Source organism: Vulpes lagopus, chromosome 22, assembly GCF_018345385.1.
Source record: "Vulpes lagopus strain Blue_001 chromosome 22, ASM1834538v1, whole genome shotgun sequence".
Classification (NCBI taxonomy): domain Eukaryota; kingdom Metazoa; phylum Chordata; class Mammalia; order Carnivora; family Canidae; genus Vulpes; species Vulpes lagopus.
Window position 1 is genome coordinate 1,087,222 of NC_054845.1, and position 60,948 is coordinate 1,148,169.

Genomic DNA, 60,948 nt, shown 5'->3' on the forward strand with positions numbered 1-60,948 from the left:
ACTACTTTGATTATGCATCAGATAATATGTTAATATGGTACTCAGAATAAGACTTCTGAAAGTAACTTTTATCTGACTACAAGTTAACACATATTTATTGCAGAATATTTAGATAAAAGACTAATATGGTATGACTTAATCCACAAAACCATTTTATTGCTATAATAGAACTTTTATATTTTTAATTTTTTAGATCCTTCCTTCCTCTATCAGCAGAAAGTCTAATACAGACTCTCCCCAGATTGTCTAAAGGCTCCAGAGATTTAGTCCAAAGGCGGATAAGGCTGAGTTATGTTTCCAGTACCAGGTCAAGGGAATTGGTCTAGACCCTTTCAGTAGTGCATATGCTGTGGGAATGCCTACGATGGTTCTGGCCATTGTCCAGATGTTGTGGGGTCTGACCTGGGCCTTCGCAGTTATAGCTCTCAGAGCCCCTCACATACTCACACACTGGGCCGGGATGGCTGTGTCCCAAGGAGCTTCCAGCTTAGCTGTGTGCCAGGCTTCCTCCAATAATGCCTCGGCCCTTATGTTTAAGCCAGAACACTAACTTAGGTCTGCCTAGTTCTTTCTTCCTTTCTCCTTCCTCTTTTTTTTTTTAAGCTGATTTTATTTTAAAGATTTTATTTATTTATTTATGAGAGACACAGGGAGAGAGCCAGAGACACAGGCAGAGGGAGAAGCAGGCTCCCCATGGGGAGCCGGACGCAGGACTCCATCCCAGGACCTGGGGGTGACGACCTGAGCCCAAGACAGATGCTCAACCGGTGAGCCATCTGGGTGTCCCAGGTCTGCCCATTTCTAAAGATAATTTTATTTCAGGGTTTTGTTATTCTTCTCTAATAATGACCTTTAGCTAGGCTACCCTGATAAATCTCAAAAAGAGCAGGGATGAGTATTTGTCCCTGCTTTTACGGGCAAAGCTCCATACTCAAACTGTCTAATCATTTCATCAGGAATCAATTGTATGGTCACTGTAACATGTGGCAAACATGTGGTTACCACAGAATAAGTTGACAGTAAGTTGAGGGAATATTACAAGGAAAAAAGTCAAAAGTACCCATAATCCCAACCATAGGTAACCTCTCGTATCGAAGGATTCTTGTCCTAACTTCCCTTCCTAACCCCCCCTTGCGCCGCTCTCCCAAAGCCACTATTGACACAATAATTTGGACAAGTTGCTGCTCTTTGAACACTCCCTACTTTCTCTGTCCACTGTGTCTCCTTCTCCTGGAATGCTTTCCTTACTGTTTCCCCCATTGACATCTACTTCTTTCGAGGCCCACATTGAATGCCTCTTCTCTCTGATCTCATCCTCTGGTGGAAGCTCCACCTACTCGGACCCACCCCAATCTGTACCTTTCTAGAGTCACGTATATTATGTTTCTGTATTGTTCTTACTTTTGCTCTCAAGTAAGAACTTTTTGGTTTTTTTTTTAAATAACTTTGTTTTACTCAAATTTTCATGCTCCATGTCGACTATGGCAAGGCCTTCCTTGCAAATGGTGCATACTTGACAAGTATTTGTTGGAAATGTATGTATGTACAAGCTATAGAAGGAGGACATACCAACTTAGTCTGCCCAAGTTCTTTAACTTTATTAAAATCAAAATGAGGGGGCAGCCCGGTGGCTCAGCGGTTTAGTGCCGCCTTCAGCCCACGGCCTGATCCTGGAGACCCAGGATCAAGTCCCACATCGGGCTCCCTGCGTGGAGCCTGCTTCCCCCTCTGCCTGTGTCTCTGTCTCTCTCTGTGTGTCTCTCATGGGTGAATAAATAAAATCTTAAAAAAAAAATAAATCAAATCAAAGTGATAAAGATCAAGTACCTACTATATGTAAGACACCAGGGATTTACTATTTCAAATTTTCCTAAAATTTACATGGAAAAAGTACAGATGTGAAAAATTATGAACATAATAAATACCCATACATCCATCACCCATATTAAGAAAGAACACTGGGGGTTGTTCTTTCCAGGCATTTATGTTTAAACATATTACACATTATTTGTAATGTTTGTTCACTGAATTGTTTAAGAATATTAGATTCTGATATAGAAAATCAGAGAAGTAAATGCATAAGGAAAAAGAATGAAACTAAGAATTGAAGCAAATAGTTTAAGAGGCAAGCAAAATTTGTAATATATGTTGAGTAAGTTAGTAGCCTATAAGATATGTTAGACATAGATAAAGTAAGTAGAGCATTTGTGTAATGAACATAATTAGGAAAGGATGGACAGAGTAAGAGACTCCTAAGAGTAATAATACATGAAATATATGTGAGGCATGAATCATCAAGTATTCATGACACACTGAAGATACACGAGGAATATGGGGCATTCGCTATCAACAAGGTCTTACTTCAAGGCACCGTTGGCTCCTCATATCCTCTGTACAAGGAATGCAAAATAAAATCCATAGCTGTCCATCGGCTTACATGTGAGCTACAGCTATCAGCCAGAGGCACTTGATTCTAAGCCTGTAGAGCAACTGTGTGTTTTGACTCCAGACTCCAGTTGACCCTTCTAAGTGTAAGGTCAACTTTGTTCAAAGTCTCAATTCTCGTCCTTGCAAACATACCCTTATCAAGGAAAATAGAAAGGACTGAGGAACAGGTAGTGTCATATTTCCACCTAGCCTACATCATGTTTTAAATTTATCTTTTCACCTTGCTCCTCGCTATGTGTTTTCAAATGATTTAATAAACCATATGATTTAAGCATCTCATTTTGGTCCATAAGCCTTCCTGTTTTGTGATCTCTTGGGTAGCTGACTTGTTACTGAACTTAAAGACTTCCATTGTGCAAAGCTAATTTCCCAGAAACAACAGTATTTCCAAGTTTTAACCTGGATATACATGGCATCATATTGTATATACTCATCTGCAACTTGCTTTTTCACTCTCATATTTGTGAGAATGTTCCAGAGACACATGCAGATCTATTTATTTTCACACTATATCCACTATATGAATATATTACAATTTGTTCGTGAATTCTTCTGCTCATCTAATGTAGGTTGTTTCCAATTTTTTTTAAAGATTTATTTATTTATTCATGACAGAGAGAGAGAGAGAGAGAGAGAGAGAGAGAGAGAGAGAGAGAGAGGCAGAGACACAGGAGGAGGGAGAAGCAGGCTCCATGCTGGGAGCCTGATGCGGGACTCGATTCTGGGACTCCAGGATCACGCCCTGGGCCAAAGGCAGGTGCCAAACCGCTGAGCCACCCAGGGATCCCCCCTGTTTCCAATTTTTTACTATTGCTATCAAGACTGCCTTGGATATTCTTGGATGTATCTCCTTCGGCTCATAACTCCTTAGGATGATCTCAGAATATACCCAAGAGAGCAAATTTCTGGGTCAAAGAGTATGCATACCTTTAATTTGACTAAATATTGCCAATTGCTCTGCAAAGTGATTGCTTCAATTTACACTCTTAACAGAAGTACATGGGTCCCTATGTTCTTAATCCTAGTCAACAGTTTGTATTGTCATACTTTAAAATTTTTTGCTAATCCAATGAACGGATATACTCTGCTTACAAAGAAGTAATAACTGTGATAATAAAAAAAAAACCCTTATGGTATTTCCTCACTTCAATTATGAGGAAATACCATAAGGGTTTTTTTTTATTATACATGCAAATTTTGTCTCAGATTTTTGAACTTTCTCATTTTCTGTTTAAAGCTAAGTTAAGTTTCCCCCTTTTCTTTCCAAATCCATGAACACAAAAGAAAAAAACAACCTAGCAGCAAAATTTGCCAATTTTTTCCTGTAGGGGAGTAGGGCTGGGAAGAATATCATGTTGGTTGCTTTATGTCACAAAAATATCCCTCTGATTATAAAGGAGCGCAGGAAAAAGAATTTCACAGTATCCATTCAAATCAGTCATCCCTAAGCACATGCCACAGTGATGCTGGGTCCGTAGCTGAACAAGTATTACTCATAAGCTGATAATGCATTCACTTACAAAATTCTAGAAGGTTGCCCCTTCCCCCACTAGATCTATAACACGGGCTTCTTTGACGCCTTAATTTCGACTATTGTATGTTAATGTACTGGGGGTCAAAATTTTCCTCTTTAAGAAAGCTCTCAAAGAAACTACATCTCAAAAAACATATTTGGTACTTAGAGTCAGCAGCGCCTTACTTGTCACACCTCTTTCGAAAGCACCGATGATTAGGACATAGGACCTGGAAGTTCTATCGGATACGAGGTAGAGACCACCCTCAACATCTTCCTCTCTCTAAACTCGTGCTTTCAGACAGGCGAATCTTTGTTTTTAATTTCTTGCTTAAACCTTCTGGGTCACTCCCCAAAAGCTCTACCACTCTAAATGTGGTCTAGGAGTCCCTTTTGCCTTTGATCCTCTAACAGAATTGTTTAAAAACTACAGATTCATCAGTCCCAGCCCAGGCCTACTCAGTCAGAATACCTCAGCCCTGGAATCGCGTTTTCTATAAATTACCTAGCTTGATTTTTTTTTTTCTTTTTTGCAATTGAGAAATAACATACATTAAGTACTAAAAACAGAAATATGCAGTTCCATACATTATTACAAAGTGAATATTCATGTAAGTGCCTTGCCAGCACCTCAGAAGACTCCCTTGCGGTGCCTGGGTGGCTCAGTCAGTTAAGCATCTGACGCTTGGTTACAGCTCAGGTCATGATCTCAAGGTCTTGGCATCGAGTCCTGCATTGGCCTCCGTGCGCAGCGGGAAGCTGCTTGGGATTCTCTCGTCCCCTCTCCCTCTGGGCCTCCCCCCACTCACACGTGTTCTTGCTCTCTCTCTCTCTCTCTCTAATAAATACATCTTTTTAAATAAAGAAGCCCCTCTTGCTCCCCTACCGGGGACCTCCTTCTGTAACTACTACCCTGATGTCCGGCACTGCCAGCTTGACTCCTACGGTCAGTGGAGCAAGAACTACAGTGACGGATAGATCCACGCTGCTCTGTGCACAGGGTTTGGTCACACAGTGTCGTCCTCTGCATCCGCCCTCTTCACATGTCGTTCTCAAGTCAGTTGGAACCAGTTGTTTCATTTTACAATTACTGCCCTAATTCACCGCTCATGCTTCACACTGTTTCGCTGCCCCCATGACCTCTGGGGACTCCTGTACTTCCTGGGTCTTTCCAGTAAAATCATCCTTCAAGACCTGTGCACCTGTCACCTTCTAGTAAGCCTTATGCTGGTGGGCCCTGCCCACCCAAGGCAGAACCAATGCTTCTCTGCACTGTGTGACCAGGGCCTCTTGTATGTGGAGCAGCTACTCTTTCACAGGCCTAGTCCCCTTCCTACACCAGGAGTTAGAGCACAGACATTTTTTAATCACCTCGAGCTTGTAGGCTTGGTGTGCGTGCCTCAGTAGGTGCTTAACTGTTGAGCAAATAAGTGACCTCCAGGTGTGAACGTTTGTGGAAAAGGAGCACACCACAGTTTAACTCCTCCAGGGAGATCCGGATCAGACCCCGTTCTTCCTTGTCGGGAAACAGACGTCAGGAGAATCCCAGGTGCCACAGGGAGGCGGGAGCAAGTGAAAGCAGTGGGATGAAATGCAAAGGGGGAGCGGGAGCTAGAGGGGCGCTGCCTGCAGAGCCTGCTAGTAAGGGGCAGTCGGAGCCCTGCGGGTGGCTGAGGGCGCCATGGGGGGGCAGGGGGACGCTCCGGCCCTACCTGAGTTCCCCCTTTCTTTTCAGGACTTCTCTGGTTGTTAGACTGTTGTACTGTGGGGGGGGGGGGGGGGGAGGGAAGCCTGGGCTGTCAGGCTTCTTCACAAGGCCCCTTCCTGCCTCTAACTGGCCCAGACTGTCCACCTGCTTCTGAGTGTCCATCCTTGCTTGAGAAATGCCACCTCACGAGTAACCTGCCTTTTCCTGACCTTGGCATACGAGGAAGGTAGAGCATTCAGTTCTCCAAAACTCCTACCCATCCGCAGTATGTGTGAGTAGGAGTGTGGGGGGGAAACGGGACACACAGAGGGGCCTTGTGTAACTGCCCTGGTGTCCGGAGGATCTGGATCGTAAGCATCTGGGCAGCCTGCCCCGGGAACCTTCGCAGCAATGTAAATAGTCCTTACACTAACGAACCTCAGCTGCTAGGCACACTGAGCGGTCAGAAGAGCAGGAATGAGAAGAAGGACTCCAAATTTATATAATTCAGAAAAGATACTGTAAAATAAAATTAAAATCTTTTTTAAAAATTATTTTTATTTACTCATGAGAGACACAGAGAGAGACAGAGAGGCAGAGACACAGGCAGAGGGAGAAGCAGGCTCCCTGCGTGGATCCCCATGTGGAGAGACACAGAAAGAGCAGACAGTAGAGGCAGAGAACACAGGCAGAGGAGAAGCCGGCTCCCGCGTTGGATCCCCATGTGGGACTCGATACTGGGACTCACCACGTCGGCTGTCTATATCTGACCTGCGAGCCGAAGGCAGACGTTTAAAATCTATCCAAAAGTCTGAAAAAGAGTCAATGCCATGGGTTAAGGGTAGGGGTGGCTTTAAGCTTGGAGGTGATCAAGATCAGCACAGAGCTAGCACTCTTGGCAGATGGCTGTGTCTGTGAAATGAAGGAAGGTGGAGCACTGCAAACTGTACTCTTGGAGACAGTGGGCTCCACTGTCCTCCCCTAAAGAACCCCAGTGGCCTCCAGCAGAGTCCCCAGCAGCACCAGACGAGCACTGTACACGGCGGGCCGAGCTTTCTGCAGCAAAACGGGCAATGAGAGATAGTGACATCAGAGGCTGTTCAGAGAGCAAGTCTGCCATTCTGTGGATGCGGAAGCCCAAATGAAAGAAATGAATACCACTCTTTGACTTACTGTACGAGAGCCCTGGGACCGTGTAAGTCTCGGTAGTAGGGGCAGCCACAAGTAGACGCATGCTCGGATGAGAAAAAGCCGAAGAGATATGACTGTATTTGTAATATGAGACTACGGCAGTTCAAGCAAGCTAAACCAGACCTCTGTATCCATCGGACACAGGCTAGACTCTCCAGACATAATTATACAGGACGGATTACATACAAAGAGCTCAATACATATTTGCTAAATAAGTTCCTGATTTTTGTCGCCCCCTCTTCAATTTCATTTTAATTTTTATTTCATTGTACCCTGCTTCTGAAGCAGAATCTTTGTTAAAAATGACATTTAAATTTCCCCCCTGATTTTCAAAGTAATGCATGTTTGTTGCTGAAATTTTTGAAAATTAAAAAAGCATAAAAAATAAAAATCATCTACAATACCAACACCCAGAGATAACTATGCTAACACTTGGTAAACTTTGTCCCCTCTTTATTTAGGTAGAGAGATAATGGATGTTTGTCTATTTGGATGGTAACAATTAGATCATTTGTGATTTCACCAATATTCTTAAATATTAATTGAATATTTCCCACCATATTGATGTGATACCACTTAACTGATCCATTATTTTGCTTTTCAAATCTTCAAATAATGTTGTGATAAATATCCTCTCAAGTGTTTTGTTTTTTAAGATTTTATTTATTGCTTCATGACAGACACACAGAGAGGCATAGATACAGGCAGAGGGGAAGCAGGCTCCCTGCGGGGAGCCTGATGCGGGACTTGATCCCGTGACCCTGGGGTCACATCCTGAGCCAAAGGCAGATGCTCAACCACAGAGCCACCCAGGCGTCCCTTCTTAAGTGTTTATAAACTTAGGATAATATCCTAGAAGTGAATCTGTTTGATCAAATAAAAAAGAACACTTTGAAACTATTGGTTCAATTTTGCTAAATCGCCCTTCTAAAAAGTTGTTTACCAGAAATCTGCGTAAGAACTGTTAACCTTACCAAGAGCAGGATGATATGGAAAACTCTATTTAAAGAATACATTTTATAGCTGGGAACAACTCTCACGTTGTCACTATTAGAGATGTTTCAGTAGGAAATGAAAAAAAAATACAGCAATAGATAGAAAATGAGGAATTCCTTATTTTTTGATGACCCTGAATTATTGCCAATTCCAGGCAAGCTGATGGTCACAACATAGGAATCTGGGTCTGCACAACAATATAATTCACGCTATAAAGCTGTGAAAATTACATGTGTACTGAACCACGTGTGACTTACTTTTATATCAATAGCTTTAAATCTCTCGGTGTTCAATACCCGCATTGCTCTTTCAAAGTGTCTGCTCCTACAAGGCAGTGCTGAGTAATCTGTTGTGACAAGTAGCCCCACTCGTCCACACATTCAATTTATTGATGTTTGAATAGCGCATGGTGGATATTTTTTGAACCTGTTCTGCTTTTCTTTCCTTCTTCAGATACATACCTGATAACGCCCGCCCCCCTCCCAATCCAACTGAAAGGTGACACGAGGCCCTCTTCAAGCGAAGAAAGCAGGAGAAAGCCACTGTTTCCCTGTCCCTTCTTCCCGAGAGTCTATCCCAAACTCTCCATCCCATTACTGCCATTTGTCCCAGGCCAAGAGCACACTTCGGTGGAATTTGTTACGATGATCTCTTCATTTTGCCCCTTCGGGAGAGCCGCATGCTTGGGGAGTTTTTCTTTGTCCGTTGTCTCTACTTCTTTCAGAATAGTTATGTCCGCTGTAGTCAGCTTCTCCTAAGGGCACATTTACTCTCTTTTTGTCTCTTCCTCTCTCTCTATTTTTTTCCAACTCATTTATTCAAGAAAGGCTCTCTACCTTGACACGCTATTTCTATTCTCTTTCTCCTTTTATGTGCTAGAAAAAGCCACGCACCTTGGCTGACAAGTCACACACTTTTGGCAAGGAGAAAAACAGAATCTTTCATCCACTTCCCATGTCAGGCTTCACAGCAGTGCTCCAGCTGGTGGGCCCTGGGCCTGCAGGAGGAGAGAAGCTCAGAGAAAGCTGGGAGCGTGGGGCACGTTGGTGGCTCAGTTGGCAGAGCGTCTGCCTTCGGCTCAGATTATGATCCCAGGGTTCTGGGATCGAGTCCTGGATCAAGCTCCTTGCTTAGGTGGGGGTGGGGGGGTTGCTGCTTCTCCCTCTATCCCTACCCCCTGCTCATGCCCTCTCTGTCTCACAAACACTCTCTTTGTCAAAGAGAGAAATAAAATCTAAAAGAGGGAAAGTGAGCATAGACTTGCTGTCAATTTTAGCCAACTGCGTAGAGAACAAAAGCCAAACATGGGACTGTGAGGAGCAAGAAAGCCCAGAGGAAGGTGTGCAAATGGAAGACGATCTGGATAAATTCCAGATAGAGCAAGCAGAGTATTTTTCACCTCCTCTCCACCCTCTCTCTGCCTTGTGTAGTGGCTGAGAATCATCAATGGCCAGGGTCTTGGTTCATTCAGGCTGCCGTAACAGAAATGCCACACACGGAGTGGCTTGAACAACAGACATGTATTTCTTCACAATCCAGAAGTCCAAGATCAAACTAGGGGCCCTGACAGATGATTTGGGGTCTTGTAAGGAACCACTTCCTGGTTCACAGATACTATCTTCTCACTATGTCCTCATGTGTTAGAAGGGGCAAGAGAACTCTCTGGGGTCTCTTGAATAAGGACATTCCCACTGATGAGGACTCTACCCTCAAGACCCACTTCCTGACAGTGGGGATTAGCATTTCCACCAATGATCCGGAGGGCGGGGGACACAAACATTCAGTTCATCACAGCCGGGCCTAAGCGGGCGGTAGTCAGCGTTGGTGAGGCATCAAACAGTGTTACAGAACAGCTAACTACACAAGTCCTGCACGCTGGATGCCAGAGAAGGAGAGAGGCGGGAAGGGAAGAGAAAGAGTAGCTGAGTTGTGACCCCTGCCGCCAGAGAGGACAAAGGAGGAAGCAAAACCAGGCCCAGTTCCTTCAAAAGTATCCAGAAATTATCTTTGGAAAGGCTTTTCAAAATTTTCTTTACAATCTCTTCTGTTTTAAACACAATTTTTTGGGCAGCCCGAGTGGCTCAGCAGTTTAGCACAGCCTTCGGCCCAGGGTGTGATCCTGGAGACCTGGGATCGAGTCCCTCATCGGGCTCCCTGCACTGAGCCTGCTTCTCCCTCTGCCTGTGTCTCTGCCTCTCTGTGTGTGTGTGTGTCTCCCATGAATAAATAAATAAGATCTTTAAAAAATAAAAAAATAAACACAAAATTTTAAAATACAACCAAAATTACTCTTCATTCAATTAAATGGTTATATTTACTGTTTAATATTATATTAGTATTTTTCTGCTGTTCATATTAGCAACGTAGAATGTAAATGTCTTTATCTGTAGAAATCAATTGTTTTTAAGATTTTATTTATTTGTAAGAAAGTGCACATGAGCAAGGAGAGGGGTTAACAAGAAAGGAAGAAGCGGACTCCCTTCTGAGCAGGGCTCCGAGGACCCCCTAGGTCCCAGGACCCTGACCATGATCCCAGGATCATGACCTGAGCCTAAGGCAGAGGAAAGCTGACGACTAACCAAATGAGCCTCTCAGGCACCCCTGTAGAAGTCAATTGTGTCAGATGAATTCCAAGATCCTACGTGCCCAACCAAAGTCTGTAATTCTGTATCTTCACTTGCATTTTATAAGCATTTGTAGTTCCGTGCCAGGAATCTATTTCATCCCCACCCTTTTTTTTACCCCACTAGGGATGGCGGTACAAGTTAAAATAATTAACTTATAAATAAGCTATTAGAACTAAACTAGTTGTATGTTGAATTTCTGCAAAGTATTTGAACTATTTTGAATATACACAAGAGGTTGAATTAGGTGAACATCATGAGCCTTTTTTTTTTTTATCATGAGCCTTTACAACTTAAAATTCTAGTGTCTTAAAATGCAGTGTATGAAGATATGCCTATTTTTCTTTTAGAAGAGCAAGTAGCTTTAGTCATGAGTCTTGAAATGATCAGTTATTAAATATATTCTTCTTAGCTTACCTTTAAGAAGCTTATTTATAATTTCGGTATTTGAAAATATTCAAATCTCGATACACTTTAAAAATCTAGTCTGCAACACACATCCAAAGCTTTAAATTTCATATTGCTAAATAAGGGTAATTTTAATTACATTTCTGGTAATACGAATATTACACATGACTCGGTTAATTGTAGGGCCACCACCACATTGAGTGGAAAATTCGTTAAGTATAGAATTGTTCTGAGGCAATAATAGGAGAACTGGAGGACAGCACTACATTGTATCTTAAATCTTGTAGGTCATAAGCCATAATATTCTTTCTCTCCTCTAAGAATATTTTAAATCTATTATGAATTCTTTTGTTTTGAATCACTGAGGCTTTTTAAAGTAAGAAATCTTTCTAAAAGTAATAAAGCTCTTACAGTGAAATTTTCACTCAGATGTCTGAACCACTATCAAATTTCTACTTTTCTTTCTTTCTCTCTTCTTTCTCTTCTTTCTTTTTTTTCTAAAACCCTTTTTAGTTTCACAGTGTGAAAAAGGTTTTGTCCAAAGAACTCCTTATTTCTGCAAATGTACTAATCACTGAAGTTTTTTTTTTTTTAAGATTTTATTTACTTGAGATAGAGCACAACAGAGAGCACCAGGGGAGGGGGGGGGTAGTGCAGAAGCAGAGGGAGAAGCAGACTTCCCACTGAGCAGGGAACCCAATGTGGGGCTCAATCTCAGGACCCTGAGATCATGACTGGAGCCGAAGGCACACAGACATTCAGCCAACTGAGCCACCCGGGCGCCCCTAAACTATTTTTAATAATAATATTTTTAAAGTCCTCTTAGACACACATGTATGTACCACATTCAAGAGATGTATAAGGGACACTTACAGGATGGAATGGAATATGGAACAATCAGAACCTGTGATTGTCACTTTATGGGATGGAGTGTCTTCCCTTCACAAACCACCAGGGCCTGACAATGGGAAATAATTGTGTGTGCCCAGGGCGTGGAATGGGGGTGGGGGGTAGCAGCCGGTTTTGGAATGGGATGGGGGACAAAAGTGGTGAGGAGGTAAATAAGAATCATGCTTCTTTATCTGAATTGTCTCAGATACAGACAAATACCTCAATTCTCCTCGTGCGCAGCCATACTGACTGTAGCGCTGTCGTATAGACACTGCAGAGAAAACTGGATGCCTAAAAGCTTAAAAATTTATCTTTTCTTCATTTTCCTTCCTCCCACTACTTCCCCCAGCACCACAGTGTGTTTAAGGCAATGCAAAGTGGGCCAAAAATACCATTCTTAATGTGGGAAGAATATACTATCTAAACGTGCCCAGAAAACAAACAAGGGACTTTAGTGTTTAACTGTAGAAATACAGTAGTCCCAGATTTCACTTTCCGTGGTTTTAGCAGCCCAGGGTCCTGGAGTAGATGATCCTCCTTCTGACATAGCATCATTAGGCCGATAGTGGGCTAACACCGTGGCAATGCCGAGACATTCACCTCACTTCATCTCATCTCCACCAGAAGGGTTAGTACAGCACAATAAGATATTCTGAGAAAAAGAGTCACATATCTTTCATTATAGTATATTATTATAATTGTTCTACTTTATTATGAGCTATAGTTACTCTCTTACTATGGCTAATTTATAAATTTATCATAGATACATACAGGAAAAACATAATAAATATAGGATTTGGTACTATTCGTGGTTCAAGACATTCAGTGGAGGTGTTAAATGTGTTCCCCATGGAACTACTCTATCTAGTTACAAGGCAGAAAAAAAAATATCTGCTCTAACTTATTTCCTTTTCAGCATCACGTTCAATACTGGCCAAACAAAAACAGGCTCAGGAAGAGGATTTAATGGCCTTCAGGCCAATTCTGACAATAATTCTACTGGGAGACTCAATAGTCCAGGTTAAGATTGCTCATTTCACGACTTGTGGATCACTAATTGTACAAATTTATGGATGAAAGTTATTTTTTTCTCTAGACGTTCAGAACCAACACATGTTTGCAAAACATCAAGATTCCAGAGAGAAATCGGAACTTTGCAGATTTCAATTGCTCGAAAATCTGTTAACCTGTACCTTTCCAAGAAATGGTCTTTATATTATGATACTTTGTTGATGGTCTCTTTAGCAGAACAAGGTCCACAGCAGCAAAAACCATGACACTTAGGCTAAGACGAACTTCCAGTAGTGATTTCTTCAGTTGAAGGATTTGAGGAAGCAAGCATTGCTTATTCATTTGATAATATCAACACGACGACTTCATACAGAACCTTTCCCTCACCCTGGAAAAAGGTTTAATTATATATACCCTGTCGTGGTATTACTCATTCTTTCAACATGTTTTTGAAAAAAAGGAAAAAAAAAAAGTCCAGTACTTTCATAAGGTCTTTTTCTTTCGATGTTATCATCCCATCCAGTGCTACAACATAAAGACGTGGTAGGGAAGAATTTTCCCATCTCAAAGGCGGCCTTGTGTGCCAGCAGCAGAGGAGGCCCCTCTGGGAGCCCGGCCAGGACGAGGCCCGGCTCCCCCTACAACTGGATCTTTAGATGTACGTGAAGACGGGATCCTACCTGCACTGGCGGTAGTTGCAGGTTTAGTAAATGCGTTCTGTCCTTGCAGAACACGTTGCTCAAATTGGGGGAATGCTTTCATTTTCCCATTTTTGTAAAGAGAATAGATCCTAAAACAAATTTCCAATTTTTTTTTTTTTTTTTTGCAATAGTTGAAGTGCATTTATGGAGGTTTCAAGACTTCCTTTGGGTAGAAAAGTTTATGCAAACGGAACTCCGAGGTGCCCCGGCGCCCCGGGAGCTGGGCGTTCGGGTCCCGGGCCTGTTCTGGAGAGCGGAGGCGGTGCGGGAGGGTGGGAAGGGGCGCCCCCCGCCGGGGGTCCCCGCGAACGGCTGCGCGGGGGTCCCCGGGGCCGCGGGTGGGCCGGCCCGCACCTGCCGCACCTGCCGCCCCCGCCGTCCCCGCGCAGCGCGCCAGGGACCCATGCGGGGGCCGCACCTGGCACCCCCGCCCCCGCTGGCCCGAGCCGGGCGCCCCGCGCTTCCACCGCGGCCTGGGGGCAGGGCAGGGCCGGGCGGGCTCCGCTCCTGAAATACCAGCTCGGGGACCTCGGGGACCTCGGGGACCTCGGGGACCTCGCAAGTTGGATGAGAGGGATTTTTTTTTTAATTGCAAATCTTCCCGGGGCGGCAGGCGGCTGGAGAGCAGGCCCGAGGCGGCGGCCCCTCCCGTCCCTCCCCCTCCCCCCCTCCTCCTCCCCATCCCTCCCTCTCCTCCTCCTCCTCCCTCCTCCTCCTTCCCACCTCTCCCTCTCCTTCCCCTTCTTCCCATCCCTCCCTCGCCCTCTTCCCCTCCCTCCTTTCCTGCCTCCCCTCCTCCCCCTCCCCCGCCCTCCCCTCCTCCCCTCCCCTCCCTCCCCTCCCCTCCTTCTCGCCCCCGCCCGGGTCCTCCCAGCTGCCGGCGGGACGGGCCGCCCTCCGGATTCCGCGGCGGGGGCGGCGGCGAGGGGCCGAGCCCGGGCCCCGCCGCCCCCGCCCCCGCCCCGCGGCCCACGCCGGGATCTGCGTCACTCGGCCGCGCGTGGGCGGGAGCCGCAGCGGCGAATGTAGCAAGAGCGGAATCTCCCGATGTGACAGCGCGCGGGGGGGGGGCCGGGGGCGGGGGGAGGGGGAGGGGTGCGGCGCCGCGGGAGGAGCGGGACGGGGGCGGCGTGCGGCGGGAGGAGCGGGAGGAGCGGGGGGCGGAGCGGAGGCGGGGAGGGCGTAGCGCGCCCGGAGCAGCGGGGGGAGGGGAGCGGCGCGGCGGGAGGGGCGGGAGGGGCGGGGGGAGCGGGGCCGGGGGCGGGGTGCGGCGCGGCGGGGGCGGGCGGGAGGGGGGAGGGGCGCGGCGGGGGCGGGCGGGAGGGGGACGGGGAGGGGGCGGGGCCGCGGCCTCCGCCCGCGCTGGGGAGCCGGGCCGGCGCGGCGTTGGCGGCGAGCGGAGCGCCGTCGGGGCCGGCGGCGGGGGCGGGGAGCCGGGAGAGCGCGCCCACCAGCGTCCCTTCCCCCCGATGGCGCGGGGGCGTCGGGGCCGCCGCAGCCGCCGGAGCGGGGAGAGCGGGCGGCCGCCACTCCGGAGTTGGCGCTGAGCGGCGCCGGCGGGAGACGGGCCGAGGCCGCCGAGGCCGCCGCAGCCGCGCCGCGGGCCGGGTACGTACCTGGTCGCGGGCCCAGGGGTCGGGGCGCGGGGCGGCGTCCAGGCCGGAGGGGGCGGCCCCGGCGCGCGTGGGCGACCCCGGGGGGGCCGGGGCGCGGGGAGGGCGCGCGGGGCGCACGGGGTCGGCGGCGGGCGGCGCGCGCGGCGGGCCCCGGGCAGGCGGACTCCCGGGGCGCCCGCGGCCAGAGCCCCCCCCGCCCCCCCCGCCCCCCCCCCGAGGCCGCCGAGGGCGGAAGCCGCGTCCCGCTGCAGGCGCTCGCGGACACCTGCCGGGCGCGCGGGGATGCTCGCTCGCCGGGGTCGCGTCTCAGGTGCGCGCGCTCGGGCCGGGGGCCTCAGGGTCGCAAGGCCGAGCCCTGAAACGACGCTCCCGGCGGCCTGGGTCCGGCTCGAAGGCCCCGGGACACGGAGCTTGGGCCGGAGCGTGCGCGGACGGGCCCGCAGACCAAGTTTGCAGCAGGTGATAGGACCCCTCGACTCGCACGTGCCCCCCCTCCCGCCCCTGGAGATCCGGCGGGCGTGGAAAATTGGGTGGAGGGGTAGCTGTCAATTTAAACTCTCCTCCGAAAGAGTTGACTCAGGGTAACCTGTCACCACCAGTCGGCTCGTCTGCAAACTCCAGGAGTGCAAAGATCAGGAGCTGCGAGGGAAATTCTCAGATCTTGTTTAAAAATATTTTGGCACTTTTAATAGATGATATTAGATTGCATAGGAACAGAGGAACGGAATTTAAAATAGATTAGTCACGTAGGAAATGCTAGGCTGTTTTGTCGGAAAAGTGTGCACACAGGGAATTACGTTTTTAGATTTTTCACTTTTTTTGAGAATTTTCTCTTGTAAAACATACCAAATTATGACACATCGTGATTTATATGTGGGTTTCAAGAAGAAATATTGGAAAAGGATGCTTAGGATTTACTTCCTTTATTTCGGGTGGAGGCTGATGTTTTCCTGAAGACTTCAAAGAGCTGCTCTCAGTCTCAGTGCCAGTACAAGTGGCTCTTAGATTCAAGGGTATCCATTTTCCTCCGTTTTCCAGTATTGAGACATTTTAGTATTGTCCTTTAAGCTTCAAAGTTATGTAGTCCTTACAGGTATTGATACACATATAAAGATTCTCTTAAGAATGTATGGCTGGCTGGCAAGGCCAGCCTTCATTATTCTTGTTTGGGTGTTGGATGCCAGAGGTCTTGAAAGAAAATTTCAAGGAATCATTGGAAACTTTCTTGTTTTGATTTTACTAGTTTGGCATCTTGCAGGAAAGTTAATATGCCATCCTGGTATTGGAAACATTTCATATTCCTTGGCTCTGGTGATTCCCGGTTAATATGTGGATGAAGCAATGGTAATAAAAACACTGAGGCGTTGTAGATTTTTAAATTTTATCTCACTTTGCCTGCTAACTGTGGATGTAATTAAAATGACAGAAATTCTTAGGAATGCCATACCTGATAAAAAGGAAATTTAATGAGTTTATATGTCTAATAAATAATCTGATGTATTTAATAATGTACATCTTGTTCTTTTTCACAATTATGAATACAACTTAATTTCAAATTGATTGAAAATTTTCCCTTTTTGTGACTACTAAATAACACCCATTGTCTACAGTGAAGTTAATGTATTTTCATCCCCCTGGTTGTTAGAAAATCTGTTAAAGCATTTGGTATTTTAATCACACTTTAAGGACATAATGGTTTATTAAAGATTTGGGGGTTTGCACTTTGGATGCTTTGGAAGAAGAAATTAAATGTATTACAAAGTGGGAGAGACCTTTGAAGAATCTATTGTTTAAACTTTAAATATTTGAAGTAAAAGGGTAGTTGGATGGAAACAAATATGTCAGGTTTTTGTGTCTCTTGACCTAAACTCTTAAGACTTGGGCCTCATCTGTTCGGTTAGAAGTCTGTTTTTGTTGGTGCAATTCATGTGCATTATGTATATAATGTTTTATGTTATTTTCGTGGAATTGAGCGTTTTATAATCTGTTTTGAACAGTTTAAGATCTCGCTAATGTTTAATTGTCTTGCATATGCGTTATTTCATTGTGGAGTTTATGAAATATATTAAGTAATAAATAATACCCTTTCAAGCATAGTAGAAGATTCTTACCTTTTTGTTTCGGATTTAGTTCTGTCTTTTCTGCTTCTTTCGTTCTTCTTAGTGGAATGAAGAATAGTACAGTTACGATATTAAATACAGATTTCCTTTTTGATCTGACATGTTCAAAACTAGTACAATAATGCAGAATATACTCTCTTATACTTAATAATGGAATGAGTGAGAAATCAGAAGTTGGTGCTGGAAAAAAATAGTGATCCTCATCTTGTCAATTTTCAGCTAAAACATGGCAGTAAGCTTTCAAATAGTTTGTCATTTCTCAATACCTTGTATTTAGGGGGCTGCACAGTTAGTTTGCACAGTATGTTAATTTAATTTTAAAGAGAAATTCTGGAAATAGCATGCATTCTACATACTCAGATAATATGAATGCTTATTGAATGGCTTGACTTAGTTGACTGAAGACTTCCCAGCCATAGCCTATGAAGGTTATTATTTATTTATTTATTTATTTTTAAAGATTTATTTATTTTTTCATTCAGAGAGAGCGAGAGAGAGGCAGAGACACAGGCAGAGGGAGAAGCAGGCTCCATGCAGGAAGCCCGATGTGGGACTCCATCCTGCGTCTCCAGGATCACACCCCGGGCTGCAGGCAGCGCCAAACTGCTGCGCCACCGGGGCTGCCCAATTTAAAAAAAATTTTTTTTTTATGAAGGGGTCTGTAGGACATTTTTTCTCCGGCTTTATTCAAAATTAAAAAAAAAATTAATAGGAGGGAACGTTTAAGTTCCCCAGGTTACCATTAACGCATTAGGACTACATGTTTAGTTCATAGCTATGAAAATAATAAGATCCCAAATATTTTAAGATCGCTGAATGCTTACTAAGAAATGTGCCGAGGTGGATCACTTGGTGCTTGGAACATGCACAGAGTTAGTGCCTAGGCCAACTCTGCGATCGAAGCCACAGTTAATTATTTTAGCTCGAGTTCCAGCACTAGGACCAAAGTTAGAGGAATTCACTTCCTAGACTTCAAGGCTTGTCTTTCCCTAAGCCACCCTCTGGCCTGGCATACACCTTTTCCGTTTCAGCCCGTAGTGTACCCAGTGCACCCTCCTCACCAGGCCCTTAAACTTCAGGCCACAGTCTTCCAAACTTGATGGTGCTTCAGGGACCTTAAATGCAGTCTCTGCCCCCAGGTCTCTTCCTTCCTTCCTTACCATTTCCAGTCCCTGTCTTTCATTCCTGTAGCCGGCACTGGATCTGCAGCTAGATGTTAAAAGGAAAACACTCTGGTGGAACTAATTCACCTTAATCTGTAAATGACTCATGAGCTGACTCTTCCCCAGTTCTTTCACATTTTGTGTAAGTCTGTAAGACGCTGCTGTTAATTTAGACAGTTCTAAAGTAAAAATTTCAGGCTGTGTTGGGAGGAAGGAAATTTATAGTCCTTTGCATACAAAAGAAGTCCCATCTTACTGGGGTCCTGCCCTTGTTTCTCCTCACTCTGAGGAGTCTCCACTCCTTGCGTTGCCACAGACCTCATACAAGTGTGCACGTGCTGGGAATGTGTTTCCTACCCCAGAATAGGAAGATTCAAGAGTAGTGATTACGAGTCCACTTGATATTTGTTATTTGAGGATAACTTATGTTGCATTTTAATTTACAGAGTCAAAGAGGGAAAAGACCTAGAATCTTTCATGACCTTTTGAAATGATGGTGTTGGGACTGGACTAACACAGGAAGTACTTATTAATTCCGGTGTTGGGAACACATCCTTAGATCTCTTGGAAAAATAGCTATGTTATGGGAATCCAAAGACAGCCTTATAAGAAAGAAGAATATTGAGGGTGAGAGAAGGTAAAAAATTATAGGGAAAGCAGTAATACTTAACCTACGTGATAGGTCATTGGGCACCAGTGTACGCAGAGAGCATAATTTGGAATGTGAAGAGGCTGCTTCAATCAGATTCTTTCTCAAATGTTGGGTTTCATTCAACAGCAGCCTTTATAGAGATGTCACTGTACATTCAACACTTGGCTAGAAGTAAGGGGTAAAAGCTGAAATGAGACCCAGTTCCTCCCCTCACGGAGCTTATGACATGTTGTGCAGAGCCCGGTGAAGTTGCTTCTTTATTCCATGGCTCCTCACGTATGACACTTAGCATAGCGTTTATCACAGTGTTTGTCTGCCTATTTGTCTTCTTTCACCCTCACAACTCATTCTCCATGAAGGGTCCTCTTTCCTCCAGATCCCCAGGACTGGGTTAGTAACTGGCATATTTGAACAAGTGGGGGAAGAATGAGAGATCAAGTAGTGTAGGGTTCAGAGAAGGAAGAGGACACCTCGCCCAGGGAGTGTGGGCAAGGCTTTGTGGAGAAGGCCCGTGGAGGTGGGCCGGAGGGAGTATGGCTGGCACAGGGGCAGGGGAGTGGGAGGCACATTCAAGGAATGCCCGGTGTATCTGTTTGGCCTGAGAACAGGGACATACTAGGGACCAGAGAGAAGGCTGGGTTTGGGACTCGGATGCCTATATGAGTAGTTTGAATTTCTTTTTCTTTGCAATGGGGAAATTTGTAGAGGTGGGTAAAGAGCCACACCTGTACTTTAGGAAGATAAAGTTGGTATGGTAGTGTGGGATGATGTATCAAAGGATGGCAGCTGTTTTCAGAGTTGAAGCAGGAAGTAGGGAAATGTAGAATTAGGTGCTTTTGAGGCAGAGAAAGAAAAAGGGTGGTGTGGCTTAAGGAGATGAAGATTTGAGGAATGAAGAGGAAAGCACAAAGATGAAAGAGTAGTGGTGCAACTAGAGAAGTAAGAGTTGGGAAGAGTGGATTTGGGAATCTGGAAGAAGGGAGGAAAATGGATGCTTGATTTTGGGCTTAGAAAATTCGAGATTTTTGACAATCTCCAGGTGGTAGTTGAAATGAAAAATTAACAGAAAAATGATTTGTGCTGATGGTTCTCAAACTGGTCAGTTTTGAAGATCATTTTTTAAATTAAAAAATACCAAATGTTCATTGATAATTTTACTTTAGTGTTTGTTGATCGAGAATAGTATACTGTAATGGCAACAGCTACTATGAATTGGGATGCCCTTTTAAAGAGTTTATATTTTATTAAATCACTAGGTGTTTATTTACGTTCATTTGCAAAGTAGACCTGTGTGAGAGGCATGTTTCTTACTCACCAGCCAGTGCGTGCTGTGCATCTGCCAGTCACTGTGGCAAGCTACAGACAGCAGTTTGGAGGTCAGTCTGCTGCTATATGTGATCGTTGGGAGTGGTATGGAAACCTGGGAGTGGTTGAGATCATCAAAGGAGAAAATGGAAAGACAACAGAAAAGAGATTTAATATGAAAGTTTAGAGAGCTTAGGGAAGTCAGGGAAGAGAGCATAATATGCCATTAGCCAAGTCCAGTAGTGAGCACTTCAGGGAGTTAAGGCAAGCTGCAGAGACGTTTGAGGGAGAGGTCAGCGATAACTTGAGAGTTTTGATAGAGTCATGGGCTCTAAGAAAGAAGCTTCTTGGAATGGATTGAGGCAGGGTTAAGGGATGCTGCTGCTTTCCCCTAGTGACTAGTAAAGGCCTTCTGTCCCGCACTGAATCCCCACATTACCGACTTGAAGAATGTCAAAGTTTTGCTTTTCATAGCCACACTGAGTGTTTCATTGTGGTTCAAGGACAAAATAAGAGTTGATTAGTCAAGTTTTCTGGTCCAAGCTAACCCCTTATTTCCTTGAGCGTGGTTTGAATCTGGCAGATGATTGATCCTCCCTTGTGAGGAGGCAAAGGAGTTTTGTTTTGCTTTATTTTTAAGGTTCTGGAACAATCATTACCATTTAAAATAGATTAATGAATAACAAATGACAACAAATGGCCTTAAACGAATCCATTGTTGTTTAATTCCCCGTCCTCTGGAACTGACGGGGCTGAGCAAGGTTTAAGCTAGTGCGAGTGGAGATTGCTGTGTATAGGCAGCAGGCCTTTGATTGGATTTTGAATGCAGTAAAAATTAGTAACTGGTTTCTCTTAACTGTGGAATTCACGGAAAGGTCAGACTCGGCGTGGTTGTCCCAGCATCCTGGAAAGGCCAGGTAGCAGTAGTTTTCAGCTGAGTAGATTTACTATACTGTTAGCTACCCGTTTATAGTGTTGTTAGGATCTCTTTCTATTTACTTCACATTGGAGAGCTACAGCTAGAAGCTTGCTCCTAATTTATTTGACCTTCATGTTGAAGCATGAATAGATAGAGCGTTTGTAAAAACGGAAAATCTCATCTTATAAGAATTTTCTTTTAAATCAAATCAAGTTAATGTATGAAGTGGTGGGTGTTTAAATGATCACAACAGGCTTTTGTAGGAAACGGAAACATTCTTCTAAAGCAAAAGCTTAAGGAGAAAACTCCTTTCCCAGCAGTAAGTGTGGGCCTTTAGAAGCCTCCTGGGATTCCAGCTAGCTCACATATTTATCTTTCATCTGGTATCTTGACTTTGGAAATGCACACTTGGTCCTATCAGTCATTACAGAGATAGTGTAATAATTACTACTTTCTTACTGGTACTGCTTTCTTACCCAGTTAGGAACTAGGCAACTTTCCTTTCTGGGTAAAGATGAGAAAGGATAAAAATAGGAAATGAATATTTTCTAGAACTATTGACTGTGTTAGAAGAGTAAACTTAAGTTTGGGTCTTCAGTTCTCCTTTTCTTAAGTTTCCTTTTATGTTTGTCTAACATTTTTTTCTAATTGCTAATCAAAAAGCTTCAAAAGCTATTCCTACAGTCACTTTCTCACGTAGTCTTCTATTCCATAATTTTGGGGAGCGCAGATATCTGATGATATCTGCAGGTTTATAGCCCTCTTAAAACGATTGTGTGTGCAATGTGTGGTTTTGTGTGTGTGTGTGTGTGTGTGTGTATGTATTTTTTTAATTCTTGAGTTGAAAGTGTTTGAAGCTGTTGTATTACGTGTATGATGGGAAAGAAAGTTTCCTTTCTTCTCCCTCAGACACTTTCTAGAAGTACTTTTACTTGGTATAATGCAGTTCAATACAGACTTTAAGTTGTGTCTGTAATTCCCAAGAGCTGTGTTTTTGTGGCTTAATGTCCAGCTGGATGATTCACACCCTCCCTGGAGAGTCTCCCTGGAGTGGGAGGACAAGTGGATCCTCTTGCGGGTGATTTAGAAGATGCAAGAATGTTTTTATCCAGAGGGGTAAAGTGGCATGAACCTGAAGGTAGACTAAAGGAATCTGAATGATTACAAAACATGTAGGAGTTTGCGGTGCCCAGAAGGTATACTAAATAGGAATCTTCTAGTTGAGTTTGCCAAACTTGCCAAATCATGGGAGCCTCCTAAGATACAACTCAGTGACCTGGGAAGTTGTACTTTTATTACATCACTCCAAGTGATGGTCCTGGATGTTAGCAGAAAGCTGCTGCTCCCCGGTTCAGTCTTTTTTTGTATCTTTTGGAAAGTCAAGTCACTAGGCAATATGCTTGTAATAAAATATAAAATAAAATAAAAAATAAAAAATATATAGAAATATAAAAATATAAAATATAAATATATAAAATATAAAATAAAATAAAAAACCATAAAATTTGAGGTCACTAGTTGATCAAAGCAGATTGTGGGTGACACGGAGATTCCTGAAGATGGGGCTTCCCAGAAGTCAGTCCTTAGGGTAGTAGGGAGATGCATTCTCCTTGAATGGGAGGACTGAGACTAGAATTTTGGTAGCATTCTGGTTGATGGCATAAAGCACCAGTCCCAGATTTGGGGACCTCCTGGCCTTTAAAGATATTCCTAATATTGCTCTGTTTGCCTTATCTCCCAGTTAAGTGTTGCTCTGTACTATTTTGAATTGAGAGTGGAGCTCCCATATTCCTCCAGTGTGCATATTCTTTTGTCCTTCTGTCCTTTTCTCCATAGAGGGCTACAGGGTCCTTTTTAATGCAGAAGGTACAAGTTGATTACAACATGTTTGTTTCTCTAAAATGGCAGTACTTGGCCAACTCCTCTTTGTATGTGGGAGGTCTCCAGGCAACTGTGAATAACTTTTAAAGGCTGCTAAGAGGTCAAGAAGTGCTTTGCCTGTTGTGTCTTTTAAAAGCAGGCTCCTTGGTATGGTTTGGGCCCTAAAAGTATGTTTCTTCTTTGACTCTGTCTTGGGCTATTAAACCCTCCTCTGTCGCATGCTGTATCTCTGACCCTTACACACACCAAGATTCACCTAGATTCACGTCTGTTACTTTACACCCGGGGCAGATCTATTGAAGCACTCTACCTTACGCCATTTCCAGGTGCCATATAGTTGAAAAAGAATCCCATCCTGATTTTTCCGTATCCACAAAGCCCGTAGCCATTTTCTTAACTTCATTCCTTATACCTAAGTGATCACCAAATCTTGTCTTTTATTTGTTGAATTTTTCCTTCTTTTTTCTTCCGTTCTTAAATAGACCACCTCTTACTCACCTCCAGTTCATGCTGAAATCCATTTCCCCCTGCCTGCCAAACTAATCTTGATATATATATTTTTTTTCTAAAATGGGAATTACTATACCAGCCTTGCAGAGCTGCTGCAAGAACGACCGATCTTCCTTGACTTACAATTGGGGTTACATTCCAATAAACCTGTCATACGTTAAAAAAATGTCAGGAGTTGCGGTTAATGCACCTAACTTCATAGCTTAGCCTAGCCGGTCTTCAGTGCGCTCGGAACGTTTAGTTAGCTTACGTGTGGGCCAAATCACCTAACACAAGGCCTGTTTTATAATAACGTGTTGAGTATCCTATGTAATTTATGGAATACTGTTCTGAAAGTGAAAAACAACGGTTGGTACGGGGCAGGATGGTTGTAACCGCATCGGTGGTTAGCCGCTGGCCTCGTTGTGGGGCTGACTGGCAGCCGTGGTCACTGCTGCTGCCCGGCCTGACGAGAGAGCCGCGCTCGCCCAGGAAAGGATCCCCATTCAAAACGGTATGGTTTCTAGGAATCTTGGGGCTCCTGTGGCTCTCGCACCGTCATAAAGTCGAAAAATAGGGCAGCCCGTCGGGCTCAGCCGTTTAGCACCTGCCTTCGGCTTAGGGCGTGGGCCCCGGATCCTGGGATCCAGTCACGGAGCTTGCTTCTCCCTCTGCCTGAGTCTCTGCCTCTCTCTCTCTCTCTAGGTCTCTCATGAATAAGTAAATAAAATCTTAAAAAAAAAAAAAAGTTGAACCTGTAAGTTGGGGACCATTTGTAGGTGTAAAGTGTTTATCCGTATTGTCTGATGCAAAAGCAGCCTTCCGGGTCGGATTATGCTTCACCTGGCGTGTGTGCCGGCGCCCTGGAAGCCGTAAGGGAATAGTCAGCAGTTGGGGCCCTGTGAGCCCTGGTTTGGTGCTTAGGGTCTGCGTAACCAGCCGCGAGCCTGCAGGCAAGTCACTTGTTATTTTTTGTGTTTTTCGCCTTGAACCGGCAGCAGCTCTGCGGATGCCTGGGCCTGAGCGGCGACGAGTGCCGGGCCCTCGCGTGGGGGGCGGGGGGGCCGGGGCTGGAGCGGCTCCTCGGCCTGCCCCCGCCCCCCCCCCCCCCCCCGCGCTGCATCTGGGAGTCTTGCGGTTGCCGCCCGGCGGGGGGGGGGGGGGGGGCGGCCTGCTGAGCGTGCTGTCTCCTCCCCGCAGGTCCCGCGCTTCGCCGGGGATGGCCGCGGCCTTGCCCAGGACGCTGGGGGAGCTGCAGCTCTACCGCATACTGCAGAGGGCCAACCTGCTCTCGTACTTCGACGCCTTCATCCAGCAAGGTGGGGATGACGTGCAGCAGCTGTGCGAGGCCGGGGAGGAGGAGTTCCTGGAGATCATGGCGCTCGTGGGCATGGCCAGCAAGCCGCTGCACGTCCGGAGGCTGCAGAAGGCCCTGCGGGACTGGGTCACCAACCCCGGCCTCTTCAACCAGCCGCTGACGTCGCTGCCCGTGAGCAGCATCCCCGTGTACAAGGTGCCCGACGGCTCCGCGGCGTGGCTCGGGGTGCCGTGCGGCGGCCTCGACAGGGGCAGCGGCGCGCGCGAGCCCCACGCGCAGGCCCCCAAGTGCGCCGCGGCCACGTGCGTGCAGGGCGCGGGCCCCGGGCGGCCGGCGGCGCCGGGCGGCCTCGTGCTGCCGGCCGTGGGCGAGCCGCGGCTGTGGACGGGCCCGCGCGGCCCCGACAGCGAGCCCAGCCTGTCCCCCGGCGACCTGGGCTCCCCCGCGTCCCCGAGGGAGGGCGGCGAGGCGCTGGACGCGGCCGCTGCGCTCTCGGTGGCCGAGTGCGTGGAGCGCCTGGCGGCCACCCTGCCCCGCAGCGACCTGGGCGAGGTGCGGGAGCTGCTCCGGAGCAACAAGAAGCTGGCCAAGATGGTCGGCCACATCTTCGACATGAGCGCCGACGACCCGCACAAGGAGGAGGAGATCCGCAAGTACAGCGCCATCTACGGCCGCTTCGACTCCAAGAGGAAGGACGGGAAGCACCTGACGCTGCACGAGGTAAGGGCCCGCGCGCTCCCACGGGCGGGGCTGGGCGGGCGGGGCCGGGGCCGGGGGCCGGGGCGGTGGCTCTGAGGTCTGAGGTGGGGCTGTGCGGTGTGTGTGTGTGTGTGTGTGTGTGTGTGTGTGTGTGTGTGTGTGTGTGTGTGTGTGTGTGTGTGTGTGTGTGTGTGTGTGTGTGTGTGTGTGTGTGTGTGTGCGTGCTCTGAGTGAGGCGGGGCTGACGGGGGGGGGTGCTGAGGCGGTGTCTGAGGTGGGGCTGTGGGGGGGGGTGAGGTGGTGGCTCTGAGTGAGGCGGGGCTGACGGGGGGTGGGGGTGCTGAGGCGGTGTCTGAGGCGGGGCTGTGCGGGGGGGGGTGCTGAGGCGGCGCTGTGCAGGGGGGGCGGGGGCTGAGGTGGCTTCTGAGGTGGGGCTGTGCGGGGGGGGGGGGGGCGCGGCGGCTGAGGCGGCTTCTGAGGCGGGGCCGTGCGGCCCCAAGGAGACTCCGCCCCAAGAGCCGCAACCCGGAACCTCCCCTCGGTTCAGGCCGTGCAGCCTCGCATGGCGTGAGGAGGGTCTGCGCCGGCCCCTCGAGCACGGCAACCGCGGTGTAGGGCGACCTCTGCAAACCTGCCGGGCGCCGCAACGTGACGTGTCTTGGCACGTGACGCAGCGTGGGTTTGTTTGTTTTGTTTTTTTGTCAGTCTTTGACGGTGCACTCAAGAATTTGTGTCTATTTTATTGATTTCATTCATGAGAGACACGGGGGGGGGCGGGGTAGAGACCCAGGCAGAGGGAGCAGCAGGCCCCACACAGGGAGCCCCACGCGGGCCTCGATCCGAGGACCCCGGGCGGGCGGGCCGTAGGCGGAGGGCGCTAAGCCGCTGAGCCCCCCAGGCCGCCCTCGTTTGTTTCTCAATCAGGAAATAAAATGGGACTTGCAGTAGGACCTTTGATTTAAAAAGCCCCTGGGGTCCCGGTCAGCTGAGCCTGGATCTTGCCTCAGGTGAGGGTCTCAAGATTGAGAGATGCCTCCCCCCCCAGGTGGGCTCCCTGAGGGCCTGGAGCCACCTTAGGACCCACCCCGCCGTCCCCCTTTAGGAAAATAAATAAGCATTTTTGCAGACATTTTTTGACCAAAAAAGTTTTGTGAAAAGTAACCGGCACCTGAAAGTAATTCTCAGCCAGCACAGACAGTGAGACGGTTTCCGGTGAAGTATTTTGCAGGGCTGGAGATGCTTTCGGTTTGACCTTTGACCTCGGAGTCCTCACCACTGGGCATTTGTAGGCCTCCGTGGAGAAACACTCTCCGTCTGGTCAGCTCGTCCTTAGGGCTCAGCTCCAGGACAAGCTCCAGTCTGTTCGGCCGCGTTCCCGCCGTGGGACGACCCTCCCGTCCCTCTCCCAGTACCTCCACATTGGCCGCTTACCTGCGTGGCAGACTGTCCCCGCCTCATGCTGTGGGCTTCTTGGGGGCAGAGATCACGTCTGATGCATTTTTATGTCCTCAGAATCTAACACACCCTCCACATGCTTGGAAAACAAATGCATTTTTTTTTTTAAGTTAAAAAGGCTATTTTATTGCTGAATTTCTTAGAGTGTTTATCCTGTAGAAATAAAGCCTGTGGAAGAAATAAATGTCCAGTTGACTGTAGCGTTCCATGTAAGAACCTCGGATCTTCCCCTGGACGGGTACTGCAGCACAGAAGAGAATATACGTCTACTGCCAAAGATTCAGTTCTTACATGAGGATGTAAAGTAACGAAACCTATAAACTTTCAGATAGTTTTCTTGGCGTATATAAGTAAGGGATCACATTTGGCACACTGTCCTCTGAATTTCCTCTTTTTTAAAAGAAATTTTAGCAGTATACTCCCAGTACAGTATACTGTCAGATAGCTTTCCGAGGGAATACACATAGAGCTACCTTTTTTATTTCTGGGTTGCACTGTTTTCCATAATGTGAATGTGCCATTTTTAATTTATCTGAATCATTCACTTGGTGTCCTTTAAGGCCTTTCTATTTTTTTGGATACTAGTATACAGTGGTACCTGGACTTTATATACGTGCTCCTCTACAGACAGACTTGTGCACGTTTACCTATAGAATAGATTCCAGCATGTAAAATTACAGGACCAAAGAATATATACATTTAATATTTTGGTCGATACTGCTAAATTGCATTCTAAAACAGCTTCTTCTATACTTTCATTATTACATACAAGCGTCCATTTCTCCACACTCTTCCTAATACAGCATTTATCATTCTTTTTAAACTTTGCCAATCTAAGACATGACAAATTTTCATTGCTCAAATTTGCTTTCCTTACTGAGGATGAATATCTTTTATATCTATAACAGACATCCAATTTTATGTCCTTACACTTTGTTTTAATGTTGAGGTTGTTTTTCTTACCTGTAAAAAATTTGATTTGTTAGAACATTTTATATTTTAAGGATATTAACCTTTTGTCTTATGTTGTAAACATTTTCCCAGATTATCATTTGTCCCTTGACCTTTTGGACTTACTTGCCATGTGGAAGTTTAATTTTATGTAGTAGTATTTATTTATTGATCTTACCGTATTGATTTCATTAGTCTAATTCTCTATTCCTTTACCAGTATAGGATTACTTTAATTACTATAGCTGAATAATATATTTTGATATCTGGAAAGGCTGTAGTCTTGTTTTGTATCTTCTATTTCTTTAGGTGGTCATTTCTCCTTTCAACGGAAATTTTTATTTATTTATTAAAAGATTGTGTTTGAGAGCAAGTGAGAGCACAAGCAAGGGGAGGTCCAGGGGGAGAGGGATGAGCAGACTCCCCACAGAGCAGGGAGCCAGACGTAGGGCTCACAATCCCAGGACCCCCCAAAATGAAATTTTTAATGCATAGGTTAAATTTCCCCCAAATTTCTATTGGTATTTTTATTACAAATTGCTTAAAGGTGTGGATTAATTTGGGAAAAACTGACGTATTTACAGTAACAAAAACTCCCATATAGTAGTATAGTGTATATATTTAGATCTTTTATATTCCTCAGTAATTTTATAGTTCTTTATTCATATATCACATAGATTTTGCATATTTCTTATTAGGTTAAATACTGTGTAGTATATATATGCATATTTAATGTCTATTACATATATTTAAGTTTATTTTAATGCAGGATATGCAAATATATAAGATTTAAAGAGGATAAAATTGGGGGCACCTGGGTGGCTCAGTCAGTTGGGCAGCTGCCTTTGGCTCAGGTCATGATCCTGGCATCCTTGGCATCAAACTTCACATGGGGCTCCCTGCTTAGCAGGGGGTCTGCTTCTTCCTCCTGCTTTTGTGTTCTTGCTTGTTCTCTCCCTCTGTCCCTTTTAAATAAATAAATAAAATCTTCAAAAGGGGTAGGGGGGATATAATTGTAAATTAAGTTTTTTCCACTTTTTCTCAAATTATTATCACTGGTTGATTTTTGTACATGAATCTTGTTTTCAGCAATTCCATTATCTCCTCTTTTTTAAATATATGCTTTTAGATGTGAATGCATATTGGAGTTCAAAATAAGGAAATTGGTTAGTAAATGTCTTAAGTAACAGTGAATCTTTGATTTGATCTATTTTGGGCATATCCTTTTGCAATTGTTGTATGTATTGTTGCCGTACAATGACTGACAAGAATTTAGGAATCGATCTAGAAAATACACTTAGCATTATAATTCAGATATACTTTGATGCTTTTCATGACCCCTGAATTAATAAGCAGAATCTACTAAAAGGCCATTATAGTGGTCATCAATAGAAAACAAAGGGCAAAACATGTTGGCAATTTTAGTTTCATGCTTTAATCTAGTTTCATATAATTTTAAAAATATAACAGATGAAATACAAAGTTGAGTCAGTATTTTTATGAAAGTGTAAGTATGTTATAGAGATGACTCTAATAAACCAAATCAACCTCGCCTTTTTTTCCCCTTTTTTAAGGCCTAACCTACTTTTAAAAAATAGAAAAATTATTTCACACTTGGCTTATGCTAAAGGGTTCTTTGCTTCTTTGGATAAATAGGTACAGATGGTATTTAGGTAATGAGATTATCATGAGTTTCCCAAAATAAGAGAACTCTCAAAATGAATGCTCGTAGGCTGAGATATGGGGGTGGGGGCTTTAGAATATGTGGCTTGTATTTTTGAAACTTAGACCACTTGTTATTTGTAACTAAAGTATGAATCTGGTCCAAAAGTAGAGTTTAGGATAGATGTTTATGAATCAGGACGCTTCATTCAAACTAGTAACCATTCAACAGCTTCATAGAAATTATGAAATCTTGAGATAATTAAAAGAAAGAAGGCACTACGTTAAATGCACCTTCTAGATATTATTTTATATTTTCTTACTTGACTATTTAAAATGAATAAACATATGAGTTTTTCTAAATTTCTAAGATTAAAGAACAATACAGATTTGTCTTCAATTTCCAAACAAGAAAATATAGGACTCATTATTAATTCACTGTTAGTATTTGAGGATTTTCTTCATATACACCTTGTGGACACTGTTCTTTCGATCTTTCTTTTTTTTTTTTTTTTCAATCTTTCAAGACACATAGCTGTAATACATAGGTTTGTGGATGAAAATTAAGAAGTTATCTACACCTGAAAACATTTTTTCAAGTCTGACAAAGTGCATAAAATTCTCTTTCTTGTATGCATTGTTGTACTTGTTTCCAAAGGTACTGTATGTCAGGCAGTAAAGAATTACGAAATTAATCATTGTTATAATAAACACTTTTTTTTTTGAAGCTAACGAATCAGCCATGGTCTTAAGACCTGGCTGGGGGGCAGCCTGGGTGGCTCAGTGGTTTAGCGCCGCCTTCAGCCCAGGGCGTGATCCTGGAGACCCGGGATCGAGTCTCACATCGGGCTCCCTGTGTGGAGCCTGCTTTTCCCTCTGCCTGTGTCTCTGCCTCTCTCTCTGTGTGTCTCATGAATAAATAAATAAAATCTTAAAAAAAAAAAAAAAAAGACCTGGCTGGGTATGGCCTGGTGTATAGGGGTCAGACCATTAAGATAGTGTGAGTGGCTGGGCCTAAAACCACACTTATTTTTGGTGTGAGGCAGGTTCTAAGGGGCAAACCCCCAAAGTATTAGGAATAGGACCAGCAGGCAGGATGTTTCCTCTCTCCAAAGGTGTGTTATGTGGTAAGCTAGACAAGCAGCACGCGTTGTCTGATCTTTCATCAGTGAATGGATGAGGAGAGAGAAGCTAAAAGTTGGGAATAGCAAGGAAGTGGAGAACGTAGGAGCTTGGAATATTCAGAAATATAAGCAGGTAGGGACTGCGGCATTATAGAATATGTGTCAGATAGCAACTTCCAACCAAAGAGTTCTGGAACTCAAAAGGTGCAAACAGGAGGATGTGGAATCAATCAGTGGGTGAGTTGTAGACTTCCTAGAAATCCTACAGGAACTGAAGTGCATGTGTTAACCAAGAGAAGGACCTGGGCTCACAGAATATGCCACTTTTAGGTCAGGTTTCCTTGTAGTGTTGAGAAGTCAAGGCTGAAGCTCTCACAGGAGTCCAGCAGTCTTAGTTCTAAGAGGGGAGAACTGTTGAATCAGAGAACCCCATAGACCCGAACACATTATTAATAAGTTATGGTGCTTTATTCTAACCTCTTAGAATGCACAGATTTCAGCATCAAATACTAGAAATGTTGTGATTTTTGTTATTTTAAAAAAATGGGTTATAGGATTATTAGGGTAGTCTGTTTTTGAGTCAATCTTGGTAAGATGTGCATTTCATCTAAGTTTTCAAACTTACTATCATAAAGTTACTTATAGTTTTTAAGACCTAACATGATTTGTACATTTTTCTCTTATTTTTAAAGATGTATTTGCTTGAGAGAGTGCGTAAGCATGAAGTAGGGGGAGGGGCAGAGGGAGAAAATCTTCCAGCACATTCCTACGTAGCACAGAGTGTGATGTAGGGCTCAATCCCCAAAACCATAAGATAAGGATCTGAGCCAAAACAAAGAGTTGGATGCTTAACTGACTGAGCCACCCAGGCGCCCCCATTTATCTCTCTCTTTTTTTTTTTTTACCTGATCAATTTTGCCAGAGGTTTGTTTGTTTTATTTATCTTCTCAGGGGTCTGCAAACTATAGCCTGTGGGCCAAATGTTGCCCACCTCTGGATTTTGATAGTAAGTTTGTATTAGAACACAGCCAGGCCAGTTTGTTGCTGTATTGCCCGAGGCTGCTGTTGAGCTATAACTTCAGAGTTCAGTAGTTATAGCAAAGACAGTTTGGCCTGTTAAGCCTAAAATATTTACTCTCTGATCTTTTACAGAAAAAGCTTTCCAACCCCTGATGTTTTTGAAGGAGGAACTTTAGGCTTAGCTGATATTCTTAGTTGTGCTGTGTGCATGTGTGTGTTCATTGATACTTTTCTTACAGTTCGTTTTATTGTTCTTTTCTAACTTAAGTCAGGTGCTTATTCATTGTTTTGTTTTTTTTTTTAGCTGTTCTTTTTTATTTATTTATTTATTTTTAAATTTATTCTTATTTTAGCTGTTCTTTTCTTTTTTTTTTTTTTTAAATTTTTATTTATTTATGATAGTCACACACAGAGAGAGAGAGGCAGAGACACAGGCCGAGGGAGAAGCAGGCTCCATGCACCGGGAGCCCGATGTGGGATTCGATCCCGGGTCTCCAGGATCGCGCCCTGGGCCAAAGGCAGGCGCCAAACTGCTGCGCCACCCAGGGATCCCCTTAGCTGTTCTTTTTTAATGTAAGCAATCAAGGCTATAAATTCTCACTATATGTTGATTGAGTGTAATTCCCTGTTTTGGGATGAAGTTGTTTTTTTTCCCCCAATTCTGATTACTTCTCTTTTTATGATTTATTACCCATGATTTATTTGAAGTGTTTTTTAACTTCCAAGTATAAGGGCTTTTCTTAATTATTTTTCTAACGATTTTTAACTGAATTACATTGTGGTCAGAGCACATGGTTTGCATAATGCCAAGACTTTAAAATTTGTTGAGATTTTAGTTATGGCTCAGTATATGGTCAGTGTTTTCTATGTGTTTCTGCAGATAGAATGTTCTGTATGTGTCTGTTTTAACAAGCTTTTTCTAACAGCTTTTTTTGTCTGCTCTATCAGGAAGAGTTGTGGATGAAGATCAACTACTGTGATTATGGAGTTGTCCATTTCTCTTTGTAATTTGCAGTTACTGTATTAATCTTTAATAACCCATTTTGCTTCAATAGCCTGTTTTGCTTGATACTGATATAAGTACATGTGTTTTCTATTTGTTAGTAATTATGCTTGTTACATCTTTTTACCATCTTTTTTTATTTTCAGTTTTTCTGAGTCAATTTTACATACATCTCTCATAAATACCAGTAGTTGAATTATAAAAACTCTAGGCAAATTTTGTGTTTTAACTGGAACATTTGGCCTATTTATGGCTAATATTTTGAATTTATCTCCCTTATTTTATTTTGTATTAGTATCCCTGTCTTTAGATCTGATTTGCTGTTTGGAATTAGTTTCTTTTAGCCTGAAGTACATGTAGAATATTCTTTATTTTATTTTATTTTTTTCTTCTTTATTTTATTTTAATTCAATTTGCCAACAGGAAGTGTAGCACCCAGTGCTCATCACATCACATGCCCTCAATGCCCGATATAGAATTTTCTTAATGAAGGCCTACTGATGGCAAAATCTGTCCTGTCCCAACCCGCTGAAAAATATCTTTATTTTGCCTTCATTCTTAATTGCTGTTCATTTTGGGTATCAAATTCTATATTGTCAGTTATCTTATTAATTGAAGGTATTTCCTTGGCTTTTGGTTTTCATTGTTGGGTTTACAAGTCAATGTTAACTGACTGTTGTCTGCTTTTGAAATCTTATGTTTGCCTCCACCCCAATTTTTTCCCTCTTGCTTTCTCAGTTTTTCTTGGTCTTTTTTCCTGTATTATTATTTCATCATATTTTCAACTTTATTTTTTATTTCTCTAAAAGAAGTCTTTTGAGGGTTTTATTCTGCTGTTATTTCTTTTTTCTGTTTTAAAATTTTTTTTTTTATTATTTCTACTGGTTTTTACTTTTGATGCCTTATTTCTTTGGATGTTTTATGATTTCTGTCTATAACTCCTATTTCCTGGAACTGTGGGAATGTTTTGAGGCCTAGGAAGAAGATGGATTCTCCTAGAGATTATTTGCTTTTGCTTCTACCAGGCGCCTGACTTCTGCACAATACAACTCTGAAACCCTGTGAAAGAAATCCTCAGCCCATTTAGTGTGAATTAGGGTTGAAAATCATGTGAGGGCTGATTTGGGGTTTATGAAATCTCAAGGGAGTATCTTGTTTTCTCCTACTCCGTAACAGGGTTTAAGACAGGTAATTTCCCTTGAATTCTCCTGGGAGTACAAGTGTATTTAGCTTACAGTGGGTATGTAGTGGTTTGGGATTTTAGCTTTGTGGAAGGAAGCGGTCTTAGACTCTTCACCTTTGGTAGATCTTGGGTTTTTCCTCCTATTTGCTTTCCATATTAACCAGCCCTGTGAGGTTGTGAAGTCTGGAGCTCAGGGTCATCTGGTTTTAGCAATTGTCCTCAACTTACTCCTTTGGAGATACCATCTTGATTCATTTTAGCCAGAATAGTCCTTAACTGTTGTCTTGCCGTCTTATTGATGCTTTTAAGATATTTTTCCCTTCCCAATTTTATCCAGCATTTTTAGTTGTTTTCTGTGAGAAAGCCAGTCATTCCCTCCATATGCTGGAAAGGAAAGCCTTGATTGCCTTTTGAGTCTCCCTTTCACACAGCATTCTTATTGCATTTTTATGCTAACAAGACTAAATGGAAAGTCACAATCATTTGATTGTTAAAGATTATAATTTTAACTACCGTAAAGAAAACTTTAAGTCTAGTTATAACTTATAGAAAACTAACTTTAAGAACTATTTAACATAAAAATATGAAAGGAATTTTGATATTTTTAGCCACAAAAAGGAGGACTAGGAGGAAGTAAGCCAATTAGAATATTTTATATTTTTAACAAAATAGAAACAGAGGCACCTGTGTGGTTCAGTTGGTTAAGTATCTGACTCTTGGTCTCAGCTCAGGTCTTGATCTCAGGGTCAAGTTCAAGCCCCATCTTGGGTTCCATACTGGGGATTGAGCCTACTTATAAAAAATAAAAAACCCAGAAATTTAGAATTTTTTCTTTAAAAAAAAAAAATCTTAAGTAGGCTCCCACACTGGGGCTCAAACTCATGTGTCCTGGCATCAAGACTCACTCCACCACTGAGCCAGCCAGGTGCCCCTAGAAACTCACAATTTTTTTTTCCAAAGATTTTATTTACTTATTCACAAGAGACACAGAGAAAGAGGCAGAGACACAGGCCAGAGGGAGAAGCAGGCTCCCTGTGGGGAACCTGATGTGGGACTCCATCCCAAGACCCCAGGATCATGACCTGAGCCAAAGGCAGACACTCAACCACTGAGCCACCCAGGTGCCCCAAAACTTAGAATTTTTAGAAAGCTAGTATGGTACTGCAGTAACTACTGTATTAGAGTATTTGTATAATTTTAAAAAAATTCTTCATAATAGTTACTGATTTAATTTTTAACAATTTGGAGCATGAAATACAGAAAACACATTTTTGAGGGAGAACCCTGATAAGTCAGCTGCTTATTGCAACTTGGGGTGAGCTATAGTTATTTTTGCAGCCTCAGTTTTATTTATTTTTTTATTTTTTTATTTTTATTTTTATTTTTTTAATTATTTATTTTTGATAGTCATACAGAGAGAGAGAGAGAGGCAGAGACACAGGCAGAGGGAGAAGCAGGCTCCATGCACCGGGAGCCCGACGTGGGATTCGATCCCGGGTCTCCAGGATCGCGCCCTGGGCCAAAGGCAGGCGCCAAACCACTGCGCCACCCAGGGATCCCTAGCCTCAGTTTTAATACCAGAAGTTTCCCTAAGGGCTTGGAGAGCTTAGTCTACTTTTTTGATGTTTGGAATCCTGAATACAGTAACAAAGGTTGTGTTTTGGGTTTCTGGTAGGATGATGGAAGGAATACTAGAACACTGTTTTTCGGTTTATGTTGAGTCTTTTCTGTGGTTGTGCAAAAGGGAACACCTCTGAAATGTCCGTTAAAATACCTTACTGACAATCTGAAGTTCTCCATGCTAATTTTAGGGTATGAGTACAAGAAAGAAAAGGCTACATAAAAAGGTGCTTGAGAAGGTCTTCAAGGTCATTGTAGCTACTGTTAAGCTGAAATTGAAATTTATTTAGAAATTCATTCTTTAAAGTACATTTTAGGGCAGCCCCGGTGGTTAAGCGGTTTAGCGCCGCCTTCAGCTCAGGCCGAGATCCTGGAGTCCCGGGATCGAGACCCACGTCGGGCTCCCCGCATGGAGCCTGGAGCCTGCTTCTTCTCCCTCTGCCTGTTCTCTCTCTCTCTGTCTCTAATAAATAAATAAATCTTAAAAAATGAATAAATAAATACATTTCACTTTTAGCTCCAGTAACATTGTGCCTTTCAAAAGCACTTAGAGATTGATCTATTGATGATTCTTTAGGAAAAGGAGGGAGGACTGAAAATACATTGTTCCTCTTATGCTTTCATATTCAGTTGTGGGTGTAAAATAGAAGCCCTGGGTTTATTTTAACCTTGTCTGTAGCAAGATTATTTGAGAATTAGCCACTATAAATTACAGGTGGAAACCTGAAAAGGGGGATGTTAGATATATGATGATATCATATAATACATTTTAAATGGTTTCAGTAGTTAAGTGGAAAAAACAAAACTATTAGGATAAATTAGAGGAGAACCTTTATATTTTATTAGGGTGAGAAGGGAGTTTCTGTGCATGGCACCCAAGACAAAAACTGTAAGGCTAATGATAAACTATGAAAAAGAAAACTGCTGCATATATAGAGTTAGTGCTCCTAATGCATAAAGAATTCATAAAGTCTGTAAGAAACAAAATGGTGCAATAGAAGAAACCGGCAACTGCCATGAACAAGCAGATTTTAAAATAATTTAAAAATATAAGAAAAAGGTCAAGGAAAGGAAATGTAAATTATAACCAGATATTACTGAAAATACATGAGATTTCTAAAGCTTTTAAGATAAATAATCAGTGTTGCTTGATTCTGGATAATGGATCTTCATATAATTGTTGGTAGTGTTATGATTCGGAGCAATTTTCCTGGAGAGTAACTTGGTGAAATACATGAATCTTTTACAATTTAGTGTGTTCTGTGATCTAACAAGTCTATTCTTAGGAGTTTATTCCAAGAAAATAATTCAATATGTGTGCAAAGACACAGTTAAGAATGTTCTTTGCAGCTTTCTTTGTAGCACATGATAAATGAGGGTAGTTTTATAATGTTCAGAGTGAGGTTGATTTAAATAATATATTACTCTTTCCTACAATGAACTATTATATCTAGATGGTAAAAATGGTAGTGTAAAAAATATTTAAACTAATATTTCAGTCAACAAATATTTATTGAGCAACCCATGTCGAATACTGATGCACACAAGCCAAGTTTCTACCTTAACACATGATAAAAGTAAAAAATACAGCATACATAAGTAAAAAAGGCAATTGCAAACTATATTCACATGTATGTTTCTATGTACATAGAGATATTAGAATAATATACATTAAAAATATTAACAGATGGAAGGCTTGCATTCTGCATTTCTTTGCTTTTTTTGCTTCTCTGTACTTCTGAAAATTTTAAATACAGAACATTTTTGGGAACCATGTGGGATGCCTGGGTAGGGAGAAAGTAAATACTTGGTTTTTTTATGAAAGGAAAATAACTAATACTGAAGAACAACTTTGTGCCAGGTGTGTCTCCTCATTTATTTCTTGTTAGTTCCTTGAGGTAGTTCCCGTTTTGTTTATCCTATTTTTGCCTCTGAGAACACTGAGGCTCAGAAGTTTTTACATGCCAGAGTCACACAGATGGTAAATGATGGAGCAAGACTCCCCGCAGCTCTGTCTGCCATCAAATCCCTTTCTCTTTTTGCTGTTAATCATGCCTAGAACGAGTATGTTTCTTATTTTTAAAAAACAACGGCAATTCCCTACTTCTATTTAAATTGGCAAAATTATGTAAAAAAAGCCTTTTCTGATTTATTAAACAATTCAGATTTTGAATATCAGATAACATTTGCTATTTTGAATTTCAGTACAAGGTGTTCTGTCAAGTAGCAACTCTATTCCATTATTTAATACTTAAATAAAAGAGTGGAATTAGATGAAATTTAGAGAATTAGTGACTCCAAGACCTTGATTTTCCTTTATAGTTCTAATTTGCGATAACCCCCTTTTTTTAAACTAATTTGATAAATATTTAACTCAAATCATCAAATTTTTATTCCTTCCTATGAATTTTCAAGTCAGTTCACATTGAAAAAAAAGTATCTGTCAGACCATGTGTACTCACTTTTAGTTAGGGAAGTATTATCAACAAACATACCAAATCCTTGACTTTTCATAAAACAGATACAGAACATTTTTTACTTTATTTTTATTTTGCTTATTTTCAATAAACTCATACCTAAACAAAAATAAATTAAGCATATAAATAAAACCAAGATGACTATTTTGGTTAATTTGAGTTCTGAGAGATGGTAGGTGATGTGATTTTTCTTCTGAAATTAGGCATTAGCACTAATAAGGAATAAAGAAAGACGCATCCTGACTTTCATAAACTATGATCCCATTCTATAATTATGTGACATTTTTATATTCTTAAGTGAAATGTTTTTCATATTGATGAAATAAAGATGTTTATAAGCTTTAAATTTTGTTTTGGATACACAGCTCACTGTTAATGAAGCGGCTGCTCAGCTCTGTGTGAAGGATAACGCCCTGCTGACAAGAAGAGATGAACTGTTTGCCCTGGCGAGGCAGATTTCTCGAGAAGTCACCTACAAATATACCTACAGAACCACCAAGTAAGTGTGTAACTAACTGACAGTATCACTTGATAGAAGTAGAACTTACAACACTACCCACTGTTAGAATATAATAAGCATTTTTCAAAAGTAGAAGTGTGATGTGATGATGGTTCTGTAAAATTTTAAAGAGTGAAGGGACTTTTCAAAACATTGCTAATGTGGTTTTTGTTGATTTGTTTAATTCTCTTTTCTTTCTTTTGAAAGACAGTTCCCTAGCACTATAGCATTGTTCTGGTGGTGGTTGTAAACCTTCTTCTCACAACAGAAGCTTTGGTTTTGAGTGTGATGATGGGATTTAGTTAGTCAGCATGTATAGACTTATTTGTATACCCACTAACTATATGAACTTGTTGAACTCTTTGAGGAAGCAAAGTGGTTCCTTTTGCAAGGTGTTTGCAATCTAATGAAGTTAGTTCAATAGATGAAAAGACTCCATTGACCCGTGTTTAAGGGAAAATTGGAAGATGCCAGATTACATGGACTATGGACATGTGTTTGAAATACGGAAGTGGAATATGGAATATTTGAAGTAAAAAACCTACATGTTGAAAAGCAATGGTGATTTTAAAGTTTAATATAAATACATCTTATTCCTCATCTCATCTTCACTTAAATCCTAAGCCAAATTGTGTATTACTATTTTGATTTTGTTCTCTTCTTCCACATGGACCCTGATTTCTAGTTTGCCGTCAGTTGTGTGTCCCACTGCTTCTCCAAGAAGATGCAGATGACCCTTTGCATTAGAGTCATTGAATGTGTGTTGAAAAGCCACATCCTGAGTACCCTCCCCAGCCCTAATAACTCACAATTTTTGGGGACGGAGTCTTGCAATCCAAATTTTCACAAGTGTCCCAAATTACTCTGTTCTTATTGAAGTTTGGAAAGCCACTGTTGAGGCCTTTGCTGTCATCATGATTTCCCCTAACTCATAGCAGCTTCCTGGGCCACCCTGCCTAAAGGGTCCACATATTTACAAACTGCCACAAAGTAAAAATATGCAGACTAAATGAACAGGCTCAGAATATACAGCAATATTATGGAATTATTTATAATATTTTTTTAAGTTAGGTAATCATGAGCTGATGTAGTGATTTTTTAATTTTTTTCACTCTATTATACATTTTCTGACTGCTTTATTTAAATAATCTAATCAAAGTTATACATATACATGATTTAAGGAGACATATAGTACACAGAGCTTATAATGAAACTCAGCAGTTTCCCCACTCCACCCTTTTCCCCTTCTGAATACCACACCCCAGAGGCAACTGCTTTCAACAATTTTTAGCTGTTTCTTGTAGTATTTACATTTATGTACTTTTTAAGTTAAATATATTTTTAAATATGTAACGTGTTTACATAATTTAGAAGCCAAAGCTCTGTGAATACATAATATAAAAAGTTACATTCCTCTTCTGGTCTCTTTTTAACTTCTTCTCCTCAATGTAAATAGTTTTACTAGTTTCTTTTTCATCTTTTCAATGTATGTTTATACATTTGCAGATAAAAATATGTTTTCTCATTTTTACCTTTTTTCCAAAAAACAATAGGTAGTATGTATGCACTTATTCTGTATTTTGCTTTTAACATATCTTGGAGATCTCGTCATAGAGAGATACATACACACCTTGCTCACTATTTTTTTACAGCTGCATGGTATTGCATTATGTGGATTACTATGATTTTTTAAAAAATATTATTTATTTGAGAGAGGGAGCGAGCATGAGCAGGGGGAGGGGCAGAGGTGAGGGAGAGAAACAGGGATTCCCCATGTGAGGCTCGATCCCAGAACCCTGGGATCATGACCTGAGCTGAAGGCAGATGCTTAACAAACTGAGCCACCAGGTGCCCCCAGCATGGTTTATTTAACCAGTCTTCTGTTGGTGGATACTTGAGTTATTTCTAGTCTTTTATCATTATAGATAGCACCATAATAAATAACACCATACGTATTGTGTTGATTCTGAAATGTACTTTTTTTGACATTTTAACATCTTTTGAGGGATAACTTATAATTGATAGCTTATTACAGTTTAATTGGCAGTAGTATTTCATATATCTGTAGGTATCTTTGGGATAGAGTCCCAGCAGAGGGATCTCTAGGTCAAGGGAAAATGGATCTGTACTTTCACTAGGCAGACAAAATGCATTTTAATCCTACATATCCCTGGGATGCCCGGGTGGCTCAGCGGTTGAGCATCTGCCTTCAGCTCAGGGTGTAATCCCGGGGTCCCAGGATCAAGTCCCACATCGGGCTCCCTGCAGGGAGCCTGCTTCTCCCTCTGCCTGTGTCTCTGCCTCTCTCTCTGTGTGTCTCATGAATGAATAAATTACATCTTTAAAAATATGTGTGTGTATACACACACACACACACACACACACACACACGCATATATAATCTTACATAACCCTAAGCATTCATCTTAAATGGCCACTTTGGTCATTTTATTCTGGTGTTCCTACTGATCCATAAAAAGACAATCATGCAATACAATCCTCCTTGATTTTTTTTTTTCCTTTTTCATTATGTGATGATCATTGCATGTTTATTGAGTATTTTCTTTGTTGGGAACTCTTAGATAGTAGGTCTTTTAAAATGTTTAATTGTGTCTGCATATTTCCCTAATGTTAAGTAGAAATAATGAAAAGTCTCTTTTGTTATGTCAGTGTTCATTATGAATGTCTTACTTTTTGGTATGAGGGTTTCAGGGCTATATGTTTGGGTGGAAGTTTATAGATTGAGATGTCTTTAGAATAAGACTTGTTACCTTCTCAAGTTTTTCTCTTTTCCCATTCCATCCAGGTCAAAATGTGGAGAAAGAGATGAATTGTCCCCAAAAAGAATTAAAGTGGAGGTAAGATTATGCATTATATTTTCTTATGCTAATGATGTTTACTTACTAGTTCAAACTGGAAAGGATGTTCCATAAACAAATGAAAAAGGTGAATTGTGGAATCTTTAAAACAATATAGAATTGTTTATAGAATTGTTGCCTTGAGGTATCTAATTTGAAGTAGGATACTGAAGAAATTCTTAGAAGGAAACAGTAATGAGATTGATGTCCAGTTTATCACAGGTTGATTTGTCGATAGGTATTTCTTACAGATTTAAGATTTTGCTGGTTAAATGATTTGTTTTATGATCTTATATCATTAGTCATCAAATACATTTAGAGGAGCTAGAGGGCGGAGGGGAAGGGAGGCAAGAAGACTCTCCACTGAGCTGGGACCCCAAGCTTGGACTTGGGCTTGATCCCAGGACACTGAGATCATGACCCGAGCTGAAATCAAGAGTCAGATGCTAAACCGACTGAGCCACCCAGGTGCCCTGAGGCTGTCTTGATTGTAGGCCTCCAAGAGGTAAGGTGGGAGTTGAGCAACAACAAAAAAAGTGCTTTTCTTAGGGCTGTCAGAACTGTAGAATGGTTTCAAAAGTACTGTTCCTTAATTTGGATTGAACGTTTTTTTAAAAGGCCAGTCTGCAGCAAGCAGTGTAGAAATTTGAAGTTTGACAGCTCCTTCCTTTTTTTTCTTGGACAAGGGGATGAAGGTCCTTATTACTCTCTTAGTCATCTGTTATTTAATTTCAAGTTAGAGCAAATAAGCTATGTTTGACTACCCTAAACTCTTCTCATTTTAATGAAGCGTCTGTGTGGACTAATGTTTCAGTCATACCGAAGTCACAATGCTCTTTTAAAAACATAAATCCCTTTCTCACTTAAATCTTTCCAATGGCTTACTACTATACCTAGTGTAAAATCTACACTTTTTCCCAAGACATCTAAGACCTAACATGATTTGACTCTAACCTTGTATCTCTAACCTCATCTCCTACCACACTTCCCCCTTCTTACTGTGTCTCAGCTACACTGACCCACTTTCTGTTGCTGGAATATGCCACACTCATTTGTGCCTCAGCGCTTACTGTTTGTTGCCCTACCTTGATCTTCCCATGGCTTCAGCTCATAGCCGAGAGTTTCCTTGACTTCCACGCCTCCCTTTGTAAAAGGGCACCCTTACCTCAAAATCAGCTTTAGGCTCATTCTCCTGGTTTGTTGTGTTTTCATAGTACTTAACTGGTATCTGAAATTATATATATTTGTTTTTATTATAAGTCTGCCCCATTAGATAAGACTCCAGCTCTTACCTGTCCACTACTTTATAGTCAGATTTGATCATAGTGCCTTGTACTTAATAGGCACTTAATATAAAAAAAAAATAGGCACTTAATAAAATCTTTTGGGTGAATAATCAATGGCTATGATGATGAAGCATCTTTGACTTCTTGAGAACTTTAGCCTAAAGCAGTGGTTTTCAAAGAAGAGAAGACTTTTGTCCAAAAAAGGCCACACTTTAAAAAATTGTGCTTATATTTTTATTTTTAATCAACCTCACTGTTAGCTCTTTGTAATGTTTAAGGTGGGTTAACCTCAGATATGCAAAAAACTTGCTGAAATTATCCAAAAGGCCATTAGAAGATAATCTAACTAGTGAAGTAGTTTCCATCCTATTGCATCCCAAGATCATGAACAAGAGAGGATCCCAGCGACTCTGCCCCTGAAGGGATGGCAGGTGAACATAGACACCGCTAAGAAGGCATGTGCCATTGAAGGATTTAGAGGAAAGACGGTATAAAACATGCCTACAGACCAGGAAAAGTAGTCACCTGCTAGCCTACAAATTCTGTCTACCTTTCTTTCTGTCCACCATTGGCTCTCTGTGTGACCCTGACTCGCACTCATGTCACATTTAGGCCCTGGTTTCCTTTGTTGTCTGTGTTCAGAGATCACTGTTGTACATTGAAGTTTGAGATCATGAATCTCATGGCCTGTTTGAGCTGTCATTTTTTTCTTGTTAGGCTGTATTGGTAAGTCTTTCTGACCTTCTCATTGGCCCTTATCTGAAATTTAAGCAAAGTGTTTTTTGTATCCAGTCATAACATTTTGAGTTTCCTTTTAGTAGCTCAGAATGTTGGGTTACTAGCATTAGATGTCACCTTTAAATATGTTCCACTAGAGATAATTGAATGATGGTTCTGTTTGGTTAGTTTATTGTTTTACTAGCGTTCACAAAGCCACTTGAACAGTTCTGGACTTAGAATTAAGATAATCGCTGTTTCCTTTTTCTGTGAATAACAGTTTTAACCCTTCCTAAATAAGACAAGGGTGACTCATCAACTCAGGCTACTTTAAATGCTCTTATAGACACTAAATTCTTGATTTTTGTTTCCCAGAAATAAATAGGGATTTGAGCTTTGAATTTAGGACAGTAGTTTACTTCTTTTGCTGGTTTGTTCTAAATGTTTTGTTTTTGCTTGTTTTTTTAAAAGCACTCATGTATGATTGGGCAACAGTATCTTCAGAGTATGTGTGTGTTTTGCATATGTGTACCTACACATGTAGCCAGTGTAATCCTTTGCAAAATATACAGTATTGGCGTCAATCCTTGTTTAAGTTCTCTGGTGTACTCTAATTCAGATCAAGATACCAGAGCTACTCATTCGGTTCTGGAAGCTGATTCTGAGACAGGTAGTGAGTGATGTGTAGGATTGTAAACTCCCTTAATGACATTTCATCAAGTATTAGTGCATTGTTTATACCTCCTTTCTATGTGGCTCCCAGCAAGGGGGAGAATTCCTGGCAAGAGGAGAGATTAAGGGAGGCTCTGTTGAGGGGATAAAAGAAGGGTAGAGTTTCAGAAGGTAAAGGTGTGGGGTTTCAGAAGGTAAAGGGGCATCACAAAGATACACTAGCATGGGCAGAGACAGAGCTAAGAAAATAACTACACATGTTCAGAGAACAATGAGACCAGTTTGTTCGGAATTTATAACTGATACCAAGGACTTCATAAGTAAAACTAGAAGGATTTTAGAATTCTTTGAACATCCTGTTTCTTACTTCATTTGAATTACTAATTCTCCATTAAAAGAAAATCCTATAAAGATAAGCTTAATGCATTATAAATTATAGCAGATTACTAATTACTAGGCCCAAATTAATGAGAATTTTTCTTTCATTTTCATTTTTATTTTTCTAAAATCCATGATAATAACCAATTAACACACATGCCAAGTTACTGACTTTTTTTATCTAAAAAAAAATTAGTTTTTCTAGTGAACAAAAAGAAATGTAATATCCAGTAGACAAAATAGAAATCACATAAAAAATAGACATGTAAGGGAAAGAAACATTTTCTTGCATGCCATTACCAGTACATTAGGACACTCATAAAACTAGCACTTTGTTCAAGCTTGGTAAGATGTTTTCTTCTTGCTAAATGCTGTGATTTCCTGATCTGTTTGTGGAAGGTTGGATAGAAGTTTTAAAATCCTTGTGTGATTTTTTTTTTCCCCTCTTATTGTGTAGTAGGCTGTTTCCTTTTAAGGATAGTTAGCTATTTTTTTGTTTTTGTTGTTATCATTTAATACAGGATACGAATTGTAGTGAAGTACTCGGAATAATCTGTTGTCCTTAAATAGCATTCCTTTCTATAGGGGATATTAGACATTAAAAAACACAAGAGAGGGGATCCCTGGGTGGCGCAGCGGTTTGGCGCCTGCCTTTGGCCCAGGGCGCGATCCTGGCGACCCGGGATCGAATCCCACATCAGGCTCCCGGCGCATGGAGCCTGCTTCTCCCTCCGCCTGTGTCTCTGCCTCTCTCTTTCTCTCTGTATGACTATCATAAATAAATAAAATTAAAAAAAAAAAAATTAAAAAAAAAAAAAAAAAACACAAGAGATTTTGAACCTTCTATAATTCTGAGAATAATGCAGTAGACATGGAGGAAAAAGCCTGCTAGCTTGGAAAGGCTTTAGGGTAACCCATCATTTGGAATGAAGCCTCTAAGGAAGGCACCTTTTCAACCTTTTATGTTAGTAAGTGAGGTTTGGGGGTATTTCTCCTGTCCCGGCTGGATAAATAGCTTGCCCACCTGGAATACAACCCTTTGTATAGATTCACTTTCAGCTAAAATGGAAATTAATTATGTTTATTGCTTGCTTTTTCTTCAGAGACCTCAAATCTAGCTCTGGGACACTTGGAAAAAATAACTTTTTTATTGAATCTGTTAATGCCTGTCCCTGCTAGGCATTTGAAATTCATTATCACAAACCTTCTTGTTTATCCTTATGTGGAAGCTTTATGATTTCCATTTATAGCCAAAGAAACACCAAGAAAGTCTCAGTAACTTGCTCAGGTTACCACATTGCTATCCAGTGGCAGAGCCAGGGCTTCAAATCTGGGTCTGACTCCTAAACTGCAAAGCAATACTACCTTCCTGGGTGCTGATGAGCATTCACAAAGCACCTTCCGTGTAAAAAGCACTGTTAGGATTAGAAGGCTGAGTGTGTGCAGAATTGGTAGTCTTTAAATCCCGAGTGGCATTTACCAGTTTCTATTTCAAGGAGGCATACCCAAACATTATTAAGTTTGGAGTGGAAAATTTAACAATATAAATTACAAAATGTATTTAAATTTAAGACATTGCCATTTGACAGACAGTTTAGGATGAAGAAAAGCACTGTTGGAAAGAGAGTAAGTCAAGAAAAATTAGTTTGACTTATTTATGTTGTACCTATGACAGTGTATTTGAGACAACTTGACAGCTAGTTAAAGGAGATGAAAAACCAACACCCGAAGTCCCTGGTACTCTTGTCTTTTAAAAACATTAATTAAAAGTGGATTCAGTTGATAGCCTTTCTTTTTCATTAAGAACATAACGTGTTGTACGAACAAATCCTGTCATTACCTCCAGTGTTGTAAGTAATATCTTGGAAGAGAGGAAGAATATGTAAGAGCACCTGTCTTGGGACTGGCCACGGGAGCTGACTAAATGGGCTGTTAGTGTTCAGATCTCATCTGTAGAATTTCTTCCTTCACTGAAATTGCTGAATACTAGGCAAAGAGATGGGAGGTGACAGCATTCTTGATCCTGTGTGGGCTGGGAGTGCAAAGCAATCAGAGATAACTGGATGAAAGAAATGCAGTTTGTTAATAGAGACCAGAAAGTCAGAGAATTGGGGCTTGAAGAAGAAAGACTTAGAGGAAACATCTGCTAGCAGTTCCAGTGGGATGGGGGTGGAAGGAGGAGGCAGGGGGAGGGAAGAGGGTCAGAACATCCACCTACGCTGTTACTAAGTTTGTTGAAAGAAAGCTGGTCTAATTTGATGTAGACTCTTCCCCTCTGGATCAGAAAAACAGAAGCATTACAATCTGCTATTCATATAGAAAGTGTGAGTAAAAAAAAAAAAAAAGAAAAGAAAGAAAAGAAAATGCACGTGTGAGGCTGAGAACATCTGGTGGAACAAACCATTTTAAAGACAGCTAAGCAAAAAAAAAATAAAAAATAAAGACAGCTAAGCAGTGGCTTTAAAGTAGCTTGCTGGTATTTGGTGGCAAGGTTGGGGAGGCATGGGGGTGGAGACCAATGGGATGAGAGTAATTAGGTCATGAACAGCATCCCACCCTGTGTCTTTTATTTTCTCAGTGCTCAGAATCAGAGTCTCCCCAGTATGGAAACACTATGATTAATGGCAGTAGCCAAGAATATGACATGAAGATAAATTGCTCATAGCAGTGGTACAGCTGGTTCTGGAGAAAAAAGCTTGAGAGACATAACAAAAGTCCTGCACCAAACATCATGTGAAAGAGACCAGTTTCTTGGGAATGTTCTCACTCTTGTTTCTAAGCCATATATTTTGGGGTACCTGAAAATGTAGCTCCTCAGTCCTGTAGTTTCCCATAATGAACTATCAGAGACTGTGGGAGCAAATCAGAATGACTAATGTACTCCAGTCTCAGAGAGACCACTGATTACTTGGATATTGCCGTTTATTGCTTATTGCATGTTTTTACTTCTCTTTATTAACAAAGGAGCAGTGTCTTATTTCCCAAAATTTTTCACATGTGGAGTTTGAAGTCCTCCCCTTCCAGCTTTTCCATATTCTCATGGTTGAATAATCCAGACAATGGTGCCATCGTATGTTTGTATAGCAGTGTGTACTTTGCCAAGAGTTACCATTTGCATTACTTCATTTAATCCCCACAAATCTCCACTGGGTGGATAAAGCAGATGGTTTCATCTCCATCTAAAACTTGGGAACACTGGAAATAAGGAGGTTAACTTTCCTGCCTGGTATCACACATCTAGTTCTCAACATAAAGACTAGAACAGCACTGGAATATTGGAGGTTCTGGCCTGGACACACTCCACCCAGGGCATGTTGAGAAGCTGGAACTGTATATTGTCCTCCTCACATTCATATTGGGCTTTAAGAAACGCAGATCTGGTTTGTTTCTTCCCCGAGACTTTCAGTGGCTTCTGATTTTAAGACAAAATCTACAGTTTTTTTTGTTTTTGTTTTTTTAAATCTATAGTTCTTAACATGGCTTTCAAGGCCTTACAGAATTTGGCCCTGCGTATCCCAATTTCTCTCACCACTCCTTTCTCAGCGTATTCCCTTGTTAGCTATATTAAATATTGTATGGCTTCCCAAGTGTGTTGTCCTGTTCTTTTTGCCTCCAGGCTTGGCTTGGCTTGGCTTGGCTTGGCTTGCTTTCTTTCTTTCTTTCTTTCTTTTCTTTTCTTTTCTTTTCTTTTCTTTTCTTTTCTTTCTCTTTCTTTCTTTCTTTCTTTCTTTCTTTCTTTCTTTCTTTCTTTCTTTCTTTCTTTCTTTCTTATTTACTTTAAAGATTTATTTATTTATTCATGAGAGTCACAGAGAGAGAGAGAGAGAGGCAGAGACACAGGCAGAGGCAGAAGCAGGCTCCACGCAGGGAGCCCGATGTGGGACTCGATCCCAGGACCCCAGTATCACGCCCTGAGCCAAAGGCAAACGCTCAACCACTGAGCCACCCAGCTGTCCACCTCCAGGCTTTTCTGTAAGCTTCTGTCTTTGCCTAGAGTTCTCTTCTTTCAAGTCTTATCCTAGACATCATGCCCTCTCAGAAGACTTCCTGACACAGTGTCCTCCACTATGTTCTGGATCTCTTTGTCCTTTTCTCTCAGGAGTCATTGAATCCCTAGCATTGAGTACAAAGTCTAGAACTTATTAGGCAAACAAGGGGTTTTTGATTAATGAATAAACAAGTGTTTCCAAATTTCCATTGTTCTTTCCACTAAAACAGTTCCTACCAAAATAGTATTGCTGATTTTATTGTTTAATACCCAAGATTTCTTATACCGTGTAAGTAATCTCTAAGATGTCTATACTATGTAACTATCCCTAACATTTATCTTATTCCCCCTGTATCATAGAGATGCAGCAAGTCACTCATAGCATGCTATTTTACTGTGATTAAATCTGGTAGCATTTTGCAGAAGGGGAGATGGGTGGGGGAATGGGGTAACTGGGGACCGGCAGTGAGGAGGCACTTGATGGGATGAGCACTGGGTGTTATGATATACGTTGGCAAATTGAATTTAAATTTTAAAAAGTAAAAAAATAAAAATCTGGTAGCATTTAAGGGGAACTTAATAAATATCAGTAGCAAACATCTATGGGGTAATATCTATGTGCCAGTCTTTGTGCTAAGTGTTCTTCATGAATTTTTTGGTTTCTTAAAATGGTTCTAAAGTTAGCTGAGTAGACACAAAAAGATGAAATAGTCTTTCTAGTATCAAAGTAAGTAGTAGAATTGAGTTTTGAACTCATTGTAAATCTAAATCAGTTCCTGTAAAGGATGTGATGTGCCTCTGTTTATGGCTGTGAATTTCATAAATGTGGTAACTCTGTGATTTTATACTTTGAGCAGAGGCTTTGAAGCCAGTGTCTGTAGCTGTAAAATGAAAGGAATCTAGGGCTGTGGTAGACATTAAATGAGATAGTATGTGTAAAATACAGAAACATAGTTGGAACGGGTGGTGTGGGGTAGTCACCTGGAAAGTGATAGCTTCTCTTGTTTTCCAGATCTTCTCCTAGCTTCCCTCATTGAATTTCCCTTGTTGAACAACCCCAACAGATAGGTGCTCTTAACGCAAAAGAGAGATTGCTAAAGAGAAAGTTAGATTTGTAGGTCTAAATAAGTTCTTAGAGAAAAATGGAATGACGAAACAAGTGTACTTTTGACTTGGATTTAGATTGTATCCACTTGTATAAAGTTCATTCTAGCTCAGTCAATGGTTATATTCCATACATTCCTCTGAGCCCAGAGTCCTTGGTTTTTGTGGGGTCCTGGAAAGGCAACTATTTTCATTACTTTAAAAATGCTGATTGTCTGTTGACCCACCATGGAGCTCTCTGAACTATCTCAAGATGTCAAATTTACTTGCCCTTGACTCTATTTCATTGCATGTCTTTGAATTTAAAAACGGCAAATTATTAAGAAATGAATTTTTTAGATGAAATCTTTGAAAACACGAGATCTACAGTGGAGAAATAAGACCCTGATGGAGAAAAACTTTTGAATCAGTATCTCTTATTTCAAATAAGATAAGATACTTTGTTATTATTACATCTCTTTCTGCTATGTTACTATAAGAATTTTGGTTTTTAATGATTTACTTTTTGCTACAAATAATTAGCTCATGAAACTAAGGGTGAAATATTTTGGAGATCAATGACCATTTCGGTGAGGAGTTCTTTAGTAGCTTTTAGTAAAGTTACTAAAACCATGCTGTTGTGATGTTTATAGATATAAATTCATGTGGAGCAATAAATGAGAAAAAAAAGCTAGAAAAAAGTAGGTGGATTGGCACACTATAGTAGCTTTTTTTTTCTCAAGTATGCAGCGAAAATCATTTAAGTTGATGTATTGTCCAGGGGGAGAGTGCCCCCAAGTTAGTTCTGTTTAATAGAAGTTCTGTTTCATATGTATTGATACACTTACTTAGCAGTGATTACATGCTAAAGGCAATGTCTCATCTGCTCCTCACAACAACCCTAACAGATAGGTGATCTTATCTGTATTTCTTTTAAAGATTTTATTGATTTGTTTATGAGAGAGAAAGAGAGAGCAAGTGCACGCACAAGTAGCAGAGAGAGGGAGAGAGCCAATGCAGGGCTCCATCCCAGGACCCTGGGATCATAACCTGAGCTGAAGGCAGATGCTTAACTGACTGAGCCACCCAAGTGTCCGTCTCTATTTTTTATATGATAGAAACTAAGGTTATGGAAGGTGGAGTTAATACTCCAGTGTTACATCGCGAATAAGTGATAGAATTGGAACATGGAAAGCAGATCTTCTTCCCCCTTTTTTTTTTTTTTTAAGATTTATTTATTTTAGAAAGAGTGTATGTGTGAGCAAAGGGGTGCAGAGTGGACAGGGGGAGGGAGGGAGAGAATCCTGAAGCAGATTCCCCACTGAGCAGGGAGACTGACATAGGGCCTCATCCCAGGACCTTGAATTTGTGACCTGAGCTGAAATCAGGAGTCAGCTTCTTAACCAACTGTGCAAGGCGCCCTGAGTGCAGGTCATTCTGATTCAGTCCCCATTGCCTGTCAATGAAATGCTGAAGGAGAAATGACAAATCAGCAGAATTCTTTAGAAATTCAGGTTGGGATTCTTGGGTAGCGCTTTGAAGAAAATTTTCATTGGTTCTTTATCCCATTATATAAAACAGAATAAATTTCTGATGGGTGGTTAGAGAGTTAAATTTAAAAAACAAAGCAAACAATGAAATAAAGCTTTAGAAAAATTAGAGGGGAGGATCCCTGGGTGGCTCAGCAGTTTGGCGCCTGCCTTTGGCCCAGGGCGTGATCCTGGAGTTGGAGTCCCGGGATCGAGTCCCACGTCGACTCCCACGTCGGGCTCCCTGCATGGAGCCTGCTTCTCCCTCTGCCTGTGTCTCTGCCTCTCTCTCTCTCTCTCTCTCTCTGTCTATCATAAATAAATAAATAAATAAATAAATAAATAAATAAATAAATAAATAATCTTTAAAAAAAGAAAGAAAAATTAGAGGGTAGGTTTGAGTATCAAATCTCTAAAGCAGGATACCTTTTTGAAGCTTATAATGATAGAAGAATTTATAAAATATATATAACTACAGTATATAAAGTTTTTAAAAATTTTGAATCTCATTACAAATATATGAATTGGCAAAAATGAAGAAAACAACACCACCCAGTCCTGGCAAGAAAAACTTAGGGTTTGATTAACTAGTAAAGGCCCTTGGGGGAAGTAGTGAATGAAAAATGTTCATAAAAATGTTCATCCCTCTGCAGTAATTGAACTTCTAGGAATCGACTGTATTGGGTAATCTAAGCTATGGAAAATGCTATTTCTATGAAAATATTTTTGGAGTGTTTTTCAATCTAAGAATAAGAAAAAGAATCTAAACAATCTGATTGAATATAGTGCTTATTACTAATTGAACCACTAGGTGAAATGCTATATGAAATGTTATATATAACCATTATTATTCACAAATGCTTGTGAAGTCTGTATTCCAGTGATGTATAAGTCTTACTATCTTTCTCATTTGTATTATTGTGAGGTTACAGCTGTAGAAATAGGGTAATTGTAGATAAAAGACTGAAAAGAAGTATTGTACATTAAAATCTTAATCATGAAAAAAAAAATCTTAATCATGATTACTCGGGTAGTAGGATTAACGTGGTTTTCTTTGCCCTGTTTTCTGAGTTGTTGATATTTTATTTACAAACTCTAAGTAAAAAAGGACTTATTCTTTGACCCATAGGATGGATTTCCAGATTTCCAGGACTCTATGCAAACACTCTTCCAGCAAGCTAAAGCTAAGAGTGAAGAACTTGCTGCTCTTGGTTCACAGGTAATGTAAACCACCAGTTAACATTCCATATTATTTATCTGTAGATTGAAAAATAAATGCTTCAGCTAGAGTCCATTTTAAGCATCCAAGGACTGAATTTGTGTTGTTTTTGAAATGTCGTTTGATCCACAGCTGTATCAACAAGATAGCAATAATAATGTAATGAGTAAAATCTGATACAGTGATACTTATTCTTTGTAGTTTTATAGGAAGAAAGACAGATTCTCTACTTAAGAAAACTTAAAAGAAGCGATTTGCTACCAGGAAAATAGCCATGTTGACTATGGCTGTGTGTAATACAACTCTGGATACAGTAGTACTAGTTCTCAATAAAACATTAATCATCAACATTGTAGCTATGGCTAAATCATTTTGATTCATGTATGAGAAAAAATAGTTACGTTTAATAGGTAGCTTCAGGCGCTTTTGCTATTATTTAATTGTCCTGTGCCGAAATTAACATTTAAAAAAGTCATTTCTGCAAATGCCACCTTTTAGAAAGCACCATAGGTTTTATGCCTGTGGATCTTCCAGCTAGTAATCACTAGCTGGCTCTTGGCCAACTCAGTAGTGCCAAGTTTTGTTTTTTCTTCTGAAGACAATGAAAAACACATTTCCTCCTTGGAAATCTTGCTGAAATTTTATCAATTAATTAGTAATAAGTTCAAATGAATTGAAGTTACAAGCTCCTTTTGATCTGGTTTATGTGCATTCAGAAAAATAGTATAAGATTTTATCCTCTTCTGTGAATTAATACTTTTCATTTATTGTTTTTTTTCTATTGTGAATCGAGATTTTTTTGTAACTAATTTTATATAGCTACTTCCTTATACTATTCTTTTATGTAGCATGGCAGTGATTCATATCTGCATTTTGACTATTAACGTCCTTGGCAAAATAACACAAATGCACTGCTTTGAACATCATATAAAAGTAATTTAAAGCAATACATAAAGAAAGAACTTATAAAACACATGCAAAGATGAATTTCTATTTACTTGTGTATTTTAAGCGTGTCTTTTTATGATTGGTTGGGAAATACTGCAGTTTCATTCCATGATGAAGGGGAAGAGTCTTGTTGGCACTGGTGTTTTTCCTGCATAATTTGCATTGTTTAATTTTGGTGGGAGGTGTGTTTGTCTTGTTCTTCTAGACAGCCATTTTACACCTTTCCTCCCCCAACATACTGTCATCATATCAGAGTAGATATAGTGCCAAATCCTAAAATAAAAATGCCAAGATCTCACCCTGTGTGTTAGAAGCAGTTTATAGCAGATGTTGCTGTTGCTTTGAGGTTCCTTTTTTAAAAAAAATATTTTAAAGGACTCAGTACTTGGGGAAACAAAGCTAAGGTTATTTTGCCTTTGAGCTGAAATGGAATTCTCTTTAAAGGATGTGCAGGAAGATTTTTTTTCTTTTGCACAGACTCCAACATTTTATGTTTTAACATGATAGAGACATCTAAGCATATTTATGGAACGTGTATACCACATGAAGTGTGAACTAATTTAATGAATACTAAATATATTTGCCTGGAGTCTGAAATAGGCATCTTTAAACCATTAAAAAAATGTAGAATGTTTTAGTTACTGATTTTATTTTTGCTTTACTTACTAGCAGCCTGAAAAGGTGATGGCAAAGCAGATGGAGTTCCTTTGCACCCCAGCTGGCTATGAGAGACTGCAGCATGCTGAGAGAAGACTCTCTGCAGGACTTTACAGGCAAACCTCAGAAGAGCACAGCCCTAATGGCGTGACTTCTGATAATTCTGATGGACAAGGTATATCTTAGAGTGACCTACATTTTGAGAGCCAGTTACTATGTGCACTTTAAAGAGAAACAAAAGTTAGCTTATTTTTAAATACTGATATTTTATAGATTGTTATACATTCTTTATAAAAATTAGTTTTTAAATTGTCTTTTTCAAAAGAAAAATTTGATCCTGCAGATTTAATTAGCAGAGTTTGGTTTATATGTTTGTGTTTTACCTCAACCCTAAATTAGCTGACATACACAGTTGACACTTAATTTTGTAAAGGGTGAGTGGGAATGGAACGTGTAAACAGTGTAGATCCTTCTCCCCAAAGAAACTGATTCCATGGGAGACATTTATCATTTTTTAAAAGATCACAATTTCATATTTTCTTAGACTTCACAAACAAATTTTTCTATGATGTTTATAATATTTGGTTCCTAAGAGAGTACAGTAAGTACTTCTGAAGTACTATGACAAGAATACAGAGATTTGTAGAGATATTATAAGAATGGAAGAGACTTGAAGAAATTTTATGTGCTTTCAGGCTTTAGACTGGCCTACGTTCCCTATGAAAATATTTTATGTGGGACATTGGAAATTGTTCTCTTGAATTCTTAAGTTTAGGAAGCTGTGATTGATGAATATTTTCATCATTTAAAAAAACTATATTCATTTTTTTTATATTCACACATGAAGAAAATCTCAAATCATCATTTACTCATAGTATCTCTTGTGTGCCAGGTGCTCTTCTAGGCACCAAAGATGCATCAGTGGCTTGGAGCTTACACCCTAATGGAGGAAAATGTACAATATCTAATATAGAAGTATATCCTCTAGTTCCAAGTAATGATACATGTTTGAAAAAAAAATGTTGTTGTTTTACATATTATTATTATTATTATTATTTAAGATTTTATTTATTTATTCATGAGACACACAGAGAGAGCCAGAGACACAGGCAGAGGGAGAAGCAGGCTCCATGTGGGGAGCCCAGCCCGATGTGGGACTCGATCCCAGGACTCCAGGATCATGCCCTGGGCCGAGGGCAGATATTCAACCGCTGAGCCACCCAGGCATCCCGATGTTTTACATATTATTGTTATACTTTTCTAGAGAGTGGCTGCCATTGTCAAAAAAAAAAAAAGATTTCTCTCTAAGTGAGAACACCATCTTAACAAGCATTCTCTAAGTGTTGGATAAAATATGTCAGCAGATCAGAGTGCTGGAGGAGAAGAGCATTCTTCCTTTTTAAAAATATTACAGAAACTGTTTAGTTGAGCTCTTGTTTAACTTCTCTAGTCATCCTTAACGGTTATGACTTAAAAGAGTTAAGAAGCAAAACCAAAATTAAAGATTGGATGACTTTAATTCGTGAAACCAGGATAATGCAGTTTGGGGTGGCAGTCAGCTGAGTATGTAGATGTAGGTTCATGAGAGAGATGATTTGGCGTGTAAAACATTTTTACCATATCTGTGCTAATTCTGTTTTAATGGATTTGCTATAGGTTTTGTTCTTGCTGTTTAAGAATAGGCAATTGTTTGAAGCCATCTCTGTCTTTGATATTTGTTATTATGTGGTTAATGCCATGTCTTGGTAAAATGATTGCACTGGTAAGAGAATGCCTTACAGAGGGGATGAGGATGTTACCATATGCCAGAATTGGGAGTACTTACTGGAAATCTGTCTTTAGTTTACGTATCCCTCTTAAAAAATGTCCTGATAGAATTGTAAAACCTTGGAACTAGCATGAATTGCCATTTCCCTTCTCAATTATTATTTAAAATATTCCTCTAGCTATTATTTAAATTCTTCGGTACCTGTTGCCTTTCCTTACTCCTTCCCTAAGGAGTGTTTAGGAAATTTGTGAAAACATATTTTTAAGAAAAACCAATAGTGTGTTTTTAATATTATTCATATTGGGTTTTTTCTTCCTTTTCATTAGGAGAAAGACCTTTGAATCTCCGAATGCCTAATTTACAGAACAGACAACCGCATCATTTTGTGGTGGATGGAGAGCTGAGTAGACTTTACTCCAGTGAGGCAAAGTCCCAGTCAGGTAAGAATATGGGATGTGATGAGAGACAATAACACTTGAATAAAACATCTTTAAATTCTACTTTCCAATCTTCCACATCTCCACCACCCCCCTGTGACCCCTCCCCCCAGCCAAAAAAAAGTCATTACTAACAATGCTACTAGTCAGTTTTTCTCCCCTTGGAAATAAGATTGCCCTAATAATAGCCAGTCTTTTTTAGAACATAGTATTCCAAAGATTTGACAGGGGAAAACTCATAAAGGTTGATACAGTTTTGATTATCTATTACACAAATGGTGACTTTTATACAGGTTTCTAAAAATTAATTAATTAATTAATTAATTTATTTATTTATTTATTCATGAGAGACAGAGAGAGAGGCAGAGGCACAGGCAGAGGGAGAAGCAGGCTCCTTGCCAGGAGCCCGACGTGGGACTCGATCCTGGGTCTCCAGGTTCACAGCCTGGGCTGAAGGCAGCGCTAAACCACTGAGCCACCCGGGCTGCCCTTATACAGAATTTTATTTATTTATTTATTTATTTATTTTTAATTTAATTTCAGAATTTTAAACCAAATAATCCATGGCTGATTTGAGTTATGCTGTTGCCTTTTTTCCAGCCTTTCATACTGTGAAATTGATGGATTATGTGTTTGCTCTCCCACTAAGAAACCTTGTATACCAAAATCTAAACTTTTCTTGCAGATGCATGTCGGGGATGATATTTATATTTCAGAAGTAAACTGAACTCCATAAAAGGATAAGCTCTTCTTTATTATAGTTAGATGTCTGCCTATTTTTCCCCAAGAGAAAGTGAGGTAGACACTAAGTAGTAGAAACCAGCACCATTTGAAAGTATCTAGTATCATTCCGTCTTTGAGTTAAAGTGAGTAACTTTAGGAGTCACTTGAAGTCTGTTGCTTCGTCTGTAAAACAGACATAATTTCTCCTGCATAGAGTAGTTATAAGCATTGAACAGGGTAGCATATATGAATTGCCTGGCTGATAGGAATTCAGTAAATTGTAGCTACTTTTTTTTATACTCTTGCTAAATTTAAAATCCACTTTTGCATAGAGTGAGTAAATTCATAAATTGAACTGATTTCAGATAAGGCTTTAGTTTTGGTTACACTTCTAGAATCCTTTTCAAAGTGTGTTTTGTGTATAGGTATCTGTCTTCCAGTATTTCCATAGAAACTACATTTTGTTGTCATTCTGTAGTGTTTTCGTGAGGTTGAGAAAACTATATACACATAACTCCAAGGAATGATTCCTTATGAAAGTAGTCTTATCCCTGTTTCTCCCACCCTAATGTATCATGGATAGAACTTTTAAACACAGTTCCATGTTTAAATATGGAAGATGAAAAAAAAAATATGGAAGATGTTTTTTTATTTTTTTAAGATTTATTCATGAAAGACAGAGAAGCAGAGACATAGGCAGAGGGAGAAGCAGGCTCCCTTCAGGGAGCCTGATGGGGGACTTGATCCCAGGACTCCAGGATCACGTCCTGCGCTCAACCACTGAGCCACCCAGGCGTCCCAGAAGATGTTTTCTGTCTCATTTTTTCATTGATAGTAATTAAATATTTTAGCTAGTAACTTTGTTGTATATGCATGACCAGTTTTAGTTTACATGGTTTTTTTATAATGTTGAACTAAGCATTAAATAAAAATATGGTCTATGTGCTAAGTGGTTTTTTGTGTCTTTCAGAATTTGACTCTCATGCCACCTTATATAGGTACTATCCCCCATTTTATAGATGAAGAAAGATACTAAGGCCTAGAGAGGTGTGTAAGTTGCCTAGAGATGTATATAGCTACTAATTGGCAGAGATGGAATTTAAATCCAGAATCCAAGCTGTTAACTGCAACTCTATAAACATAAAATTTTTGTATGGAATCGCAGAATTATGAATAGTTGATACTGTTTGCTATGGAGTTTAGGGGTTTGTTTCATAAGTTGGAATTTGTTTTTTTGTGATCCATTGATTTAAAGTATCTGCACTCTTTGTGTTTCCATTTTTATGCAGAGAGTCTTGGGATTTTAAAAGACTACCCTCACTCAGCTTTTACTTTAGAAAAGAAAGTCATCAAAACAGAGCCTGAAGATTCAAGATAGCTGTGATTCTCCCACTATTCTCTGGAAATGGCATTCGATTTAAGGATAATGCTCCATCATAGACATAAGCCTTAATAACCAACGTTGCCTCATTCAGCTCAAACAGATTCATAGCCAAAGCATAAGGACTGATACGGTAGTCTGCGGAAACCAGGAAGACAAAACAACAGCCACAAAAGAGAAAATTGAGAGAATGTTGCAGTCTGTAACAGAAATATTGATCCATTCACATTCCTGTGTAAGTCGTTTTATGTAGAAAAGCTTACAAATTAATATTGTAAGCATTCATTATTTAAGAATGTACAATGTATTTGTCTAATTTATAGAAGTAAAATCTAGATGTGGAGGCCTTTTGGTCCAATAAATGTGGAAACAGTTTATTTTACTTGAAATTTCACTGTCTACTTTTAAGTGTGTTTAGCATAAATATTATTATATGTTAGTTTAGAATCTTTGCAGTCATAAAGAAAGTTTAAGTGATGTAGTTATTGGCAGGGTTGCAGTGACTTTGGAAAAATGGAAAGCAAATGCTCAATTTAAACCAAGGAAAATATTGTGGATTTAATATTTGATAAAACTGATTTTGTTTAACGGGAAATGTGTCATTTTTAGTCGTAAAATGTCACTTTTGCTGGCTTAGTCAGGCACATTTATGCAATTAATAAATACTAAAGTAAAGTTAAAAAGATGAGCAATAGAGTAGAAGTCTCTTTTACTTAGTTGACTCAGAATGCTTATATCATTATATCATAAAAATAGGAAGCTACTACTTGGACAGAGAACTTGAAACAACTGAACTGATGTGCAAAAGCCGTGACTTAAATATTGCTATTTAAGAAGGTGTTGAATGGATTAAGACATATGTAAGTTAACCCCAAATGTGAAAAGGATGGTGACTGTTAAAAAGGCTCTAATAATATAATAGACTGAGAACCATTTTATAGGTTGAAATTCTTCTTTATGTCCTGTATGGAGTCAGAGAAAGTCGGGGCTCGCCCAGACCATAGAGGTGTGGACAATCACTACCCCACATTTGTAGGCATAATTCTGAGGAGGTTTAGTTGACACCTGGATTCGTTATTTATTTCACAACCTTGTATGCCTTTCATATATGTGTATGCAGTTTTTTCTTAAGATCCATTTTAGCTTGAAAGTATATTTTCATCCCTTCCCCCTATTTAATTAATAGGCTGTGTGCATATTTGGGGGTGTGTGTGTGACTAAATGTTAATAATATCCTTGCATACTTATGAGAATTACACATTGGAATCCATGATTTAAAAAAAAATACTATTTCTGCCAATTTACATTTTTTCTTTTGGTTTAAGAGAAGATATTTGATAGCTTACCTACTTCCTCCAGATTCATCTAAACCCAGGTATTGCTGAGAACAGCATACTGAACTGGAATATGTGGTTTTTTGGTTTTTAGTTCTGCTCTAGGTCATAACTGCGTAAAAAAAAATATTAAGTCATAATCTGTTATACTGAAATTCATCAGCCACATGTTAGATGAAATGTCTGGACTGTAGTCTCTGATCACTGTCACATATATAATTGCTTTTTCATTTTGATTTGTAGACTAGCTTTACGATAGAAACACCAGTAAACAACTTTTATACTATTGAAAGGCTCTTTTTCCTACCTAAATGTTTTAATTGTACCATAGTGTTTTGCCCACTGAAGAAGCTTTTTATGGACCTTGCAACTTTGTTGCTAGCTTGAGGTTGATTATTGTGGTTGTATTGTTCACTGTGTGTAGAAATAGTATGAGTACAATTTAAATAGATTGTTCAGTTTTTAATATTAGCCATAGAACTGGTTAGTATCTCAGTAGTTTCATGAAACGTTTCCTGTATTCTAATCTATTTTGAGAAATTTTGTGGGTTTTTTTTAATTGTGTCTTACAGTTCAAGTTTGTAGATTTTAATAAGCAACAATTTTTAAAGATGCGGTAATCTTCCAGTTAATATTTATCTGCCTTTCATGGACCCACACACTGCATCTGCATCTTTAAATCCATAAATAAGTTTCCTTAAGTATCATACTTTCCTGGTCTTTCAAGCATAATGATAAGGGGGAAGCACAAGAAAAATTTCAGTAGAATACAGTTTTTATTTTGTAAACACTAATGTATTAAATTTGCTATACATTGAAGCAAATAATATATATTTTTATTTGAATTGTATATATGAATTGGATGTTATAACTAGTTGATTTTTTTCATTGTGTTAGAGGTATTTTCACTGAACAAGGTCAATTGGTTACCTCAGTATTACAGCCAATATAGTCCAAGGGACCATTTCTCCCCAAGTCTGTGTTGTACTTTATTATGTGAAGTCTGCGTTTCTGTGACTCTTAAATCTGTTGGTGAGGTGGGATGAGTGCACTTGCTTCCTGTGGCAATAAAGATTTTCTGTGCCTCACACATTTATGTGTATAGAACTTTCTGCAAAGCACTTTTCACAGTAAGTAATACTAGCCCCTCCCCCCCCCACTCCGCCTCCCCTTAATGGTTATTAGGGCTAGGCTTAGGTGTAAGGGGCCAGGCCCAGGACTTATTATGTCTGAAGTCAGGATGAAACATTATTATCAGCTACCTTCATTTCTAGAAAGTTATTTGGCAAACAGGTACTCTGTTGACTCTGGCCTTGTTGGGGGATACGGTTTGGTTTGGTTTGTG

At 40.8% G+C, this 60,948-nt stretch overlaps 1 protein-coding gene across 2 annotated transcripts; it reads left to right on the top strand.

Moving 5' to 3' along the window:
• The first annotated feature begins 14,801 nt into the window (after positions 1-14,801).
• NAB1 (NGFI-A binding protein 1) lies at positions 14,802-60,695 on the top strand. Of its 2 annotated transcripts, none has more exons than XM_041737161.1 (8): positions 14,802-15,078; positions 24,816-25,653; positions 38,492-38,625; positions 41,432-41,483; positions 52,266-52,355; positions 53,973-54,135; positions 56,055-56,168; positions 58,178-60,695. In XM_041737161.1, exons 2-8 carry the CDS (start codon positions 24,835-24,837, stop codon positions 58,264-58,266), a joined length of 1,461 nt encoding a protein of 486 aa, XP_041593095.1. In that variant the 5' UTR covers positions 14,802-15,078; positions 24,816-24,834; the 3' UTR covers positions 58,267-60,695. The 2 variants fall into 2 exon arrangements, with proteins under 2 accessions (XP_041593095.1, XP_041593096.1); XM_041737162.1 differs by having other exon boundaries at positions 53,976-54,135.
• Positions 60,696-60,948: the final 253 nt, after the last annotated feature.

What these genes read in the sequence shown, in the direction of transcription:
- NAB1 (XM_041737161.1), top strand. Translation starts at nt 24,835, where the DNA reads ATGGCCGCGGCCTTGCCCAGGACGCTGGGGGAGCTGCAGCTCTACCGC. An exon ending in AGCACCTGACGCTGCACGAG is followed by an intron (nt 25,654 to 38,491) that starts GTAAGGGCCCGC and finishes TTGGATACACAG; the next exon opens with CTCACTGTTAATGAAGCGGC. An exon ending in TTGCTGCTCTTGGTTCACAG is followed by an intron (nt 52,356 to 53,972) that starts GTAATGTAAACC and finishes TTTACTTACTAG; the next exon opens with CAGCCTGAAAAGGTGATGGC.